At 48.7% G+C, this 71523-nt stretch overlaps 1 protein-coding gene and 1 long non-coding RNA gene across 3 annotated transcripts; one reads left to right on the top strand and one right to left on the bottom strand.

Moving 5' to 3' along the window:
* The first annotated feature begins 25237 nt into the window (after positions 1–25237).
* CCR7 (C-C motif chemokine receptor 7) lies at positions 25238–36859 on the top strand. 2 transcript variants are annotated; one of them, XM_037809702.1, is made up of 3 exons: positions 25238–25321; positions 31847–31896; positions 34898–36859. In XM_037809702.1, the coding sequence occupies exons 1-3, from the start codon at positions 25312–25314 to the stop codon at positions 35972–35974; spliced, it is 1137 nt and encodes a 378-aa protein (XP_037665630.1). In that variant the 5' UTR covers positions 25238–25311; the 3' UTR covers positions 35975–36859. The 2 variants fall into 2 exon arrangements, with proteins under 2 accessions (XP_037665630.1, XP_037665631.1); XM_037809703.1 differs by lacking the exon at positions 31847–31896 and having other exon boundaries at positions 25245–25321.
* Positions 36860–63702: 26843 nt separating this feature from the next.
* LOC119514574 lies at positions 63703–68928 on the bottom strand. Its single transcript, XR_005212865.1, has 3 exons — positions 68610–68928; positions 67254–67298; positions 63703–64918 (listed from the first exon to the last, which is right to left on the bottom strand). It is a non-coding gene; the product is annotated as an uncharacterized LOC119514574 (long non-coding RNA).
* Positions 68929–71523: the final 2595 nt, after the last annotated feature.

Here is a 71523-nt window from a genome sequence, read left to right as displayed (position 1 = left end):
CTTAGGCGGCAGCTCCGGCTTTCCTGGGCGGCCTGGCTCTCACTCGGCTCAGGAGGTAGGCGCCGAAAGGCCCCGCAGAGCTCAGAGTGGGTGTCAGACTTGGAGACCGGCCAGGGTTGTTTTTTTAAGAAGGTGGCGCACACAGTGCAGTCTCAATGAAGATTCATTAATTTGAAGGAAAAAAAAAAAAACACAAGATATAAAATGCGTAAGAACTATTTAATAGCAGGATGAATTTTTGCAAAGTGATAAATCCTTTTTTATGGCAAATGAACATCTCCTAATTAGGTTTTCATGCTGCGACTTTGTTAAAGGCTTGACGTGAATTGCATCTTTCCCGGATTAAGTTTTTCTGTGGCCTCCCTACAGCTGGAAGGCTGGCAGCGGATCCAAGCAGCAGTCACTTACATAACCCAGAGCACTAGGGAGGACTATCAGAATGATCCCTTTCCAAAAGAAAGCCCTCCAATTCCGCAATCACAGAGAATTCAAAGGGTGGTGTGGTCAAAGAAAAATGTTGTACACTCTGTATTTCACAATTAATAAGAGATACCCTCTTTGTTCCATTTCTATTTCTGCCAGGAAAAGTGAGCTCAGCAGGCCGGCTTTCTTCCTTGGAATGCCAACTGAAGAAATCTCCTCCAAAATTCCAGCCGTCATCCTTCACACAAATAGTCTAAGGAGGAGCTGCCGAAGATGGCCTCTATCCTGCAGCTGGGGAGGCAGAGGTAGCACTCGGCATCAATAAAAACCATTTCCAAGAATCAGATTCAACAAGGTACTGGGCTGACAACTTTTACAAGAATTTAAATCTTGTTCTGGACAACACACAGGCTCCTATGCGTATTCATCACTGTTCCCAGCTGGACTTAGGATAAATCTGTCCCTGGACCCAGTCTCTCCTAAAGTCCTAAGATTTTAGATGTGGTTACCAAATCCTGTGAAAAGAATCCCCAAAGATACCTGTAATTCTGAGCGACTTTCTCACTTGATAGTAGGTTGTCTTGGCAACCCAGTATCAAGTGAGAAAATCCGCTCCACATTCCTGAACAGCTGGGTAGGCTTTCTCTATCAAATCACAAGAGAGTCATTGGCACGTTCCTCTGCTCCCACTTACATAATGGAGCAAATGAAAGCCTAAGACTGCTGGCTTTATAAATGTAATTTGAAAGGCTTGTTTATTTAAATTAATAGAGCCAAGTATTTTTTCCCTATTGAATCCCTTATGGGATCTATTCAAAATCTACCTTGGATGGGTATCCTGGAGTTCTGCCTCCCTGTTACCCCACTCCCCTCTGCCCTAGAAATCCTCCGAGTCCCACTTGAACTCTCCCTTTGGATCCTTCAGCGTCTTTAGTATGAAACAAAACAAATCTTTATCACTAATTAGGTCCCTGTCTTTTTGCATTGTTTCACTGAAGCTTGTCATGTGGGATGAATGATGGGAGAAGGAAAGCAGGGAGTGAGGGAGTGGGGAAAATAATAACCACTGATCCCCACACATCACCAATGAAAAAGCAACATCTCAATTAAAACTATTTAGTGTTCATCAAGTTCAGTCTTACCCTGACGAGTCAAAGTTTGAATTTCAGTTGCCCTGTAGGGTCTATTGAGATTCTAATTAGACATGAACTGTAGAGCTGGTCCATTCCTGGGACCCAGGGCTCAGGACTTCTTAGAAGCAGCAGCACACCCATATCCACAACCAAACCCCACACACAAAAAATGCATTCCTATCATTGTAATTTAACTGATTCTGAGAACCCTTTTTAGCGAGTTCCAGTTTGCCCAGGTGTAACCAAGTACTGTGCTCTTAATCCTCATATAATTTGCTTCCATGAGGCCAGTTCTTCTCCACCCCAGTCCTGACTAATCGAAATCTCACCATCTGTTGAATATAGTCAAAACATCCTTATAATGATCTACCACACAGCCATCAAAGTAATTTTGTAGAAGAATACTTAATGACAAGGAGGAAAGTTCATGATATATTTGTTAAGTGAAAATAGCAGGTTACAAAACAACAGGTGCTATTCAGTATAAACCTATTTTGAAAAGGTATATATTCGTAGAAAAGAAGAGACTGAGCAGATATGGTCATCTCTAAGTGGTTTCCATATCCCTTGTTGTGCTTTCCAGTATTCCACAATTTTGCAATGAGTACTTTTGTAATTGAACAAATGTAAAAAAAAAACAAAACATCCTACCCGTCTTTCAAAGACCAGTTCAAATGCCAGTCTCACCATGAAAATTCCCCACATTCCCAAACTTCCCCTCCTTCCATCCTTCTGTTTCTGCCTCTTTGTGCCATTCTGTCTTGTTTAGATTAACTTTTGCTCACCCTTCTCTCCAGCTATGTCCTCAGCTTCTTGAGGACAAAGGTCCATGTCTCATTCATCTTTTTCTTGGCCACCACCAGTTGCCCGGAAGGCTGGCAAGGATCCGATGAGTGGCCATTGAAATAACGAAAGAGCAACTTCCCGAGGACACCAGCAGGGGTCAGGCCACCTAGATGTTCACTGCGGGTGGTGGTGGTGGGTGGGTGTGTGCGGCACTGGCAGTGGTGATGGTGGTGGGTGTATGTGTGTGTGTGTGTGTGTTTGGGGGGAGGGTGTGGTTTTTCCCAGAGGGCTCCACCTCTTAGCAGCTGTGTGATCTCGGGGACAGCCACACTTCACACCCCAACCGTAAGAGTTTACGAAGCATTTTCGTATCTATCCTCTCATTTGGTTGTCATAACAAATCCCCCAGGACCCCATATTATTTCCCTTGGTTCATAGATGAGGTAACCATACTCAGAGAAGTTAGAAAACAAAACATTTAGCCGTGAAAACTTACAGCAATAATAGCGAGAACATACTGAGTGCCAGGCCCGGCCCTGAGCACTTTGCATGGCTTGTCCTGACGAACCCTCAAAACATGCCTATGAAGGAGGAATTATGATTAGACCCATTTTACAGATAAGGAAATTGGGGCTCAGAGGGGTTGCCTGAGATCACATGGCTGAAAAACGACGGAGCTAGGGCTTAAACCCAGGTTTATTTATCCACCGCCCCCAATGCCACACGGGCCCGTCCCCACATTTGTAAGTATATAGAGCGTGTCAAATGAGGGGGGCAAACAGGAACTGCTATGAAATTCAGAGGCTGAGTCGGTCTGAAAAGGCTTCTTAAGTAAGGCAAGATTTGCACTAAGCCTTTTCAGACATAGATGAGTGGAGAGGATGGGATGGGACTAGCCCACCTCACTTGATGCTGTTTATAGGCTAAGAGCCTCCCAAGTCAGATTTAATGACCCAGTTCAGCTCTGCCCGCACCCCTTGTGGTCCCCGTCTGCCAGCCACTGGGCTGGGCAGGGCAGGGATGCAGAGACGATTAAGAGGAGCCCCTGCCCAGGGGATCCAGTCTCCTGGAAAAGGCAGGCTGGTGCACAACAGTGACCCAGGAAGACATGCGTCAGCTGCACTGCCCGTGCTCTAAGACCCATCCTGGGCTTTGAGGGATGATCCCTGGCCCCAATTCAGCCACTAGTTTAGGCAGCTCACAGCCCCTCTCTAGGCCTCAATTTCTGCACCTGAAAATGGAGTCACTGAATACATATTACAGAAAGACTTCTGTAGGCTAGCTTCAATCATCTACACCCACTTTCCATTCTGCCATGCCCATCCATGGAGCCACAGAATTAAAAACTCTAACCCTAGCAAATAAAAATAAAGAAAAGCAGCCTATTTATCAGAGGAGGGGATAGAAATAGCTTTCTCCCCATGCCATCTCTGGTCCCAGGGTAAAAAACCTCATTAAGTCACAGCACTGCCCCCTGGGATGGATGATGCTTTCAGAGGAGATGGTAAGTGGATCAGGCATGCAGGGCTCTGGGAAAGTCTGAGGAAGAGGGATGGATCTATAGCAATCAGGCAGAAGTAACACCAACAGCAGCCCCCATCGGAATCCCAGGGCTAGAACTTGTGTGGGCCTCTCCTAACTTCTGCCCTTCAGGCCCTCTCGAACAGGTCCACAGAAGAGGGGTCCCACCTCTCATTGCACTATTTCCTTCCGAGACTCAAGAGACAAGAGGGAGGCTTAATAAGAAATCAGCTGAGTGACATTTTCTTAAATACACAAGTTGAATAAATGGGGACATTTCCCTGACAAGATCCAGTTGATCAATGCAAAGTCACTTTAGATTCTTGAGCACGTTTAGTGCCTTGGGTATGCATTTGGTTTCTTTTTCTGCGTATTTTCTTTCCTTTTTCTTTTATTTTTTAAAACAAAGGGAGAAAATCTTTCTGCAGAGGAAAATTCTTCCATGTGAGTTAAACACTTCACCTTTTTCATCCCAGCCTCCAAGATTAGATATCCAAACACAATTTTAGGAAACATCCACTACAGTAAAATGATCCCTTTTTCTGGAAGGGGAGGAAGAGAGGGGTCTTCTCCTTTCACCAACCCCCCATTCTACAATCTCAGGGCTGCCTAAGCAATATTGGGGCTCTCCCAGTTGCTATCAAAGTTGGCATTCTTTAATTCACCCAGCATAGCAAGAGTTCGGGGCTCTGTAAGAAAACCTTGTCTCCCTGAGCTGCTGCAGAACCTAAGAAGACGTGGTGAAAGAGAAAGATTTCTCAGTAGCTGCACCCACAAGTTTCTTGGACCTTCAGAAGCTGAAGCAATGCCAGGTGAATCTTCTACCTGAGGGCCAAGCAGGACAAGCTATCAGTGCTGCCATTTATTTGGTGCAAGAAGAAAATGCCCCCAAATCACCTTATGTTTCTCATCTATCAGCCCATTGCAACACTGGGTGCTCAGGATACTAAAACAAAAAGAAAAAGTCCCTGTCTCCAGGCTCCCAAGATATGTTGGGGGGCAAGGAGCTCTTCATTCCATCTTTCTCCCCACACCAGCTCCATATATCAGGAGGTGAGAAAGCTGGGTTGACTCAGCCTGAAGAAAGCACCAGCTGGGCTGTCAACTGACATTTCAGCTAAGAAACCAACGGACTCGGAGAAGTTTAAAATTTGGAGCCATCTTGGTAGCCTTGGGCAACCTTCTATGCACTGTGTTCTCAGTTTGTGTTCTCGGCTCCAAGTAGGGGCCGCACCCACAAAGAGAAGACAAAACAGCCACAAAAGTGGACACACTGCCTGCTCCCCCGGAGAAAGGAAAACAATACAAGTAGAGAAAGATGCAGCACAGACAGCTAAGACTTATGCCAAGGCAGGCAGCCAAGTGGGAGAAAGCATGAACCCAGGCCTGCAAGTGGCTTACAAGGGCCCTGAGGGGCTGGGGGCTGTGGGTGGGGAACTGTGTGGAAGGTGAGTGGAGAGGTTAAGTGGACTAAATTCATGTGAACTCCACTCATCCATTCCCACCAACAGCATGGCACCAAGAGATTGGCTCTGGTTAGGTCAGATTGGGTCAGGCATGCAGCTCAAACACCATTCTGTGCAGACTAAGAGTCAACACTGAGACCTGAGTTCAAATCCTAGCACTGCCCCTTGCTTGCTGTGCTCCCCATGGGAAAAGTCACTCATGTATAAACTGGGAGACATTATCAGTACTTATCCGTGCGGTAGTTGTCAGGATTAAATGGGACCAATGGTGTAAAGCACTTGAACAGTGCCCAGCAGAGTTACCATCAGCAACATGGAGTCTTTCCCAACCCTCCCAGCTAAAAATGGCCCCTGCCCTGCCTTGAACTCCACGTGACAGCCTGGCTCTCGTTTGCTGCCCTTGAAGGGAAGATCCTTGTCTGATTCATATCCATATCATATAGCAGAATTCCAATGATGAGTGAGAAAGGGAGGAAAAAGAAATTGCTGAGAGAAAAAGATACCTATTGGCAGAGATGTGCAACTACTGGCAGCTACTAAAACAAAAGCCAAGACAGGTTGAGTCAATGGAACTTGGAATCCAGCTTTTTGGAGTGAAAAGGAAATTAAAGGACTTTTGCTACTCAAAGTGTGGCCCACGGACATCACCTGGAAGTGTGTTAGAACTGCAGCGTCTCAGACCCTACCCCAGACCTACTGAATTAGAATCTGATTTTCAACAAGATGCCCAGGTGATTTCTATGCATACTAAAATGCGACTCGCTGGGAAAACCAGTGGTTCTCAACTTTGACTGCACATTGGAATCATCTGGAGACTTTTTAAAAATCCCAGTGTCCAGGCTGTATCCCAGAATGAGTAGAATCTTGTTTATTTTTATAGCTCAACAGATGATTCCAATATGCAGCCAGGGTTAGGAACCACTGGGCTAGGCCAACCCTACAATTTACATGTCAAGAAACTATGGCCCAAATGGGTAAACTGACCTGCCCAAGGTCAGCTAGCAAGTAAGTGACAGTGCTTGGGAGTTGAACCCGGTCCTCCCACTCCAGAGCACTCTTCATTTACCGAACTTCCCTGACCTACAGGATATGAGGGTGAGATGAGGGGAGCACCAGGCTTCCTTTTCTGACTTGGTTTCTTCATGGTCAGCTCTTCAACTCCCAAAGAGGGCATTTCCTGCACATGGGGGACCTTTCACCTTTGAGCTCTCCAATGGACTATATCCCTGGAGGGCTCACCTTCCAAGGCTGTAGGGTCTTAGACAAAGGGGGCCGGTGGGACTCTGCCTCCTCCAGCCTTGGGACCAGAAGTGCCTTCACCCTCTCAGCCAGCCTGGCCCAGACATTCCCACACCCCGCTGCCCTCCTAGGGACATGGAGTATTCAGGGACTGTCCCACCACCCAGGAGCCACAATTCTCAGAACTCAGGTGAAGTTTCTGAGCCCCCACAGCCTCTCAGCTCCCAGCTCGTCTCAGAACTGCTGGGACAGGCCCGTTCTCAAGTCAGCAACCGCGACTGTCTCGAAACTATCGGGCAAGAGGCTTCCTTGTGACTTGTTTTTGCTCTCTTGTCAGGGTTTTGGGGGTGTGTGTGTGTGTTTCAAACCTCTGATTGTCTCTGCTTTGTGACTTTTTCTGGTGTGTTTTTGAAGTGGCTTTTTGTTATTCTGCCTCAGCTCACTCACCTTTCTCAGCAGCCGTGGAAAACACTGTTTTGCTCCCCTGTTCTCTCTGCCGAGCACTTGGATTCCATGTAAACAGCTGGCCCAGAGGCCTGACCACTGGAGGGGCCTGGGCCTGTCGACCCCTTGAAAATAAACATGGCTCAACACTTCCTCGTGCTCAAGGACAAGAATGGGGCAGATATAAGAAAGCAGAAGGAAATTTCTAGGCACACAGTTATTCTATTTAAGACCTAGACAGGTCAGTCCTACAGCCACAGAGAAAGCAAGGACAGGGCCTTTCTCCTTCCATGAGCATCAGGCCTGCTAGAAGTAGGGCACCCATCAGCCAGTCTTTCTGCTGCCCGCTCCTGAAAACTGAGCGGGTAGATCTAGACCTCGGCTGGATAAAGTGGTACCCACTAACCACTTGTGGCTATGGAGCCCGTAAAATGTGGCTAGTGTGACTAAGGAACTGAATTTTTTGTTTTATTTAATTTTACTTAAATTAGATTTAAACAGCCGCATGTAGCTAGTGTTGACTGAGTTGGATGGCACAGCTCAAAAGCAGTGGTTCTCATTAGAACTACTGGGTTGCTCTAAAAAAACTTCTGCATGGGTCCAACCCCAGGGATTCTGGTTTAATTGGCATGGAATACGGCCTGAGCAGCAGTTTTGAAACTGCACAGGAGATCCTGATGCACAGCCAAGTTTAAGAACCTCTGGCCCAAAGGGTACCCAACAACTCTTCCCACTCGGGCATCCTACAATTCAATTTGATTTCTGCAATACTCAGAATTTAAGGGCCACATTTGCTTAGAGAATCAACTCAGGACACTCAGAAATGTATTTTGTCCACATTCTAAATGTAATACATGTTCATTGTAGAAATTTGAGAAAATTCAGAGAAGAAAAATAAAAGTTAAAAATCTTCTAAAGTCCCACCACCCAGAGACAAAGGGTTAACATTTAGTTTATATCCTTCCAGACATTTTCCCATTGATATATTCTTATTTTTAATTCAAAATTTGGATTATACTATGCTTTCGATTTTGTAATTAGCTTTGTCACTTTGTTTCTTTGGTTAATAAATCTTCTATTTATCCAATTTCATATTACTACTAGCTTCGTTTTTGCTCTTGTTTAAAAAAAACAGTTATGAATATAACAATAGCAATATCTTCATGAATAGCCAGTCACTAACCCCTTAGGAAAAAAGAAAGAGAAGGACAGAAAAGAAAAAATTACTAAGTCAAAAGATAAAAATTTCTAAGGCTTCTCCTGAAGGCTTCCCAAATTACTCTGCAAAAAAGTTAAAACTTTATATTCCTACCAACAGAACATGAAAGGACCTATTTTTATGCATGCAGCTGTTAGGTATTGAGCGTTTCAAATTTAACAAGGTTATAAATAAATTAAAAAAAAAAAAAAAAAAGGCAGCTGGTCCCCAAGTGCAGATGCTTTTACTGAGCACTGCCTACGTGCTAGATGCTGCCTCAGGTCTTGGTGATAAAGGTGAACGGAGATCATCTGCTCTCTATGAACTCCCCCTCTGGCCAGGGAGAAGGCAGGGAAGTGGGTGGCTTTTAGTCAAAGGAGAACAAAATGGGTGTTAAATTGAGGCGACAGAAGAAATGCCTATAATTCTTCATGGGGCATGCTGGCAACTCTGAGGGGTGGCCCCTGAGCTGCCCCGAGAAGGTTGAGTGGTTTGCCAAACACCAAAAGGTGCTGGAGGGGCAGGAAATCGGAAGGTGCCACTTCCACCATCAGTGGAATCTACATTCATCAACGCCATACTGTCAGGAAGCTCCTCCTGAGTTCTACCCAACAGCACCTTATTGCAGCTTAAATCCCTCCCCTCTGGTTTTTTGTCACGGGAACAGGAATTAAATTGGTTGCCATTCTCCATAAAGTCCCCTTAAGAGACTTTTAGACCAAGGCAAATACCAAGAGAAAACAAGTGTGTGTGGTATGTTTTTTTTGGTGAATTGACTGCTTTTTGGATTATTTGCTCCTTTTTTTAAGAGCAACACTGACTTGTAATGTCATTATATCAAAACAACAATAACAAAAAAGAAAGCGTTGCAGAAGTCAAGGTCACAGGGCAAAGGCTGGGGTGACCTGGATGCCCCAGGCCTCGCGGTCCTGAGCCAGCTTGCACAACACCATCAGGCTGCCCGGTGCCAGCTGTGGAGAACATCCTAGCCTTCCCACTCGGGACCTTAGGGACTGTCATCATCTCAATGAGCTTAGAAAGTGTGGATTATAAGAAAAGTACAAAAATTAGCTTTGAGGGATGGGAAAGCATTTTGTTCAAAATAACAACAACCTGTGATTCCCATCAGTTTAGGCCCACAGTCGCAGGCTGGTCCTTTGCCCTTTCTTTCGTGAATTCCTGTGACGACAAACACACACACACACGCGCGGGCGCCCTTTTCAACTGTCTCGGCCACGCAAGCATTTCAGGAATAAGGCAAGTCCTTGGCCTGTTGGTCTCTGCACAATCTCGGGGAAGATGGCCTTTTTTCATTGAAAGTTTAATTAAGGAACTTGACCAATTGTGTTTCAGAACAGGAAGTGGGAAGGGCGTGCCAACCAGGGACCTTTGCCAGTCGTGCCCCTTTTCTACCTATTGGCAAACACTCCCTTCACCCCCTCATCTGCCTCATCGCGTCAGGGACCATCAAATTCCCCTCCCTGCCCTGCCTTCAGCTCACCCTTCACCACGCTGCTCTGGGACACATGATGTCCCTGGAGAGTCCCCCACATCATCACAGAACAAAAACAAACACGGCAAAGAAAAAATACCAAACCTTCCCCCTTGTCCACCACCACCCCGCCCCTCAACCACGTGCTGCCCACACAACGAGGGTTCTTTGACTCAGGTTTCAAATACTACAAATGAATGGCTTTTTTTTTTTTGTCTTTTCACTTCTGCTATTTACACAGAAGTGCCTGCCAGGCGCCATAAATTCACGTTCATTTTTAGATTTCTCAGCTGTTCACCTTTGCTAAAATGAGCTCAGGCAACTCAGTCAGTAGGAGGAGCGGGAGGGCGTGAGGATCACTGCTGTGGGGAAGTTGCTCAGGCCAGGTGTCTGATCTCACTTCATCCTCACAGTGACTCTTAGAAGAAACTGTATTATCTACCCTATTTCTGTGAAACCAAGGTTCTGTGTAGTCAAGCAAATTACTCAAAGTCAAACAATTAAGAAATGGATTTGAAACCAGGACTGTCTCAAAAACCCAAGTTCTTTGTGCTGAACATCCCCACCCCACCCCCACCCCCTCCTCTCTCTTTCTCTTTCTCTCTCGCTCTCACTCCCACAGCAAATCCACATGTACCTTCTTACCTGTGTGTTGGTGCTCTCTCTGCCCCAGCCACCTCTTGAACTTTTGCTCTTCTCGGCTTTGGAGCAAAAAATAGGGGTGACCAGAGAAGGTTCTAGAAATTTGCGGGTTTTCTTGTTTGTTTCTTTTAAAACAGTGGTAGTTGCTTTATTCTAACCCATTTACATGCCTGACCCCTTGCCCCTAGGAATCCTGGTGAAGAGGGAAGAAAAGGTGAGTCATAACTTACCACCGGACTCAGAGCTCCGGAGGCCTGGAGTGGAATCCCAGCTCCGACACAGAAGCACGTGAATGCACTAAGACTCAGCTTCCTTACTGTAAATTGGCAATGACATACCCACCTGGCAGGGTAGTCGACAGACCCCAAGGAGGTAAGGTGAGGGCCCAGATAGACTCAGGAACATAGTAGATATCCAATGATTGCTTCCTGGGGAGGGAGGTGCAGGGCTGCCACAAGGGAGCCTGGCCTTCAGGGAGCTTTGGTAACTGTATCTGAAGGGGCTCAATTTTCAAGGATGAGGGCGTTCACTCAGACCTGCTCCAAACAACTGTGGGACCTGGGCAAACGTACAGATGGAGGCTCACCTACTACCTGTCCAGGTGTTTGCATTATAAATCAAGCTGATAAACTGTTAAATAAAATGGATTCTATCCTCTGTCCTTGAAACATATGTTTTCGTAATGATCCAAAAGCCCAAGTTCAAATTTACAGTTCTCAGACACCTTGGAGAACTTGTCCCCAGCTCCCAGCCCCTTTCTCCTCTCCTCCTGCTCCCCATTCAGCCTGAACATATAAGCTCCATCCAGTTCCTCTCCATGAACAGCCTCCCCTGGGCCTTGAGACTAAGGGTATAGACACCAGCTGTGCCGGGAGCCTTGGCAGGGGGAGGGGCACAATTTTCCCAGGGAAGAGGCTCATGGCAGGGAATTCTGGGTTCTGGGTCTTGGCACCAGGGTGGAACACAGAGGAGAAGACACAGACTTGCGCCAGCCGTCCCCTCACCTGACAGAGAGGAGTGCTGCCGGAAGGAGGCCGAGGGTGCCTCTAAGGAAGGGGACCCCACACAGGCGTGAGGGCAGCACTGCGGCCCTGCACTTGTTCAAGGTATTTACTTCTAGCTCTAAGAGGGAATTCGTGTGGTGCACTAGAGCTGTAATGGTTACTTCATCCTTCTTCCTGCCTTAAGCCCTAAACCAGACATAAAGGAAATTGCACTTTTGACTGTTTGAATTTATTTGCAATAATCTCTGTCTTTCCCTACCCCTGAAACGGGGCAGAGGAGGGGGGATTCTGGCCCACATATATTGATATTTACCCATGGAATCCCCTTGGCTCTATTTTTGTTCATTGCTTAAAAAGTCTTGCTCCAACGCAAGGCTAAGCCTATATATAATTGTGCCTAAGAGTCTCCCCCTGAGTGCCTCTTTGTTGCTCAGATGTGGCCTCTCTTTCTAGCTAACCCAACTCGGCAGGTGAACTCACTGCCCTCCCCCCTACATGGGACCTGAATCTCAGGGGTGTAAATCTCCCTGGCAATGCAGGATATGACTCCCGGGGATGAATCTGGACCCGGCATCATAGGATTGAGAACATCTTCTTGATCAAGAGGGGGATGCAAAATGAAACTCAATAAAGCTTCAGTGGCTAAGAGATTTCAAATGGAATGGAGAGGTCACTCTGGTGGGCATTCTTACACACTATATAGATAACTCTTTTTAGGTTTTAATGTATTGAAATAGCTAGAAGTAAATACCTGAAACTACCAAACTCCAAAAAAAAAAAAAACAGAAAAAAGAAAAAGTCTTACTCTAAAAACTTTAGAAACAGAATCCAGATCAGTGGTTGCCAGGGGCTGGAGGTAGAGAAAGGCAGTGACGACAAAGGGGATGAGGAATTTTGTGGGTGATGGAGCTGCTCTGTCATGATTGTGTTGGTGGTTACATATCTATACACGCTAGATCTGTATACTGAAATGTGTGAACTTTACCATACATAAATTATACCTCAAAAATATATATTCTTTAAAAAAATTATTTGCTCCAAACCACATTCTTTCTAAAAAGAGGAATGTGTTCAGGCATGTAAACTTTAAATAACTTCCCTTGGTGCAACATGTAGGGTGAGTCAGTGTAGTAGGCATGGGTCCTATTTGCGACTGCCCACATCTTATAAATAGCCTTTCTTTATCGGGGGGGAAATTCCCTTGTTATGGTCCTGCCCCCCAAGTAGAAGTCAAGAGCTCAAATTCGCAGCCTCCCTTGAAGCTAGGACGTGGGCATGTGACGTCCTCTTTACTGATCAAAAGCACTTGTGCTAGGCATTGATTCAGAAGACAGCGCTGCAGGGACCCCAGGGCTGTGTGGGGCCCCCATTGCTGCTGGTGTGGGGGGCTACGGAGGCATTTGGCTAAGGGGATTTCAGCAGTTGTAAAGTTGAGTTCCTGATTCTCAACTGGTGTGGTATAGGGGAAAGAGAGTGGCCAGGGAAGTTCCATTCCTGACCTGCTGCTCAGGCTTTGAGTCTCCTTTGGGCAAGTCCTTAGCCTCCCTGAGCCTCTATTTCCCTGTCTGTGAAATGGGCACCACGAGGCTTGCCATGCAGGGCGTTTCTGAGATTAAATGAGGTGATTCAGGGCCTGGCCTGCAGAAGGTGCTCTTCAAACAACTGGTGAGATGCTTGAAGGTGGTGACCTGCCTTTCAGTCTCAGAGCTCCCTGAAGGCCAGGCTGTGACCCTTTTCCCAGCCTAGGGGCTTCCCCAGAGGTGAGGACTCCAAGGCTTTTTACTCAGAAGCCAAAGCTGACACTGACCTTTGAGGAGCGGGGACAGGTGGCCTTGTGGGTATCTATATTATGCCCCGTTAAGCTTCCTTCCTCTGCCCAGCTGCTCCCAAGCTGTACCAAGGGGTGCCTGCTGTTTCATGAGCTCTAGGTGGAGCCTGTTTGAGACCAAATCGACAGAAATAACTTCAATTTAACACCCATTGATTGAGTACCAAGACTATGCCAGGTGCTGTGTTAGGCATCTAAGAAGTAAAAAAGGAGCCACCCAGTTGTAACTCGATGGAAGGAGAATGATGCATACATGCCTATGAAACAAAGGAGACAGAGAGCTGCTCTAGCGGCAGTGTGACCAGCATGCTATGGGAGTCAAGAGGGTCAGGAAGCCTTCAGGAATCGAGGGCTAGTTGAGCTGGGTATTCAACAATGAGTTAGAGTTTGACGGGAGAAGGACCTGGGGGCATCTTCACCTGAGAGAACTTGTGGAAAAATACGGAAGAATGAAAGTACACAGTGCATACAGGGGACCCAACATTGGCCCAGAATGGTGGTAACACACAATAGGTTCAGGTGGAGAGTCAGGGGGTTGAAGCCAGAGATGGCAAACTGACCAGGTTGAAAGGGGCTTTGAATGCCATGAATGAGGCATGAGAGGAAATTTAAGCAGATGCCATCTACTTAAAAAGTTCTGTGGCCAGGACCGGGGTAGTTTCAGGACTACCCCTACCCCCACCCTTTTCTTTCTGACCAAAGCTCTACTTTCCTAAATGTTCATAGCCTAAGCTTCTCTAAACCCCATAGTGTCCCCGGGGGATGATCAATGGCATCCCAAATGCAAGTCCAGAGAAGACATCCAAGATCATCTGGTTCAACTCCAGATGAGGAAACAAGAGAGGAGGGGCTCTTGGAAAATTGACCAACCTAAGATTTGAACTCCACACTCTTTCCCATTGCAAAAGACAGCTTCGAGCTAAACAAGCATAAAGACACCTGAGCTGTCTAATAACTCAAATGTACAAACTCAATTGTGAAATGTGCAGGATTGGCCCAGCAGTGGGCTCAGTCTGGGGGATTGTGAAATGCATGTTCTCGATTTCTGATTTATCACTTGCCATGCAACCAACCTCATCGTTTCCCGCCCGCCACTTTCCCCACAGAGGCTATTTCAGCCCAGGCTTCCTGTCGTCCTTGCGACCTCACCAAGATAAAGGTCATCACAGAAGTCAACACCAGATCTCACTGAGGGACAAAAGGAGCCCGAAAGATTCTGGGCAACTCTCAGCCACATACAGGGACTCAGGCTTGGGGCTGCTGGAGACAGTAGGACAGGATGGCCAACCCCACCCTTTCCAGTTGGCTGAAACTAGAATGGCATGAGGTTTCACTGAGCGATTCTGAAAGAATAAACTGCTCCCCTGCTTTCCCTTTTCACCTTCCCTCAGGCCCCCATCCTCAGCTGCCCCCACCCCCACCCCACCCCCAGAGAGCTTGGCAACCTGAAAAACACAGACCCGTGAACCCCTCCCTCTCGATGCCCAACAATGAACCCACGCAGCAAAACAGGAAGCATCTTCCTGTCAAGCCAAACCCATTGTGTTGTCTCTTTGCACTTGTCCTTCTCTTGCACTTGTGTGCAGGAAACCGCCCCCGGGGCCTTGACAGCAGGTATCTAGTTGACCTGGAGGTCACCTGCTAGCCCGAACTAGGCCTCTTTCCTTTACTTCCTCCAGGAGAGCCATTCCCTTTCTCCCCTGATAACCCCCTCACCTCACAACCATTGGTCCAAGCCCAATTAAGACCTTAGAAGGCCCCAGCCCTAAAAAGATTATAGTCTCTCTCCAAATTTAATTCCTAATACTGATGAGAAAACACAAAATGTACACATATTCTGAAATTAAAAGAGCTTCTTTTCAGATTTTCTGACTACAGTGTTCTAGATAAGTTCTTCAGTGCTGCACCTTTCTCATATTTAGAGTGCCCCTGTCTGGCTGGGGCCCTAAATCCATGCCACATTGGCCTGTTGAGTTACCTAACACTGGTGGAGGTCCACTCTCCTTGACTTCACTTTGGGAACAAATAATTTCTAAAGGGGATAAAACATGAGGTAGAGGTGGACAGGGAGGGAGGTATGATCTTGGACTTTGCCTACTGAATTGCAAGACCAGAAGGACTTACAAGCTATGCACCACTCTGGGGAGCGCCAGGAAATTGGTACTTTGACCAAGAAAGGCAGGACTGAGTTTCTGCAGACCCGGCTCCCTCCAGGGTCTCTGGGTATGGCCCTCACTGTAGGATCTTTCCAAGTCAGGCACCTTCCCTAGAGGTCTCAAGCCCTACAGGGGCTGAGTTTATGTTAGGCTAAGTTTGTTCTCCATCCTCTAGGTAACCGAGTCTTCAGTGGATGGTGCAACTGAATGTGAAGATTTCTTTCAGGTCCTGCTTCCTGCGCATTCTCAGAAACTCTTGTCCCCAGGCAGGACTCCCCCGTAGGATAGTGGCACACATTCTCAGAGAACAGGGTGGAAAACAGTAAACCTGTTCATGGCCTGAGCCCTTCAGATCATGCCCAAAGTCAGTAAAGACAGCCTGGCATGGTTTGAAAAGCCCCTTAGCTTGAAGTAAAAGGTCAGGTCACTTACTCTCTTTCAAGTCTCGGTTTCCTCTATCATAAAATGGGAACTTACCAAAAAGAGCAGCTCTGAGGAATAAATTAGACAATATGGAAGAATGTGCTTGGAAATGTGGAAGCACCATACAAATGTGGAGAGTCATTATTTTGCACTAGTTGGCAGGCTCCTTGAGGCCAGGGACAATGTTTTATTGGGCCTTCAAGCCCTTGCAAGTGGCCCAGTACCTGGCAGAGTAGGTACCCAGTAGATAGATGTTGGATGACCGGATGGGTGGATAGATGGATAGATGGAGAAATGGACGAGTCCTAGGAACAGCCAATTCTGGGAAACACTTTGCCCTCCATCTGTTTCACATGTCTCAGCAGCAGGGACTTTGATTCACTTCAAAGACATGGCAAAAGCAAAAGATATCTCATGCGTTGACACAAGCAAACCATCGCACAGGTAACAAAGGCCAGAACTCTGGCCATGGGCATGTCACCCCTGAGAAGAGGCCAAGATGAACAATATCACTCTTGGTCCATCTTAAATTCCCAAACTGAGAGACTCAATGAAAATAAGCAACCTGCTCAAGGTCAGACTAGCAAGCCCTTGCACGTGCTACTGAGCACTCACCACTGCCAACTTCACTTCACCTGGGTCATTCCCACTCCCCCTTAGATGTCAATTTTTCCAGCACATTCCTGACCCCCCTTCTCTGTGCTCCTGTGGCATGCTGGACTTGCCCCCAAGTCAGCTCTTACCACATTGTACAATAAATATGTCTTTCAGTTTTTAAATATTTTGAAATATTTAAGACACAAAGGTAAAAAAAAATAATACAGTGAAGACCTTCATCCATCACAAACAAGAATTGCTGATGCAATTTAATCCTCCTGGGCACGCTTCTCCATTTATAGCCATCCCTCCTGTGTTGGTTTGCTAAAACTGACAAAATGCGATATACCAGAAATGGGTTGGCTTTTTTTAAAATTCAATTTTATTGAGATATATTCACATACCATACAGTCATCCAAAGTGTAAAATCAGTTGTTCACAGTACCATCATATAGTTGTGCATTCATCACCACAATCAATTTTTGAACATTTTCATTACAACCCCCCAAAAATAAAAATAAGAACAAAAATTAAAGTAAAAAAGAACACCCAAAACATCCCATCCCCCCATCCCTCCCTATTATTCATTTACTTTTTGTCCCCATTTTTCTACTCACCTGTCCATATACTGGATAAAGGGAGTGTGAGCCACAAGGTTTTCACAATCACTTGTTCATACCATGTAAGCTATATAGTTAACTGATCATCTTAAAGAATCAAAGATACTGGATTGCAGTTCAACAGTTTCAGGTACTTCCTTCTAGCTATTCTAATACACTAAAAACTAAAGAGGGGTATCTTTATAACATATAAGAATACCTCCAGAATGTCCTCTCAAGTTCATTTGAAATCTCTCAGCCACTGAAACTTTATTTTGTTTCATTTCTCTTTCCCCTTTTGGTCAAGAAGGCTTTCTCAGTCTCACAATGTTGGGTCCAGGCTCATCCCTGGGAGTCATGAATTGGCTTTTACAATGGGGATTTATTAACTTACATGCTTACAGTTCTTAGGTCATGAAAAATGTCCAAATTAAGGCATCAACAGGACGGTGCCTTCTGTGAAGACCAGCTACCAGCAAGCTTGCTTTCCTCTGTCAGATAGCAGGACACATGACAACGTCTTATGGTCCTTCTCTCCTGGGTTTCGTTGCTTCCAGCTTCTGGTTTCAGTGGCTTCCTCTCAGCTTCCCTGGGGTTTTTCTGTGAACTTCTCTTACTTTGACAGAAAATGTTTTATCCTCTTATAAAGGACTCCAGCAAGAGGATTAGACCCACCTTGAATGAGGTGGATCACATTTCAATTGAAATAACATAATCAAAAGTCCTACCTACAATAGTTCTACACTCACAGGAACAGATTAAATTTAAGAACATGATTTTCTGGGGTATATACCAGCTTCAAATTATCACACTCCCCATCTTGAATTTAATGTACACCTTCTCAGGCATGTCTGTATTCTTTTACCACTTATGGTAATGGCTTCTTTATCTGCCCATCCTCCTAAATGCTCCATGTAAGCTTGGCAAGACAAGGGACCACATGTCTTCATCTTTGTATTCTTAGAGTGCAGCACCATGCCTGCCAAATAAGTGCTCATCAAATATCCATTGAATGAATAAGTGAAGTCACTGCAGAAGCAAAAGAGGTACCCTAGGGTCCATTCCCTGGGTACGAGGTGTTCTCAGCTGCCATGATGCAGGTCCTATTCAACCTGCTGCTGAAAGCAGGTCTTCAGTCAGCTTCAAAGGAAATTGTAAAAGAAGAAAGGAATTCCAAAGAAAGGGGTGGAGAGAGTGATAGCATCTTAGGAAAAGGCTGAAGTCATTTCAACAATCAGTGAAGCAATTCTTAAGCACCTGCTTATTATATATTCAATATTGAATAGCCTCTATTTCCATAAAGTGATCATAAGACCAAAGACCAAGTGGTTCAAAGATGCCACAGATATGAGCCAGCACAATGCTTGTTGACCTCCTCTTAGGGACATGTCCTTTGCACAGACTCTTTGGAGTGTCTGTGGGACTCCAACCAGAGAGCATGAACTTGGAGAGCTTCCCTTCAGTTACAGTACAAACTACATCATCAGCATAGTTTGGACATATGGTGCCCATCTCACAAGCTGGGCATCGATGAGGGGCTTCACTTCCAGAGTTCCTGCTCTGACCTTTTAAGGTGCTGCAGAGTGAAAAGGAGCTGGTTTCAAAAGTCTCTTGCTAAGTATGCAACATATGTTCTTAAGGAAATGACATAGAACCTTCTGGGACAGAGTACATTGCCTATGGGAATCAGGCAAATTATTGACTTATACCAAACTATATAAAAATCTGTTTTTAAAATTTCAACCCATCAGGCACGACCTTGTCCTCAAGAAGCACAAAATCTGTTCTGGGAGAATAGAATAGTTCATTCCCCGTTACCGTGTATGAAAATTGGGGTGACTCCAAAGTTAAGTGTTGTGGGAGTTCAAAGGAAAGAAGTCAGCAAAGATGGGATCTGCTTGGACCTCTAAGGACAAGTAGGGTTTGGAAAGTTTCTTCTTACATAGTCCCTCTTATAGAAAGTGGATTCTCAGTAGCTAGTCACTAACTACGTGATTACTAGCTATAGGGAAGCTCACAATCGGTGCAGAGAAATACTAGGGAAACCCCATTGCCTCACTCACAGACCAGCTAAGAAACTGAAACTAAAGGCTCCCTGGCCAGAGTGTCTAATGTCTACACAGCCACAGTTGGAGGGGCTATGAAGGACAGAGAGAGGAGTAATGGTGTCAGGCAGAGGTTGTCATGGAGCTCCAAGCCAGGAACACCTCCTCTTGCCACCAGACAATCTGCCACAAAGTTCTCCAGTTCTGTCCTGTTCATGAACACTCTTAATCTGAGACCTTCTGTAAGGGACTGTAACAGCTGGAGAAAATCCTTGAGGATAACAGTGTCAGTGTGAGAAGGGAGATTGGAGCTTATGTGGTCCAATCCCATTACCTTTCCCATGGACCTCTAAGAGCCAGAGAAAGTGATTTGCCCAAAGTCAAATAGTGAGTTATAGCAGAGACAAGACAAATGCAGGTATTCTGACTCTAAGAGCATTTTTTCTTAGAAGCACCTGACACATGGAAAAGGGCTTCAGGAAGAAGCTTCTGGATAGTTCTAAACTGAACTTGTCCTCTCCTTGCTTCCCAACACATCTGCCCAGGTATGATCGCTTCTACCTGGTTCAAAGATGGCTGATATGCCCAAAAGAAACTGCACCCCAAATGCCAGTGATGAGAGCAACCAAAATCTTGGAGCTGAAGGGATATTTCTGTGAGGGCTTCTCATGCTTCCATTCAAGGAATTTAGAATAATGGAAAGTGATTAATCAATGGGAAGGTTCTGAACTTCAGGGTCTCAGGATCCCAAAACTTATAGATCTTCTTGGCAATCTACTCACCCCAGTTTACACTTGAGAAAACGGAAGCCTAAAGAAGGGAAGCAACTTACCCAAGACCACACAGAGAGCTGGTGAAGGGCTAGCTGGGATCACCACACTAACCCCAACTGGAAGCTCTTCACAGATCTGAGGAGAAGAAAAGCTATTCTACCTACTTGTCCATCTTTCTTCTATCCCTATGCAATCTTGGATTTTCTTCCTTTGTTCAAGAGAAAGCATCATGCCACGCTTTGTCTTGGTCATAACTGTAGACAAGAGGAGTGTAACCTAACCTTAACTTCTTCTAGACCTTAAAATCCTTGGGGACAGGAGTCACCTTGTATTGGTCAGAGTTGAGAAAAAAAAAAAAAGATACCACTCTACATATTTCAAACAGAAGAAATTTAACACAGGGAACTGGTTATACAGGTGAGAAGCCAAACAGGGATGGTGAGGCCACCCAGAGACTAATAAAGACAGGAAGCTACTACCATCCCTATAGCTGGAGGGACACAGGGTGAAGGTGGTGTTACCAGAGCCCAGAAGCTGTGGTAGGAGCTGGAACTGTGGTGGATGTTACTAATAAAACACTGGCACCACAAAGGTAGGGACTGGCTGATGAACACTGGGATTACAGAGTTGTAGCTACTGCTGGGGATCCCAAAAGAAGAAAGAGGGAAGAAACGTCCTAGTGATGAAAAAACATATACCATGCAAACAGTAACCTAAAGGGAACTGGAGTGGCCACACAAATATCTGACAAAATATACTTTAAGACAAAAATTGCTTCTAGAGAAAAAGAAGGTTATTTTATAATGATAAAAAGAAATATCCTTCAGGAAGACATGACAATTACAAACATATATGCATCTAACAACAGAGCCCCAAAATGCACATAGCAAAAACTGACAGAATTGAAGGGAGAGATAGACAATTCAACAATAATAGTTGGAGACTTCAATACTCTACTTTCCATAATAGCTAGAAAAACTAGGCATCAGATTAACAAGAAAATAAAAGACTTGTAAAACACTATGAATCAACTAGACCTGACAGACATCTATAGAACACTTCACTCAACAACTGCAGAATATGCATTCTTCTCAGGTACACATGGGTATTTTCCATGATAGACTATATGGTAGGACATAAAACAAGTCTTAATAAAATTTACAAGGAATGAAATCAAACAAAGAATATTCTCTGACTACAATCAATAACAGAAGGAAATTTGGGAAATTCACAAATATTTAGAAAATAAACAATACACTCTTAAGTAACCAATGGGTCAAAGAAGAAACCACAAGAAAATGAGGAAATTCTTGGCGATAAATGAAAATGAAAACACAACATACCAAAACTTGTGAGATGCAGCTAAAGCAGTGCTCCGAGGGAAATTTATAGCTGTCAACACCTATATTTTTTAAAAAGAAGAAATATCTCAAATCAATTACCTAACCTTCTACCTTAAGAAACTAGAAAAAGATCAACTAAACCAAAGAAAACAGATGGAAGGAAACAATAGAGACTAGGATGGACATAAATGAAATAGAGAATAGAAAAAACAATAGAGAAAATCAATGTGGTGGTTTGGAGCTATGCATCCCAGGAAAACATGTTCTTAAACTTAATCCATTACCGTGGGTATGAACCCCTTGTAAATAGGACCTTTTGATGACACTATTTCCATTAGGGTGTGGCCCAATGGACGGATAGTTCTTAATCCTACTACTAAAGGCCTTATAGGGAAAGCCACAGAAAGTCAGGGGGAACAGCCAGAAGCTGGAAGTCAATGGAACCAAGAAGCCAGGAGAGGCCACCGTGTGCACTGCCATGTGACAGAGATGTCAAGGACTGAGGACGACCAGCAGTCAGCCCCAGAACTCCACAGTCGTCTGGGAGAAAGCATCACCTTGATGATGCCTTGATTTTGGACTCTCCTAGCCTTAAAACTGTTAGCCAATAAATTCCCATTGTTTAAGCCAAACCATCACATACTATTTGCTTTGGCAGCCAGGAAGCTAACACAATCAACAAATTCAAAAGATCAACAAAATTGACAAACCTTTAACTAACCATACCAGGAAAAATAAAGAAATTGCTAAATTCAGAAACAAAAAAGGTGACATCACTATTGACCTACAGAAATAGAAAGGTTTAAAAGAGAATACCATGAACAATTGTATGTCAACAAATTAGATAACCTTGATGAAATGATAAATCCTTAGAAAACATACTACCAAACTTGATTCAAGAAGAAATAAAAAATCCAACTGGACCTACAACAAGTAAAGAGATTAAATTAGTAAATCAAAAACTTCCCACAAAATAAAGCCCAGGACTAGATGACTTCACTGGTAAATTCTGCCAAAAATGTTTAAAAGAATTAACACCAATCCTCCACAAACTCTTCTGAAAAAGAGAAAAGGAGGAGTGCTTCCCATCTCATTCTATGAGCCCAGTATTACCTGATATCAAAACTAAAGACATTACAGGAAAAAAAAGACTACAGACCAATATCCCTTAAAAATATAGATGCAAAAGCCCTCAACAAAATATTAGCACACCAAATCCACCAAAATTTAAGAAAGATTATACACCATGACCAAGTATGATTTATCCCAAGAATTCAAGGTCAGTTCAGTATGCCATATTAATAGAATAAAGGACAAAAAATAAACATGATCATCTCAATATGCAAAATAAAAATCATTCAACAAAATCCAACAGACTAGGAAAAAAAGACCATCTACAGTAAACTCACAAGCTAACATCAATACCTAATGGTGAAAGACTGGACTGCTTTCCCCTAAGAAGGGGAGCAAGACAAGTGGCTCCCGCCATTTTCTACAACATTGACTACAGGTTCTAGGCAGGGCAATTAAGCAAGAAAAAGAAACAAAAGGCATCTAGTTTGGAAAGAAATAAAACTATTCCTATTCACAGATTACATGATCTCATATATAGAAAATCCTAAGAAATCCACATACAAAAAACTAACTATTAGAACCAATAAATGAGTTCAGTGAGGTTGCGAGATACAAGATCAAATACAAAAATCAATAATATTTCTATACCTAGCAATGAACAATCAGAAAATGAAATTAATAAAATAATTCCACTTACAATAAGATGAAAAAAGAATAAAATACTTAGGAATAAACTTAACAAGAGAAGTGCAAGACTTCCACACAAAAAACTACCAAACATCATTGAAAGAAATGAAAGAAGACCTAAATAAATGGAAAGAAATCCCATGTTATAGATTGGAAAGCTTAATGTTGTTAAGGTGACAATACTGCCCAAAATGATCTATAGGATGGCAATAATCCCCCAAATTAAACTCCAGAATCAATACAATACCTATCAGAATCCCAATTGGCTTAATTGGAGAAATTGGCAAGCTAATCCTAAAATTCATATGGAAAGGCAAGGGATGCAGAAGAGACAAAACAATCTAGAAAAAGAAGAGCAAAGCTGGGGGACTCAAATTTACCAATTTCAAAATTTACTACAAAAACTATAGTAACCAAAACAGTGTGGTACTGGCATAAGGATAGACATACAGATCAATGGAATAGTACTGAAAGTCCAGAAATAAACCCTTACTTGTTTTGTCGATTGATTTTTGATAAGGGTACCAAGACAATTCAATGGGGAAAAACAGTCTTTTCAGCAAATGGTGCAGGAACAACCAGATATCCATATGCAAAAAAAATTGAAGTTGTACCCCTACCTTACACCATATACAAAAATAAACCCAAGCTAGAACTATACAACTCTTAGAAGAAAACATGGGAATAAATCTTTGTGAACTTAGATTAGGCAATGGTTTCTTAGATATGATACCAAGGAACAAGTGACAAGAGAAAAATGGGTAAATTGGACCTCAAAATTTTAAAATTTTTTGCTTCAAAGGACAGCATCAAGAAACCGAAAAGATCACTCACAGAATGAGAGAAAAATATTTACAAATCATATATCTGATAAGGGACTTGTATCCAGTACATATAAAGAACTCTTACAATTCAACAATAAAAGACAAATAACCCAATTAAAAATACGCAAAAGTTTGAATAAACATTTTTCTAAAGAAAATATACAAATTCACAATAAGCACATGAGAAGATGCTCAGTGTCTTTAGACATTAGGGAAAGGCATATGAACACCACAATGAGAAATCACTTGAATCCCCTACAATGACTATAATCAAAAAGACTGACAAGGTTAGCAAGGATGTGGGACCCTTATACATTGTTGATGAGAATGTAAAATGGTGCAGTCATTTTGAACAACAGTTTGACAGTTTTGCAAAATAGAGTTACCATGTGACCCAGCAATTCCACTCCTATGTCTCTTCCCAATATAAATGAAAACGTGCCTATGTAAAAACTTGCACACAAATGTTTATGGTAACATTGTTTATGATAGCCAAAAAGTGAAAACAACCCAAATGTCCATCAACTGATGATGGGTAAACAAAATGTGTTATATCTATATAATGAAATATTATTCAGTCATAAAAAAGGAAAGAAAAACTGATACATGCTACAACATCGATGAACCTTGAAAACATTATGCTAAGTGAAAGAAGCCAGTCACAAAGGTCATGTATTGTATGACTGATTCCATGCATATGAAATATCAAAACTAGGCAAATCCATAGAGACAGAGAGCAGATTTGTGGTTGCCAGGGGGTGGGGGAGGGGTGGTGGGGGTGTTATGCTTAATGGGTCTGAGGTTTCCTTTGGGGATGATGGAAATGTTCTGGAATTAGATAGAGGTCACGGTTGTACAACTCTGTGAATATACTAAAACCATTGAATTGTACACTTTAAAGGGTGAATTTTATGGTATGTGAATTTTATCTCAATAGAGCTGTCATAAAAAAAGGAAAAGAGAGGAGAGGAGGGGAGAGGAGAAGGGGAGGAGAGAAAGAAGGAAGGGAAAGAGGATGGGAAGAAGGAAACATGCTGCATCTTCTTTCCCTCCCATGTTTCATCACCTGCCAGTCCTCCCATTGGCCATACCTATCCAGAAACCAGAAGGCCAAGTCATTTGGGAAATGTAGTCCCCTGCGACACTGAGCAAGGCAAGGGAAGGTCAGGGACACTTCTGCCACTCATCTCTGACTCCCCAGCACCTAACGCACATCCTGAACATGCTATTCGTGCTATGAACATTTGTTGAATCAATAAACAGCCCCATCTCCTTGCCTCCCTCGGGCCCCATCCAGGCTCTGCAGGCTGCACAGGGGCTTTCTGAATGTAAATGCCTGATGAGTCATGGCTCCTGTGACCAGCAAGTGGGGCTGTCTTTCTCCGTCATACTTCTCATAGCCCATGGTCCCAGGTGATGCTGGAGAGACCCCAGTGAGGCAGGGAGGGTTAGTGGGAGGAGCAGAGGTGGGAGGGACAGGGCGGGGAAGAGAGAGGCTCCTCTCACAACTTAAAAGGGGCTCGTACCACTTCCTCCCTAGACAGGGAGCCACCAGCCGTAACGTGGGGCCCCGAGACAGCTTTCCTGTGTGGTTTCAGCTGCCCCGAGAGCAACATGGACCTAGGTGAGTGATCTTCTTGGCATGAGAAGAAACAGCACTGGGGTCACCTTGATATACCTTGATGGGGAGGTGGGAGCTGGAGGGCATGGGAGCCTCCCAGAGAAATCAGATTCTGGTTTGGTGGGAAGGGGTGGTTGTGCTCAGAGAATGACACCCTGTCCTCCCCAGGCAGGCGAGAATGCACCTGCCCTCCTAGACCAGGGGGCAGGGGCAGCTGTTGGTGCCAGGAAGGACAAAGGGGCCAAGGTGGTATCTTTCTAGAACAGTGGGGTCTGGAGAAGGCTGCAGAGCTGGAGCTGGTGGTAGGATTCTGATCCGGACAGCACCTGTTCTCATCTCAGCTTGGGTATGGGCGAGGTCCTCTGGGACCTCTAGGGGCTTGGTTCACCAAAGGGACATTCTCCCTGGAAAGTCCAGTTCCTCCATTCTCTCTCTGATTCCCACTTTTCTCTCCTTCTAAATAAGAGTTAGAATCCCTGTGTTCTTGGGATAATGAGTTGCAAATTAAAGATGACTGTTTTGTGCCTGTAGAATGTGATGCAAATGCAAGCTGGGATTGTTTTCTCTCTGCTGTACATCCCACCAGCATCATCGATCCCTCCTACAGGGTAAGGGGTGGACAGGCAGCATGAAATGGGACAACAAGGGTCACTTGGTGTGGAGAAGTCATAGCCAGGGCCTCCAGCACAGCCCCCTGCCCCCTCACTCTCTTCTATCAAGGCAGATGACTCCCTTACAAAGTCCTTCCTCAGGTCTAACCTCCATCTCCAGTTGTTCTGCCTAGACTAGAGAGCATGTAAGGGACGCACCCAGGGGCTCTAGGGGTTCACCCAGCTCCAGCCACCCCATTTATAAATCTCTGCCGTGGAGTCAGACCCAGGCAGAGGCTAAGAAGGCCACGTTCTTAGATGGCTCACTCTCACCAGCAAGCAAAGCACCACAGCGGCCTCAAAGCCACAAGGGGTTGGCTTTAAAAAGTGAAGGTTCCCTGGCTCACCCTGCTGTCCTCATTCCCCTCCCCACCACACCACAGCCTCCTGGCTTTTATCTCTGGCTTCCCTACCTGCCCCAACCCTGGGTCTGGACCGAGCAAACAGCTGCTAAAAGATTAAAGTGGCCACACCCTCCCACCCACCCACCCAACTGTGAACTCCTCAAAGACAGAGTCTGCTTCTTTCATCTCTGCGTCCCCAGGTACTTGGGGAACATGGGCAGAAGATGTTTGTGGAATGAATGAATGAATGAATTGCACCAAGAACTCTGAATGGATTTCAGTTGTTAGAAACCTCTTCTGACTTCCTCTCCTCCCAGCCAGTCTGCTCTCTAACCCCACTCCCCCAACCCCCACTCCCAGTGACCACAACCCCACAATGCAGATGTTGTCCCCTAGAGCCTCTGCTCCATAGAGCCACCACTGGAAGGAGCGGTGTGCTGTGTCGGTGCTGTGCTAGCTAAATACTTGACAACCAGGTCCCGGGGTGCAAAGGCCCCGATTTGTAGTGCTTGCCAGTCTCCATGGTGTAAATTCTGCCACCACGGTGGATTCTGAGCCATCAACATGACTGATCCTGGAGTTGGGAAGCGAAGTGTACGTTGGCTCCCATGAGCCCTGGGGTGCGGGCTCCAGCACACTGAGTGTGCTCCTCCAGACCTGAGTTTTGGGGGTGCCAGACTTGTGGGCTTTGATGCAGGGAGGGAGGGTGATCCCTGGCCCGGGAGGAACTGATGCTCTTGCAGCCTCACTCAACCCGAGAGAACCCCAACGGCTGAGCCGAGATACGGGGGGGAGGAGAAGCCGCTGAGGAGCTTTGCTCAGAACGGGCTCTGGGCCGTTGCTGAGCCGTTGGTGGAGTGGGTGGGACACCAAGGATCTATTTGTCTTTCTTTGCCTGCCTAGCCGGGAGCAGGAGGTGGCTGAGGGGGGGCAGAGTTTCTGTTACACGAAATGAAAACTCCCAGCCGGGCTGAGCTGACCTTTTTCATGATTTGAATGAGCAGCCCCGAGGTGTTCCCCCACCTTCGAGAAATGGGACCTAAGATCTCCGTCACATTTCACAAAAGCAGAAAAAAGAAAAATGAACCTGTGAGACACTTGTCTTTTATAGCATGGTCAGAAATGGAGGCAGAGGGGGAAGGTTGAAGGAATTCAGGGCAATTCTTTCTGGCCGTCTGGGAGCTTGGCTGGAGAAGCCAGGAATGTTGCCACCTGGAGTAGTGTTGGAAAATCCCTCCTCTTTTCTGGGTGCTTTCTTTCCTTCAACTATCACTTGTTGAGGAATTTGGGGATGATCAGTCTGGTGGAGGGAGAAAGACCCACATGTCAATAATCCTATATGACCAAGTGAGGTACAGCACTGATGGGGCAAGGGCAAGTGCTTGCAAAGCTCAGAGAAAGGAGTAGTGAACAGGGAAGCTTTTAAGCTGGGTTTTGCAGGGTATCTAGGAGTTGGCAAAACAGACAAAGAGGAGCAAGGGGACCAGTGTATGGGAGGGATGGCAAACTCTATGGCCAGTAGAGGCCAACAAGGTAAATGAGAGAAGGGGCATAAGACGTGGGAAGTGGATGGGGAGCGGAGTGGAACAGAAAGTACATGCTCCACCTAAAGGCATCCAAAGCCAATGTTTTTTAAAACCCTATGCAGCCAAACAGAATGTTCTTGGGGCTGAATTCAGCTCTCCTAGATGTCCAGCTCTGGCAAACATGATAGAGACAAGAAAGAAGCAAGTTGAGGGGCCATGCCAGGGAGGAAGGTATGAAGGGAGGTGGAGGGATAAGAAAAGCCAATCCTGAAGAAAGGTGTTTGGGGTTTATCCTAGAAGCACTGGGAAGCCAGCGAAGATTTGTCTTTTTTAATTAAATGAGTTAAAGGATGAGATTTATGTTTTGGAATGAGTTCTGGGGCAACAAAAGGGCAGCAAAACCTTATGTCAGGGCAGTGCAGGCCACCTGTGGAAGATGTGAGGGGTCAGAAGCAACAGAACCAGGTGACCGACGGGATGTGGGATGGTGAGGAGTCCCTTCACACCCCCTGGAGGACACTACATACGGCAGGTTCATCAGAAATGCAGGGTGAGGCCGTAGTGGGAGCCCAAGTCTTGCAATCCGAGTCAGAGCCATCTCTTAGCAGCTGTGTGACTCTGGGCAAGTGACTTAACCTCTCTGAGCCTCTATTTTCTGGAATATAAAATGAGAATCACAAGGGGTGGCTCACAGGATGTTATGAGGGAAAGATACATTCAGACAAAAAGGCAGCCCGGAGGAGTGGTTAGGACTGTGGTTTCTGGAGTCAGGTGGCCTGGGCTCCAAGCCTGGCTCTGCTACTAGCCACTGTGTGACTCTGAGAAAGTTACTTAGTCTTTCTGTGTTTCAGTTCCCTCGTTGGTACATGGGGATGGTAGTACTACCTACCTCATAGGGCTGTTTGGTGAGGATGAAATGAGCCTGACAAGAGCTCAGTAAATGTGAATTGCATCATTTGTCACTGGATAAAGCAGTTGATGTCACAGTGACTACAAGATTCAACTAGCTCTCACCTCTCCCTGGCTGTTGTCCAAAAAGGGGGCCCCCAGGCCTCTCACCTTCCCCTCAGTTTCCTTATTGCTCCCCTGCTTCTTCCCTCTTCCTCTCCCTGGTCTATCCCCCAAAAAGAGTAAGTTGGGCAGACAGGTGAGGAAGTCCCAAGAGGGAAAAACTTGGGGCAGCCATTGGAGCTGGCAGATGGGCCCAGGTGGTTTGAAGGCCTGGAAAATGTGGGGGATAGAATTCAGGGATTGGGGGAGCAGCCAGTCAGCAATCCCCTCCTCCCAGGCAGGAAGAAAATTTCTCTTGCCGGGGATTCAGGTTGGCATTCTGGGGAATTTTCTTTTCATTACATTAGATTGGTCGTTACTGGAAACTCAAGGACTTTGAAAATACCCAACACACAGATCAACCACTCCTTAACCCATGAGATTCCCAACTTCACTAGTCACACCCAAGCAGCTGCCCAAGAACAGTTACTTTATGACTTTCTAACTGACGGGGTGATCTGACTCATAGCCACTGACCAGGCCCCTCTGCCACACGCCAGAGTTCCCCTAAGTTCCCCTGTTGGGTCACCTTTCTTGAAAACAGCCTGTTCTGGTCCTACAAAACCCCTGCCCATCCACCATCTTCAACACACCCAGATTGAGAAAGCATAAGCGCGTGCACACACGCACACACGCAACACACCAGTTCTCCCACCCCCACCCCCAGGGGCAGAAGGAAAGGAGCGGGCGAGGAGCAGGGGCCCACGGAGTAAAATAGAAACACAGTCCTTGCGCCCCATATTTCACCCGTTGTGACTGATCAAAACTTTGAGGTTTCTCAGTTCTCACTGACAGTCAGAGTGGGCTTTCTCTAGAGTAACCGAAAGATATTTTCATGTTGAAAGAAACCTCGAGCACTGAACAGCAAGATGAGTCAGTGGAGAACTTTGGACCTGGAGAGAGTGTGGTTAAGGGTGGAGCGTGGACTCAGGGCCCCGCCGGGGACTCAGCGAGGAAGGCGGACTGTGGGCAGCGATGATGCTGCTTAAACTCCACTCCCAGCCCAGGACTGCAAATACCCAAGTGCAGACTAATGACCATGGGACAGTGGGTGTCTCTCCCAGAAATACAAGATGCAGCCAGGAAGGCAGGTGTGAGTGAGGGCGGAAGGCTTCCTCCTTCAGACTGGGTAAAGCCCCTAAAGATATAGGTGGAGGGGGCCGTGGGGAACTGGCATTAGAGCTCTGCTTTAGGAAGTTGCATCTAGCAGTCGCGTGCAGGATAACTTGCTGGAGGCAGGGGAAATGCCTGTTCATTTTTGTGCCTTGATGCCCTTCTGCCCTTTCCCAGGAACTTCCCAGCCTAGAATTCCTCCACCCGGTAAATGCAACCCGGGTGTCATGCCATTGGCCTTCCAGCAGGTGGTGCTGTGTCCAAGGACACGGCATCACTGGGACTTGCCGCTTCCTGCTGGGAAGCAGGACCGTTGCTCTCGAGGACCCCTAGCCTCCAAAGGACGCTTGACACAGGGTGGCAGGCCCTTCCTGGTCCCTGCTGAAACCAGAGCTGCCACGGGCCTGCATTCGTTTGTGTTGTCACAGTTATGACTCTCCTGTGGGTCAGGCCCTGGCTGCGAACTGGGGGCCAGGTTATGGGGAAGGAGATACAGGGTGAAGAAGGCCCATCTCCTGCCTTGGGCTGTTCTGAGACTGTTAGGTGAGACAAAATTTCTACATAAATTACCTATAAACTGTCCTCATCGCTCAGCCTTCAGGGGAAAACAAGTTCCAGGTCTGGCCCAAGTCTGAGCTGCAAAGCAGAACTGAGTGTCAAATGTCTGTCCTCAGCCCAGCTGAGGTCTTGGTCTGATGTTCAGACCCAACGGGAGCGTCCTGGTGTCCAGAACGGACCCCAAGGCCAGGCAGGTCCCTTCGCAGAGCCGATCACGTGCCCTTCCCCACCCACCTCCCAAGGCCTTGGATTAGACAAGTCAAAGGAGGAAAAACACATGCACGCACCTCAAGCAGAAAGAAAAAGGAAAAAATGTAGCATTATCTCAGGGAACAGTCTTCACCCTACAGCAGGCCACAGGGCAGTGACCCCTCGGCCACCTTGATGCTCTCTCTTGGAAGAAAGACGAGGCGTTCATTCGTGCATGCATGCATTCCCTCCACAGCACACAATTCCTGGGCACCAACTCAACTCAATTCTGGGCCTGCCCTAGGTGAAGGGGAGCGGTCGCTGCCCCCGTGGCAGGCCAAGGGCTGGGGGGGCAAACCAACAGGCAGTTCTTAAGGAATGTCAGCTGAATGAGTGGTGTTGGGAGCTGCTGGGTCCCCAAAGCACTCTCTCGTCAGTTGAGAGGCTGGTAAGTAAACTTGTTCCTCCACGCAGTTCTGAGAAACCCCTTTTTTCCCTCCACCATCCTCCCTTAGGAGACACTCAGGGCTTCACACAGGGCTGCCCACTCACCCGGGCCCAGGAAAAGAGCTCCCCAGGCCAATGTCTCCCAGCACCAAAGCAGTGCAAGACCCAGACGAGCATGTGCACCTGCACACACACATGCACACACATGCACACACACACACAGGACACCTCAGGGCCTTGCTTCTTGCATAACATGGAGTGGGAGGGCAATATCAGACCCAGGACTCAAGGTCAGTTGAAGCTCAGCCTTGAAGGGTGGTCTGGACCAAAGTGGACTTTCCAACTCCAGAAGAGGCCTAGAAGGGCCAGGAAACGGGGGGGGGGGAGGGGGGGAGGAGGCTGCCCCTGCTTTCTGATCCTTTCTGGGACCTTGGAGTGGAGGAAGAAGGGATGGAGGTGAAGGCGGTGATGGCCGGGCAGCAGGCCAGGTGTTCAAAGGCACAATCTGGTTCTGATGTTCTGTTTCGGCAAACACAGAGCTGGAGATTGTGATGCAAGTTCCCAGCAGCATCTTCCCCCTCTCCAGCGCTTTCTTTAATAACAAAGAGTTGTCCCTGCCAAGCAATAACTTTCTTGCCTTGTCTCCTGCAGGGAAACCCAAGAAAAGTGTGCTGGTGACAGCTCTCCTTGTCGTTTTCCAGGTGAGGTTTCCTGTCAAGGGAAGCTCTGTTCCCTCCTCCACAGCCCCCACCCCAAATGCAACCCATCCCAAGCAAGGGTTCTGGCGGAGGAGCTAAGCATTTGCTAGAAGGAAATAGAAGAGCCAGACACAAATGTACCCGCCATTCATTAAGCTGATGGCCACCCCCTCTCCATCTGCTAAGTGGCCCTAGAGAGCCACAGATGTTCTCTGGACTTCCTTTACTCCATTTAAATTAAAACAGGGAGGAAAATCAATTACCACTACCTTTCCCTCCACCTCCGATATACCCCACCCAGGAGACAAAAAAAACCGGCTGAGTTCTTGGAAGGAGAAGAGCTGCAAAAAATTAAAGGCTGTAAGGGCACCAGGTTTGCACATACATGCACACCCACACATGTAAAACTTTGCATGTGAGCTAAGAAAACAGCCCTTGGTCTGGTGGCCTGGTTTCTAGCTTCTCACCCCAAACACATCTGCCTATCCCTTGGCAGACCAGTTCTCTTTTGTAAAATAGACCCATCTAAGCCCCACTGGGGGAAAGGGAAAAAAGGAGGGGAACCCAGGGACGCTGAGCAGGGATGCACATACTTTATTGGGGACCCAAATTCTCCAGGAACAAAGACCACAAGGGTCCCCAAGTTTCCGCTTCTCGATCACAGAAGTAGAGACAGAAAATCTGCCCCCACCAAGGACCAGAGTTAAAAGAAACTGTAACTATAGCCCCCATTTCATGGGGGGGGTGGGGGTGGGTGCTGTCTTGGAGGGGGAGGGGATTGCTGAAGCAAAGGCCGGTTGGAAATGCAGTGCTTCAGAATCTGGCTCTTCCCCAGGCCTGGAGGCCAGAGGGGCAGCTTTCCAGGAGCTCTGGCCAGAGGCAGGCCCCAAGCTGGGCACAGTTCCTGAAACCCCATCCCAGAGGACCCCCGGAGCTTGGGCTGCAGCCCACAGCTGGCCCCCTTCCCCCATCACCACTCCCTCCCCTCTCTCCCCTGTCTCTAGGAGTACAGAGGGACTGTATCTCTGGCAGTGGAGGCTGGAAGGTTGGGAAGGGGGTGAGGGACAGCTGCGGCTTGTTCTCCTCTTTCACTTTGTTGAGGAGAGGTGGCTCAGATGGGGCAGGATGTGGTGGGCTGTGGGCTGCAGGAGCATCAGGGCTGTTGACCAGTGTGGGGTTGGGGGATAAGTGGAGGAAAAGGGGAAAGAGGAGGAAGAGAGAAGGCAGGGTGACGGGGCGCACACTTCGTAGAAGCTGGGCACACTGCCTTCCAGGAAGGCCCAGAACCCCCTGTGTCCAGGGTCCCAGACCTAAGGCCTTGGGCCTTCATGTGGGTGGGAAGAGGACAGCCAGCCTCGTCCGTGCCTTCCCGTCTCCAACCACGCTCAGACAAAGGAAAGGGGTGCCACTGACTTTTCTTCTCAGAGTAACAGTGCTCAACTGTCCCATGCAGGACAGGGATGAATGCAGACCTTGGAAGTGAGAGACAGAGAAAGACAATGACAGGATACGGGGAAGTGGGGAGCCTGCCTCTGTGACCTTGGGCAAGCCACATCACTTTCTTACGCTCCCTTTCCTCACCCCTCAAGTCCTCCAGCTCCCCGGTTGTATGGCAGTCTGTCAAGGTGGAGCTGCTAAGAGCCTGAGCTCCCGGTGGTGGGTCTTCCCCTCCAGCCCCCCACCCCCAGCTCCCTGCACTAGCCATCTTTGCCCCCCACTCCCCCCTTCCCCTCCTCCTCTCCTCCCTCCTGCTCTTCTCCCCACACACAGAGGCACAGGCAGCTGTGTGCCCTCCCTCATTGATAAAATCACAGCAGGCTGCCTGAACCTTCACCCTGCCCTGCAGACAGGCTAAAAAAAGCCCTGCGCAGCTGAGCCCTGCCGGAAGAGACTGCGAGGAAAAGAGAAGCGAAGCGAGGCAGAGAGGTGGGGGGCGAGGGTGGGAGCACGGAGGGAGAGTGGGAGCCGAGAGCCGCATTTCTTTCATGGGCACAGCTGCCCAGGATGGGAAGTCAGAGAGGCCTCGGCCCCCAGCCGCCATCCATCCACCCATCCATCTATCCACCCACCCATCCATCCATCCACCCATCCACCCACCCACCCACCCATCCACCCATCCACCCACCCACCCATCCACCTACCCATCCACCCATCCATCCACCTACCCATCCACCCATCCATCCACCCATCCATCCACCCACCCACCCATCCATCCATCCACCCACCCATCCACCCACCCATCCACCCATCCACCCACCCACCTATCCACCCATTCAATCATCCATCCATCCATCCATCCACCCATCCACCCATCCCTCAACCTTGACCCCAAGGTGAATTTTTCCTCAAAAGCTGAGGCATTTAAAGGCCCCCTGGGAAGTCCTTTCTATCAGGTTCCAAAGGGAGCTCAAGAAGAACATGCATTCCCACTCTCATGGAGTCTCCAGTGGGCAAAAAACACCCTCCATGGAGATGGTGGGGTGCAGGCCTCTTCCAAAGGGGAGGGGAGGGTCCCCATGCTGCCAAGCACCCAGGATGTGCCAGAACCCAGGTTAGCAGCTAGGTCTCTCAGCTCAAGGAACTCTCACAACAACTGCATGAGAGCAACCGTATTCATCTCCAGCTCACAGATGAGGAAATGAGACTCAGAGAGATGAAGCGTGGGTAACCAGCTCCCGGCTCTCCTGAATTGAGATCTGGGGCTATTTCCAGTCCACCAGCAGAAAATGGAAGGCTGAGTCTCTCAGAGTTGAGATTAAGTTGATTTAATAGAAATGCAGGATCCTGGGCATGTAGAAAAACATTAATTCCAAGGCCCCACCACCTGAGATTCTTAGTAGGTCTCGGGGTAGGGCCCAAGAATTTGCCTTTCTAACAGGCTCCCAGGGGCTGCTGCTGGTCCAGGGATCACACTTTGGAACCAAAGCTCTGGGTCCTCCCAGGCTCTTGAGGTTTAGACCCACGGAGCTGAGCCAGGTTGTCTCCCCTTTTCCCTCCTCCCCAGGTATGCCTGTGCCAAGACGAGGCCACAGACGATTACGTGGGAGAAAACACGACAGTGGACTACACGGGATTCGAGACCGTGTGCTTCAAGAAGGACGTGCGGACTTTCAAGGCCTTGTTCCTCCCAATCATGTATGCGGCCATTTGCTTGGTGGGCCTGCTGGGCAATGCACTGGTCGTGTTGACCTACGTCTATTTCAAGAGGCTCAAGACCATGACAGACACCTACCTGCTCAACCTGGCCGTGGCAGACATCCTCTTCCTCCTAACCCTGCCCTTCTGGGCATACAGTGCAGCCAAGTCCTGGGACTTCGGCGTCCACTTTTGCAAGTTCATCTTCGGCATGTACAAGATAAGCTTCTTCAGTGGCATGCTCCTACTTCTTTGCATCAGTATCGACCGCTACGTCGCTATCGTGCAGGCTGTCTCTGCCCACCGCCACCGTGCCCGTGTCCTCCTCATCAGCAAGCTCTCCTGCCTGGGCATCTGGATGCTGGCCGTGGTGCTCTCCATCCCAGAGCTGCTGTACAGCGGCATCCAAAGGAGCAGCAGCGAGCAAGCGTTGCGATGCTCTCTCATTACCGAGCATGTGGAGGCCCTGATCACCATCCAGGTGGCCCAGATGGTCGTGGGCTTCCTGATCCCACTCATGGCCATGAGCTTCTGCTACCTGGTCATCATCCGCACCCTGCTCCAGGCACGCAACTTTGAGCGTAACAAAGCCATCAAGGTGATCATCGCCGTGGTCGTGGTCTTCATAGTCTTCCAGCTGCCCTACAACGGGGTGGTCCTGGCCCAGACCGTGGCCAACTTCAACATCACCCACAGCAGCTGTGAGCTCAGCAAGCAGCTCAACATCGCCTATGATGTCACCTACAGCCTGGCCTGCGTCCGCTGCTGCGTCAACCCTTTCCTGTACGCCTTCATCGGCGTCAAGTTCCGCAACGACCTGTTCAAGCTCTTCAAGGACTTGGGCTGCCTCAGCCAGGAGCAGCTCCGGCAGTGGTCCTCCTGCCGGCACACCCGGCGGTCCTCGATGAGCGTGGAGGCCGAGACCACCACCACCTTCTCTCCATAGAAGGCTCCTCTACCTGCACGAGAGGGACCTCTCCCAGAGCTGCTGTGGTGAGGGACAGGGAACGGGGTGATGACTCGGGACCCAAACGCTGCCGAGGGAAAGGCAGTTCTTGCTGTTAAGGTTTATTTCAGAGCGAACGCCCGTGCCTTAGAAGACGGCTTAACCCCAGCCCTGGCTACCTCCACCAAGGTTGAGAAGAGACGTGGCTGATAGGCTAACGCCAGAACGAGGAACTCACCAAAGCCAAGGCTGTTGTCCTGCAAACTAAAAAGTGAAAGTCAAGAAACAAGTCACACCTCCTGGAGTGAAGGGGAAGGGGTTGGTGAGAGCTAGGGTGGCCGAGGTGGGCTGGCAAGTTCTCTGAATGTACTTTCTTCCGACTTAGAGAGAAGCCCTCTCAGTCCAAAAGCTGAGGCCGAGTCTTCCGGAAAACAAGTCTTTGTCCCAAACGAGAGGTGGTGGAGAGAGGGGAAAGGGAACCTCAAGGGTCAAACTAACTTTCTCTGATCCCCCACTCCATCTCTCCTTTTCCACTGTCGTCAAAGCCAGCAAGAAATGGCAGCCCCCAGACCACGCTAGCTGCCTCAGCCCAGCCCAGCCCAGCACCCCCCAGCTGGGGCTCTGGACGGGGTGAGATGTGGTCAGCGCTTCTCGGGCCTGGCTCTGATGGCTGGGAAGAGAGGGCAGGGAGAAAGGTTAGGGGAAGGGGGGTGGAGTACTGTGCTGGCTGAGAACGCCAGTGAACTTATTTTTTTCCTTTGTTATCGGGGCAGAAAAACTCCCATCGTGTTCTGCTTTCAATTCAATAAGAGAATTGAATAAAAGTTTCCCCTTGAGGAAACAACAGCTTTAAAAGAAAGGAAAAAATCTTTTGTAAAAGGCAAATGAGTCTGTTCTCATTTTGCAATCCCCTGCACCCCCGCCTGACCACCCCCACTTCCCTCCTCTCCTCCCTCCCCCAGGCGCCATTGCTCAGAGACGCTCAGAGGTCTTGGGAGCTCTGTTCTGAGGCCAACCCAAAGACACAGGCCCAAGGGGCAGGCGGAGGCGGAGGAGGGGGAAGAGAGGATGTCCATCTTGCAAATACCCTTCCGGAGCTCACAGGACATGCCCAGGCCTGTGCGTTCAGCGGCAACCCAGAAACACTAGGCTGAGCTGAGGTTTGGAAGGACCCGTCGTCCTGCTAACCTCTGTGGCTGGGAACCCTCCTGCACCTTGGCAACATTGGCCCACTGGTCTGCTCACCTGCCCCAGCTCAACCTGAAACGAGAGCCCCTGATGCTTCGCCAGTCCCCTCGACCTCCCAGAACTCGGGGTTGGAGAGACACCCTTTCCCTGGGCACGAGGCCACAGCACCCTGGATTTAGGCAGGGGTCAGGCTTTGCAGTTCTGCAGCTGGGGCATGGGGAGGGTGGGGGGCTTCTAGGGAATACAAGGCTGGGGGCTGCACATGGTGGGTATCTTTGGTGGAGAGAGAGAGACACTCCCTTACACATACCCACACACACACACACACATGTACAAACACACACACAGTGTTCCCAGAACTTCCAGTCTCTGGTGGGAAGAAGGGGACTTTATTAGCCTTAGAGACAGGTGGCCCATAGCCTTCTTTGGGAGGAGAGAGGAAAGATATGGACAACCCAGGCATCCAGGACAGGCTGTACCCCTTGCTGGACACTGGAGAGCCAGGACCACCCATGAACCCCCTACTGGCCACTGTAGCAGCGATGGTCCTCCATGGTCACAGTGTGGAGGGAGGGAGGGGGCAGCAGCCACGCCCCTGCCCAGGCCAGGTATCCATGTCGTCAGGTGCCTCGATGCACACCCAAAGCCCTGACGCCCCCAGACCCAACACCGCAACAGCTCCAGGCCACGGGACGGATGACGGAGGCCAGAGACACTCACACAGAAGGTGATTCCCTCTATTTTGCTGAAGTGAAGAAAACCCTCGTTGAAAATGGAGGCAGTGGTAGTGAAGCCTATTCTCTAATCGTGTAGCCACCCTGCATGACCCTCCTCCACAGAGGGCTTGGGCTGGGGAGGTGTCTCCCTGGCTGCCATTTGTCACCGGCCTCCACGCCAGAGCCGGCACGCTGAGAGGAGCGATCCTGGCTTGCACGCAGGCAGCGCGGGGCAGCGCGAAATACCGCAGGGGCAGCTACGGTTGTGTGCGTGCGAGCCTGGGGCGGAGGGGCACTGCCAGAGCACATGTGTCCCTGGGGGACCCGCCACGTGCGAGTCGGTGCGCAGCCTGCTGGTGTGTGCGTCCTAATGAGGTTAGGGGTGGGAAAACAATCCTCAGTTCCTCAAGGGGAGGCCCGTAACAGAGCAGTCATGGAAAAGGAAGCCAGGCCAACCGTACAAACACGCCACCTCGGCTTCCAATACATTTTTCTAAAATAACTGGACGTCTCCAAATATTTGCAGAGACAACAAACCCCCAGCAGTGTTAACTCCCCAAAGTGTTCTATCTCAGAAAGTCTGGCCGCCGCCGCCAAGTCCCCAGCTGGCCTGACCCCTGCCCCCTTGCCCAACACTCTCACGCACTTACCGTGGGCCTGGGGGAGGGGGGTGGGCTGGGAAGAAGGGCCCACTGGGGAGGCCCACCCAGGGCTTCTCTCCCTCTCGTTCATTCTCATCCACTTCCTATGACTGCTCCATCTCCCGCAAGTTCGTGGCCCCCAACTCCTGCAGTTCTCGACTTCATTCTATTGCCAGCCCCTTGTCCACCCTAATCCTCCCTGGCTGCAAACCCAGGCCAAACCCAAGGCACTCCTGGGCCACGAATCTGTTACAAGCACCACACCTCTTGAATCACAGACTCAGAGAGCTGTAAGGACCTCAAAGATCAGGTGGTCCAACCCCCAGTCATTCCATAAATGGGGAAACTGAGGCCCAGCAGGAGGAGCTGATTTGACTACAGAGACTTTGCAATGCAGGGCTATTGAATAAACTGGCTTTGGGAGTTCAAGGGTCTGGCAGGGTTAGGGGAAGGAGGGGACACAGAGGCTCTGGAGCCCAGCCGACTTTGAATCTCATCTTTACTGCTTTCCAGCTGTGTGACCTTCAGCTGTTGCTCAACTGCTCTGAGTCTCAGATTTCTCAACTGTAAAATGGAGAGGATTTGGATAAACACTTAGCACAGTGCCTGGAATGTAGCTGTTGAATGCAGTGATGAAGAGCCGGGTCTCTCAGCCAGAATGCCTGGCCTGAATCCCAGCTCCACTGTTTGGGCTAATTACTTAACCTCTCTGTGCCTCAGCTTCCTAATCTGCATAATGGGTACCTACCTCCTAGGATTGTTATGAGGATTAAATGAATTCATATATGTAAAATGCTTAGATATCCTTAGGTAAGTATTGTCGGTAATCATTTGAAGACATGTTCAATAAATAGTACACCCCCCACACACACAAAACAAAAGGTTGCCAAGTGCGAGGAAACCAAATTCAATTCCTTAGTCCAATCTTCAGCCCTGTACAACTTGTAAAATGGAGCTGGAGGGCAACTTTGAGCTGTTAGTCCTGTCCTTCCCAACCATTGTTCAGGTGAGGCACCTGAGGCTTGGAGAGGTAAATCACTCACCTGAGGTCTCTCAGAAGCTCCTGGGAATGCTCCAACCTGAACCCAGTGCAGAGCCCTTCCCAATAGACCCTGCGCACCTGCCCTCACACACTCCACGCCCATCCTGGGCCAGCTAATTCTCCCCCACCAGGTACCATCCAGACTGTCCTCGGCCAGGGGCTTAAGGAGAGCCTCCCCTTTCCCTTTAACAGCCCCTGTCCTTGCCAGTTAGTCGGGGAGAATGAAGTGCAATAGAAATCTGGCAGCAGGGTCCAAAGGAAATCAGGTAGCTGATCTTTTTAAGAAATAAAGATAAGCCTTCTTCTCTTGGAGTTAGGTTCTCAGCGGGATTTCTGTGTTGAAGGTGAGCAGGTTGGAGGGAGATGAAACATGTTTGGGAGGAAGGGGATTAGGCAAATAGGATGGGGGAGCACAGGGAGCAGTTCCAGGAGGAGAGCAGAGGGCCGGGGAGGGCGGGGGAGTGGGTTCCAGGGAAACACAGCTGGGGATGGACACGGCGAGTATCTTCAGTGGGTACAGAGTCGTGCCCCTACACGTCCACACAGCCTTCCCGGGCCTCTCGGTCTCCAGTGGGAAGAAAGGGCTTTATTACTCTTAGACACAAGTGGGCCCCGTGGCCTTCTTTGGGAGGAAGGGAGTTAGAAATGGCCAAGTATCCCTGGTCTTAGCCCCTTAAATAAAAAAAAAAGTAAAAAAAGAGGGTAACTCATTAGAATATGCAAATTCATAGATTGAAAAACTAGAATACAGGTTACCAGGGGCTGGGGTGGGAACAGAGAATGGGAAGTTAATTCTTAATTGGTACAGAATTTCTATTTGGGTGATGGAAAAGTTTTAGTAACAGACGGTGGTGACAATAGCACATTATGAATATAAGTAACACATTGGATTATGTATGAGAAAGTGGTTAAAATGGGAAATTTTAGGTTTGTATATATGTGATCAGAATAAAACATTTCTAAAACCCATAGACCCAGACAACACAAAGAGTGAACCCTAATGTAAACTACGGACTTCAGTTAATAGTATAATTATAATAATGTTGTTCCATCAATTGTAATAAAATTGCTGTACTAATGCCCGGTGTTAATAATAGGGAAAACAGTGTATGAGCGTACATGGGAACTGTACTTTCTGCATGAAATGCGGGGCTTTCCCTCTCCTCAGACCAGCAACCCTATCAGGCTTCAGAAAAATGAGCCCCCCCAGCACCCCACCATTGGAGCCCACTTCAGAGAGGCCCCCGGCTCCCCCCGGCTCCCCCCGGGCACCCAGTCTCCCAGACCCTGCGCTGGAGCCAGACGAAGCCTCATTACTTCCCACCAGTCACTTATTTTGTCTTTGGCACAAAAAGCTGCAGGGAGACACAGGCAAGGGGCCCATCTGCAGAAAACGTTCCACAGCCCCTTGCTCACCAGCCAGAGCAGCTCTGGACTAATCGGGCTCAACCGATCTCCAGTGAAATCTGAAACGAGGGGATGCGAATCCTCCCGCAGTTCCTCTCGCTGTATTTCTGCATGACCCAATTCAGACTTCCCTGCTGTCATCAGGCTCTTCCCGTATTCACTTGGAAGATGGATAGGACCTAATTTTTGTCTATTGTTCACTGACCCCAGGGAATTCACTTGCTGCGTTGTTCTGTGTGTCCATCTCTACTGCAATTTGGCCTCCAGGAGCTGATCTCTGGGTAAAAATAAACACTGCCCTGCCCTACCAGGGCGGGCTGGGGCTTTGCTGGGTTCTGACCGGTTACACTTCCTCAGGGTGCAATAGGTCCCGAGGTCAAACATCGAGGCCCACTAGTGAGAGGGCAGGTGAGGAAACAGTTCTTGCCCTGACGTCCTCTTGTGCCTCTGTCAGAGCTTGCTTAATACAGAATAGTTTATATTTGTTCTAAGTAAATATCTGACAACGTGACATTTAACAGATGCTGCGGATGAAATGCCCCCAAACTCAATGTTTCCCAATGTTTAAAAAAAGGCCTGCAAATGCGAGCACATTTCTCCTGTCTGGTTTCTGCAAGCTGCAGTCGAGTGACGGAGGCAGGAACTTGATCACAGCAATGACGGAGCGGGCAGTTCCTCCCAGGCCCCGAGGGTGTTCTCTGCGGCCTGGCCGGGGGCCTGTGGTCCGGCCAGGTGCTGGGGGGTCACCCATGGTGGAACCTGGGCGCTCAGGCGTCCTCTCTCCTGGCAGACTCCCTGGCCTAGCTGTCTTGCCTGCACCAGCACTTCCCATCACCACCTGCCCTTCCCACACACCCCCATTTCAGGGAAGCCCAGCAGCCTGGGGGTGCTGCTAGCAACCTCTGGACTTGGGACTCTGAGGCGGGGACGGGCCCTCTATGCCTGGGGCTTTCGCTCTGCCTCCATCTCCCAGATCCAGACACGGGCCTAGATCCTTGAGTCCTTTGTTAAAGCAGAACTTGGATTTTTGTCCAAGATCTGCACGTACTCTGCTCCCAGCCTCCTTCTCGGTTACCCACCCCATACTCCATACCCGGGGAGATTGGACTGGCAAGAGCTTGTGAACGCTCCTCATTGGGTATATCAAACAGAGGTGGGGTGACAGCAAGTGGGGTGGGGGTGTCATAGAAGGGGATGTGGGAATCACAGAGCCTCAGGGTGGGAGGAAACCTAGAGGAGGTGGAGAGAGACTAACCCGTGTGGGGGTGGGAGGAGTTAACAGGTATTAAGTGCCTATAATGTGCGCAGGTCTGTGTGTGCTAGGGATACTGCCTCCCACAGAATTCTTATGACAACAGGGCAGGAAACTGAAATTAGAAAGCTTGGAGAACACACCCGAGGTGACACGGCTAGCAGTAATAACTCTCACTTTATCGGTATTTTATTATGTACTATGTAGTGTATATCTTGTCTCATTTAATGCTCACAACAACCCTACTTACAGATAAGGAAACAGAGGCTCAGAGAGGTTATGTAATTTTGTCAAAGTCACACAGCTAGGAAGTGACAAGCCTACTAAGTGATTTCAACCAGATCTAACTGACCTTCAAAGTCCATGCCCTTGCCATTCAACTATACTATCCAACTAAATGGCCCTGATTCCTTACTGAATATTTATGGAACCCTACTTTGTGCCAGGAATTGTGCTGAGTACAGCCAACTTTTCTCAAAACCCACTGGATACAGAGCTCTGACCCAGGAGCAGGGAGCATCAAATGGAGCAGACACAGATCCCACCTGCCAGGGGATGTACTCCCACAGCCAGGTGTTTGTTGCCCCCCACCCCCACCAAGGTCTTGGTCTCCCCATGTCTCCTGCTTCTCACCCAGGGTTGCTCAGGGCCAGACCTGCAGGGCACGTGCTGCCTGGGGGAGGGTCAGCCAAACTCACTGGGCAGCATGGGGTTCTCCTCCCCTCCATAGGCCTCCATCTCCTCAGCTGGGAGCTGAGGGGCTCGGACCAAGTGACCCTGCCTGTCCCTCCCAGCTCTGACATGCCCCAGGCACCCTGTTGGGTGGGGTCCCAGAGTTCAGCACTCAGCCAGGCAGGGCTCTGGGCAGGTTGATGCCTGGAAGGGGTGCAGGGTGAGCGGGTGAGGGGCCGAGGAAGCTGCTCCACCCCCAGCTGTGGTTTCTGGTAGGGCCCAGGGTGGCAGCAGGTGGAGGAAAGTGTTTGTCACCCTCCCAACAAAGGCAGTAAAACAAAAGCCTCCCGGGCACTCTGCAGCAGGCAGCAAGGGCGCCAAAAATAAGACACACCTTTCCTTTGAGAGGCACCAGCAGCTGCTGAGGGGCCTCAAGTCCTGGAGGGTGTGAGGAAAGGGCTCCAATTTTAGGCCCGAGCACAGGCGTGCGCACACACACACACACACACACACACACACACACACACACAAAGAGTCACACTCAGACAAGTGGTGCAGCCACACAAGCAGTCCACACAAATAGACGCTGAACATTCACCCAAAGAACCCCACGGCCCCAGTGCACCCCTCCACACACACTCAGGCCAGTAGTCCCCTCATATGAACACACAAAGGGACACCCACAAGTAGCGCTCAACACACAAGCAGCTCACCTGCAGTGCGGCCCACTGCCACAATTCTCATTGACTTCAAATTGGGGAGGGGGAGAGTGCAGAACAAAGCACTGGGGAAGGGGCATGGTAGGAAAACAGATTCGTTCCCTCTACCGCCAAACAGCCCCAACAGCTACAGCCAACTTGTGTCCTCTTTCCTGGGGCCACCCACCCATCCCAGCCTGCTAAGAGAAATTGATGAAAAGGGGGCAGGCATGGCGTGGTAAGGGGGAGAGAGCAAGACAGGGTCTCCAGGTGACTTCACCCCTGCAGTGGTCCCGTAGGGAGTAGAGAAGGTCGTGGACACAAAAGCGAAGGGTGATGCCATGTCCTTGCCCAAAACACACCCCTGCCCTGCCCTGAAAGAGGGAGGCAGTCAAAAGTAGCCAAAAGATGTGGAATGAACCCCCTACCCTTTGCCCTGCTTCTTTCTACCTCTGTGGGCTTGGAAAGCCACGGAACTTTCGCGGCCCCAGCTCTGAGGCACGCATGGATGCTGGGGCCTCATCTGCTGGTTTTCCCCAGCGTTCAGCATCTTGCCCCCTGTCAGGACCTGCAAGCTGATTCTTGATTCAGAAACTCCAGCTCCCCCTCCCCTGCCGTTAGCAGCAGATGTTCGGAACATGCCTAGTTCTCACCTTCTCCTCCCCTCACTTCCCGGCCAGATGCAAATGTGAGGGGGGGTGCAGTCCATCCCCCACTACCCTTCAGGGGCCTCCAGCATCCTCAGCCCCCACCGGCCCAAGCAGGACTCCAAGGCCTGGAACTTTTCCGCCTCCTCAGTTGGCCTCCCCAAGCCCTAACCTTCCCTATTTAAAACTGCCCCAGGTTCTGTCCCTTCCCTGAGGGCCCAGCAGTCTCTTAGGTGATACCAGATGTAAGAAGTTAGTCAGGGAAATGAATCAGTTCTAGGGGGTGGGCTTTCCTGCCCCCTTCTAATTGCACTGCCCTCCCAGAGGAGGGAGGAGTGATGGCCAGAAAGAAACTTTTACCAAAGCACAGGTCACTTGGATCCCCCACCACCCTCCCTGTCAACTTATGGGGAAGGAAACTGAGGCACCAAAGGGTGAACTCATCTAGGCCAGCAGCAGAGTTGGGGGCTGTGGTCTTCCTGATATGCAGCCTCCATGGGGCAGAGACTAAACAGCCCACTCCCCGCCACCACCCCACCCCACCCCATCTGGCCAGCGCACAGGTGGTTCCCATTCCCCAGGGGGTGGGAAGCAGCCGGGCTAGTTGGAGGCCAGCCAGGAGGGGGGAGGGCCTCTCCCCAGGTGCCCCAACTCCGCCCTCCCCAGCAGGAACCAGGGGGCAAAGCAGGAGAGCTGGCAGCCGGGCTCCCACCCTGGCTTCACCATCAATCATCTGTGACCCGGACAGGGGCTTCACCCTCCCCCAGCCTCAGTTTCAACGTCTGAAAACCTGTATGTTTCCTAGAGCTGTTGGGAGAATGACGTTAAAAGAGATAGTGGAGGCAGGAGCTCTTTGTAACTGTAAAGTGATGTGAAAGTAAGAACTCTCTTTTTTTATTGGTTTGCTCAATGATACCTAACTGGGAAACTAACTTAGGACAAGGACCTCACCTTGGGGGTGACTAGACAGGAAAGTCTCCAGCTCCAGATGTGGTCTTGGGGAGGGAAACAATAGACACCCTTTCCCCTCAATAACTGGAATAACACTCCCCCAAGTGGGTACCTCGCCTAACAGGTCAGGGGTTCTCTCTCCCCGTGGGATCAGTCTGTCTTTACACCTGAGGACAGAAGTCACGTGCTCTGCTTACATCATGAGGGGAGGGTCCTAGCTGACCCTGGGTGCCCCACAGGTCCCCACTGCACCCCTCTCTGATGGCAGCTCCTTCCAGGAAGGGAGGTTTCAGGCACCCAACGCAGCAGGTACAGACCGACTCCTGATTGGCCGGCCTCGCCCAGTGCCCGGCACATCATAGGTCAAAATACGTGCGTGGAATAAATGTATGAATGGTGACTTTGGGGTCTTCCCACACCCTTGACTCATGAGTTTAAAATCGACCCAAAACCCCCTGCACTGTGTTAGTCATGCCAAAACCAAGGGTGCCCTCGCAGAAATTCTGTCCTGGAAAAGTCCCAGACAATAGACAGATGTCCCTGCCCTCTAATGTCCACCACAGCCCCCTAAAAGCACAGGGTCCCGGGCAGATGCCATTTCCATGGGAACTGAAACCCCAGCTTGTTTCTCCCTCTGAGACACTGTAATTTCCAATGTACTCTGAGAAACATCAGCCCCGTAGCCTTGTGGCGAGCTGCTCCTCGGGTCTGTGTCCACTGGAGAGGTCGCAGCCAGGCCCTCCTCCCAGAAGGGCCCCCGAGGCCCTGGGCGCCAGCCCCCTGCCTCCCCTCTCAGAGCGGTGCCTGGCAGGTGGGTGGAGCCGGAGCCGAGTCCTTGAACCTCCCTGAGGGAGGCCCGGGGGTGGGGTAGCTCATTTCCAGTAAGAAGTGGGAGGGAAGGGAAAGGTCTCAGCCTGGCAGCTGGGCCCCCAGGAGGCGTTGGGGGAGCGGCCAAGGGAGAGCCAATGGTTTCTGGCTGCAGGGGGATTGTCTGCGCCTCGGTGAGGAATCAGCCAGGGAAGCAAAAGCAGAGCGGGAAAGAACGTGGGGAGATGGGGGCCCCCGGGTTGGTTGGTGGACAAGGCAAGAGTGAACTATGGACGGGGCGAGAAGAGGATAGAGGAGCTGCCCTTGCCGGAAGATGTACCCCCTGGCCCCCATCCCATCCACGCTTAGGGCCCGGGGGGCAGACCCTTCCACAGTAGAGTCTAGAGGTGACCGCAGCTTCCTGGGTGACCCGAAGGACCCAGCTAAGCCCTCAGATTTCTGGTCCAAGGCAGCAGTGGCTGCCTCCTGCTGGCCCCATCCAAGGGCAAACAGGGAAAGTTTTCTCTCAGCCCCTGGTTGTGTGGCCTGGGGGCCCACAGGGACCCCAGAAGGGGAGTCTGAGACCAGGAGTGGAGTTTGGTTGCCTTTGGACCAGCTTTGACCTCTCTCTCTCTGAGCACCCTCAAGAGCACTATAACGATAGCACCCACTCCAGGGCCACGGTGGGCGAGATGAGGACACTGGTGGGAAAGTGCTCAGTCCTCCTCTGGGGTTCACCCCCAGAGTTCTCCACACATCCCACCCCCCTGCAGAGCTCTGGGCCCCCCTTTCCTCCAACTCGGTGGCCAAGGCAGGGAGGAGAGGGAGAGGAATGCTGAACGGGAAACAGGATGTGGTTGGCAACGTCCTCTCCCAGATGGACAGCCATTTCCGCTGCTTTCAGGGGACCCCATAGCCTGGGGGGGCCTGGTGGCTCCAGACCCCAGCCCTCATCCTCCTGCCCCAGGCCGTCAGCCCGGCACTCATTCAAAGCTGCGGAGCTCTACTGCGCCTTGTGGTTTACGACAACAGTCAAACCGCTGACCTGATTTTCTGCAGAGAGGAAAAGATAATAGGGCACCTCCACTCTGGCGGCACACACACAGACACACACTCACAGACACACACAATGGAAACTTTCTCTGTCTCCTCCGACAGGAACCCAGCCCTAGGAGAGAGAGGCCAACGCGTCTTTGCTGGGAGCTTCCACGGGGTACAAAGCTCAGTGTTTACCTGCTATCAGAGGCCCGAGTTCCCAGAGCCGTGTGCGTGGGCAGGCCGCCCCTGCCAGGGGACCGCGCCCGTAATATGTTCTAGGTGTCTGTGCAGTGTCTGCCTTCCCGCTGGGGCAGTGAGCTCCTGAGGGGCTGGCCCATGTCCCAAGCCCCTGCAGATCCCCCACAGCTCCTGGCCCTGTGCTCGTAGAGTAAACAGATGTCTCCCATCCCTCCACTTTCTCCAAACCCAGGGTCTCACCAGCCTCAAAACAACTTGGCGGCAGATTCTACCACTTATTAGAGATGAGGTCTCCCCGGGGTAAGTTCTGATGACTGGTAACTGTTCTCATTATTAATCACCCTCAAAGGGCAGCTGCCTTCCTCTGCCTGCCTGGGATAGCGTGCAGCCGAGCGGATGCTCCCAGCACCCCTGGCCACCCACCCAAAATGTGGCCTTAGAGATACAAGGAGTGTCAGAACTGGAAGCGACACCAGGCCTGGAGAGCAAAGTGTCCTGCATGGAATCCTCAGCCTCCCCGACTCCCAGTCTCCACCCTCCCTATTCAGAGCGTGGTCCCTGGACCAGCAGCTTCATCTCCTGGGAGCTAGTGAGAAATGCAGATTCTCAGGCCCCAGACCTGCAGAATCAGAATCTGCCTTTAACAAGATGCCCAGTCGATTCCCAGCCTGAAGATGTTTGAGACTCGCCCTCCATCACACTGAGCTCGGCCCAGGCCTGGTCCTCCTAAGCACCTTGTTCTAAGCCTCATGCCCAAGAGAGACGGCAACCAGTCCACCACAGCCACCACTGCCTTCCTCCTCCAGCCAAGAGTCAGATGAGGGTGATGTGGTCATGACCTTGGAAGGTCTGAGCTGCCAGCACTGAAGATAGACAGGATGCAACAGCCCCTACCCTCACCCTCCATCCCCTGCCTCCTAGGCCTGGAGAAGCAGCTCCATACCTTCTCCCACCTCCCAAATCCACCTCCTCTCCAACTTCCGGGCTTCAATCTTCTCGAAGCAAGGGGGGCAGTGGTGGGTCTGACTGAAACCTCTAAGGCTGTCTGACTCACGCCCTCTCCAGGAACTGATGGTCACAAAAGTGACCCTGTGCTCCAGCTCTGCCCACCACTTACCCTTGGCTTTTGTCCCCTGGTTAGCTCTGTTCCTGATCCCCTCCCTTGGCTCCCAACCCCAGACTGGTGCCTGAACTTGGACCTCTGCTACCAGCCAGAATCAGCACCCCAGCTGAGCCCCAGCTGGCACTAGAAGGGGAATTGCATTAAGAGGGCTTGTTTGGCTGAACCTGAAAATCATTAACAGCTATCAACACCCCTAGAGTGTGAACATCATCTATTGGTTCTTGTTGCTAACATCTTGGTGTGAATTAGCTTACTGGCTCTTTTTCAACTGGCAGACAGAGAGTGAGATGGGATGACAGTTAAATTTGGAGAGGAGACACTGGTCTTCAGGAAGGAGAAAGCACAGGCCTAGCATATTTCCTCCCCTCCCACTCCAGCGAGCCACTGTTGCTTGTCTCCACCTCACCTGGGATTCTTGGATTCTCCCTTCACTCTGGCCTGATGCTTCATTCAGGACTACGGCTCTTTAAAAGTGAACCTGACGTCAAATAAACTGTTTGTGAGCTTTTACTATATGCACAGAGCTCTGCTAGGTGTGGGAATGTGGGGGCTGAAAAAGCCGTCTTCCCCACAGACACCACGACATCCCATGTCATGCCCATCAGATTGGCAGCCTGTAGAAGTCTGACCACAGCGAGTGTGAGCAAGACTGAAACAATGGGCACTTTGGGGCTCTGCTGGCCGGAGTGTAGATTGCTTTAATCACTTTGGGAAAATAATGTGGCATTATCTAAAAAAATTGAATCCCAGCTGTACGTACGTTTAAAAAAAAAATGAACCTGACTTGACTCTTTTCTTTTTCTTTTTTGTTTGGCTTAGATTCTTGAAACCAGAAGCAGAGTCTCCCTGCCTCCAAGTCCTCTGGCCCCTAGAATATGGGCTCAGTGCCGCCCTGGGTCCACCCTCTGCCCTGCCCTGAGGCTGTAGGGTCGATCACTCCCCAGGGGGAGGGCAGCTGGGAGGTATGTCCCTGATAAAGAGCTAGGCCACCATGGACATTATTATCCCTCCCCTGCTCAGAAACCTTGCAAGGCTCCCCATTGCCTGCTCAATGAAATCCACATTTCCCATTCAAGCCCTCCTCCAGCTGACCCCACCTACCCCAGCACCCCCGTGACTTCCCTTCATGCCCATGTTTCAGCTAAACTGGACTGGTCCGTGTTGCCCCAAAGAGGGCTGCATTTTCCCTTCTCTCCGCCTTTGCGAGTCCCTTCTCCACTCCGCACCCACCCTGAAATACCCGCCCAGCATTCTTCACCTAGCAGAATCTCATCTCCTTCTTGACCCGTTACAAATGTCACCTCCTCCAGGTAACATTTCTATGTAAACACTCCTTTAATCCCCCGTAGGTCTTGTGCCTCTGTAGTGGTACTCCACAGGGCTCCTGGTTCTCTCCCTAGTATCTCATTCCCAGCCCGCCATTCTATGGTAAGTTCCTTGCGTGCAGGAGCCCCGTCCTTTTCCCCTGTGTCTCTGCCTTGGTGCCAGGCACAGTGCCTGGCACCCAGCTGTGCTCAGAACACCTGTATTGATTGAATTGCCAAAGCATCTCTCTGGAAGTAGTTCTCGCACCCGGACGACTCCACATGAGACTTGGGTTTCCTGGGATGAGGAGAGTTCTTGAGCAAGACTTCGCCTCTCCAAGGCTGGTAGAGGGGCCAGCTCTGTCACTGGGAATCACGAGGGGTCTGGGAATGGGGAGCAGAACCAAGCCATGTCCCACCCACGGCATCTGGAGCCACTTCCTTCCTGGAAGGAGAACAAAGCAGAGACAGAAGATAAAGCCCCTCCTTGAGCTGTGTTGGGCTGGGCCCTGAGCACACAGGCAGACCGCTGGGAAAAGAGGATGTAGGTGCCTCCAGGTGACATCCAGAGCCCATGGGGAGCTGGGAGGCCCCTTCTGCTCTGCTCCTTCCCTCCTCTCCTTGTGAACCCTGGACTTTCCTCTCCTACCCCCTTTCTCATTCTCCTTCCTACCTTCCTCCTCCCCAGTCTCTCCCTTCTTTATCCCCATCACCATCCACTCCAGGGGACCCCACTGCCAAAGACTGTTCCTGACTCCGAATTTCCAACCCTTATCTTGACATTCCAGGCTCTTCCTAGTGGGCTGCCAACACACCTCTCCACCCCTTCCCACCTCAGAATCTCCCTCACTGGGCTTTCCTGCCTCTTGACTCTGTTCATGTCACTCCTCAGTCTGCGGTGACCTTCCCACCCCTGGTTTCTCCATCTCACCCCGTGGAAATCCTGCCCTTCCTTCAAGCTCCCAACCCCCACCCCATGCACCACCTTCTCCATGCAGGGCAACCCCCATTCTAGACCCCACTGTGCTTTCACTCTTGTATACACAGCCTTGTATGGGAACAGCAACATCAGTGATAGTAATAGAAATCTTTGTCTACCAAAGAATCCTATGCACCTTTCCATGATACATAGAGTTGACACCAGGAAGCAGCTGCCTGGCCAGGATGACCTTTCCCAGCCTCCAAGGCATGATTACGCCCTGGGACTGGTTCTTACCAGTGGAGTGTGGGCACTTCCAGGCTGAGGCAGTTAAGAAGCTGATGTGCCCGCTCCACTCTCTCTTCCACTGACTGTATGCTGATGGCCAAAATGATCTTGGAAGACACTTGTTGAAGATGGTAGAGCTGTCAGCAACCTGGTCTCTGAATGAACTCCACTGCTAGCCTAGTGCTTCCTTAGCAATTATAGGAGCAGAAACAAGCTTCTATTGTCTCCAAGCCATTATACATTCTTGGGTCTATTTGTTACAGCCCTTAGCCTATCTTGACCAATACAAACAGCTACCAGTTTATTGAGCACTTACTATACACCAGGAAAATATTAAGTGCTTTTACATTCATTATCTCAGTTAATCCTCATAGCTCTTCTATGAGGGAGCTCCCCATTTTATAGATGAGAAAACGGAGGCGTAGAAAGGTTAAGTAACTTGGCCAAAGTTATCGAGGTCATAAGCTTGCATGAGTACAGGGCCACTGTGCTGGTTTGTATATATTATGTCTCCCAGAAAAAGCCATATTCTTTAATGCAGTCTTGTGGGGGCAGATATATTAGTGTTGATTAGGTTGGAATCTTTGGATTAGGTTGTTTCCATGGAGATGTGACCCACCCAACTGTAGGTGATAACTCTGATTAATTTCTGTGGAGGTGTGGCTCCACCCATTCAGCATGGGTCTTGATTAGTTTACTAGAGCCCTATATAAGAGTTCAGACAGGAGGAGCTTGCTGTAAATTAAAGAGACATTTTGAAGACAGCTGTTGAAGGCTGAAACTGACATTTTGGAGAACGCCATTTTGAAACGCAGCCTGGGAGCAAGCAGATGCCAGCCATGTGCCTTCCCAGCTAACAGAGGTTTTCCAGATGCCAATGACCTTTGTCCAGTGAAGGTACCCTATTGTTGATGCCTTACTTTGGACACTTTATGGTCTTAAGACTGTAACTTTGTAACCAAATAAATCCCCTTTATAAAAGCCAATCCAGTTCTGGTATTTTGCATTCTGGCAGCATTAGCAAACCTGAACAGCCATCTATGGTAAGTTTGGTACATGGCTGACATCCTTCCCAGAATATCATCACCATGAGAGTCAGAGTGGTGTTGAGGTCACACCTTCCCACCTACAGAGACAAGCATCTAACCCACAGGAGATATTTTTTAACATAATTGCTTCTTAGATCCCATCTGTGAGCCTGCCAGGTCCTATACAGGATGGGGGGCACTTCACATTTATCAATTCTAATCTTCACAGCAACCCTGCTAGGTGGGTATTTACTTTGCTGATTTGGAAACAGGCTCTGCGAAGTGACGTGACCAACCCAAGGTGTTCCCATGGCTGCCAAGCGGCTAAGCACAGAAGGAACTGGGTCTGGGTGACCCTCACCCCCACTCTGGCCCCACACCCCAACCCTCCCTTGTCAGGTCACCTCAGCCAGGAGGCAGCTCAGGGTTTTCCAGCAGGGCAAGAGTGGGGATGGAGGGATGTGTGTGTGTGTGCACACGAGTGTGGATGCAAGTCCTACGTGAGTCTATCAATGTTTTACTGCTTTCCAACTCTCCATCTGGTTTTCATTACTTCAGGGAAGGGGGTGGAGCAGGACAAAATAATGGAAGGAAAGAGAATTCCTCAGACTGAGGGAATAAAAGATCAGAAAACATCAAAGCTACTAGAAACTGAAGGTATCATGGCCAACCCCCCTGGCTTAACCCCAGAGAAAACTCAGCCCAAAGAAAGGGATTTGCTTGGTGACTGCAAGTTAGTAATCTGTGCTTCTAAAACCTCCCCAGTGCTCTTTGTACCAACCCCTCTGGCCCAAAGCTGGGGAGGGCCCACCAGCTTCATGGTGCAGCTCCTATCACCCCCTCCAGGCAGCCTTCCTTCCCTCCCCACAGCATCCCTACTCGCTCTGTATTGCAATGATTTGCTCACTTTTGTTTCTCCTTCACTTGACTATGAGAGGGCAAAAACAGTTTCTGTCTTGGGCACTGTTGCCTCCCCAGAGCTTAGGAGACCTGGCACAAAATAGGCACTCGGTGGATGTCTGTGGAACTGAATGTCGAAATAGTGAATGGATCAACAGAGCGAGTATATATATTATTACATGTAACAATGCTCTCACGTCTGCACCATGCTTTCATTTCTCAAACTGTATAATCGTAATGGAACCCCATAAGACCCCTATGACAAGGAGGGGGGCATCAAGTTTACCCACACATGCACACACACATACACGCACCCACACTTACACACGTGCTGACCCGCACATGCAGATCCTGTATGTGAGTATCTGCGTGCATAGACCATTAGACCCAGCCCCTTACTACCAGCGAGGAGGGTGCTGTGACGTGTTATTTCCTGTTTTATCTGCAGAAATGTAGACCTCACACACACACACACACACACACACACACACACACACACACACACACCTTGTTCCTTACTCGTGCAGTACTGGCTTTCCTCTTCAGCTGGGAGAGAGCAGGAGGGAGCCAGCTGTCCACAAGGGGGCGTCCAAAGACCATAGGACTCAATGACTCAAAGCCAAGATGACTTATTTGGCCTCAGAGAGACATGGAGATCCCCAAGAAAAACTGGGGAGCCTGGGTGGGGTTGTGTGTGGCAAGCAGAGGAGAAGATGGTCAGACATTAGAGAAACAGACCTCAGAGATGGTAACTGAGGCTCAGGGTCACTCAATCATAGAAATGGTGATCATAATCACTCTTACTATTTATTGACTGTTTACCATGTACTAGTCTCTGGTCTAATTGCTGAATATTAATAACTCACTGAATCCCCATCTCACCTCCACGAGGTTCATTGCTGCTCTAACCCTTGCTTCATAGATAAAGAAATCAATATTTCCAAAAGATTAAGCAACTTGCCCAGGGTCCCTCAGTGAGGAAGCCAGAATTGGAATCTGGTCCATAGTTCACTGTTAACTACTCATTCTGCTCCCTTGGCATGAGACCTTTAGCCCTCCTGCTACTCAACCCAGGACTCTGGACAGTGGGCTCCACTTTCCTAGTCCCTGAGCCCCTTCCGATGGCTTTTGAAGGGACTGGAAGCTGATTTCCTAGGAGTAATAACTAGGAATTGGCCCCTCGTATGCTGTAAATTGTTGATGGTGAGTTGGTGTCTTACTTCCCCAGCTGCTAAAACAAATACCATACAATGGATTGGCTTAAACAAGGGGAATTTATTGGCTCATGGTTTTGAGGCTATGAGAAGTCCAAAATCGAGATATTAGCAAGGCAATGCTTTCTCCCCAAACACTGGTGTTTTGGGGCTGCTGGCAGTCAATCCTTCAGTCCCTGCCTTTTCCATCACATAGAATGCACATGGCAATGTCTTCTCCTTTCTCTTTCGTGTTTCATTGACTTCCAGTTTCTGGCTGCTCCCTGTGGCTTCCTCTCTGTGTCCAATTTCCTTTCCTTATTAGGATTTCAGCCATACTGGCTATCGGCCCACCCTCATTCACTTTGGGCACATCTTCAAAGTTCCTATTTGCAAATGGGTTCACACCCACAGGACTAGGGGTTGGGACCTGACGATATCTTTTGTGGGGGACATGATTCAATCCCCAACAGTTAGCCATAGCTCCTTTGGAAAGCAATAAAGCAATTCCTAGAAAAAGCCATAAAGCTATTCTTCTTCCTTTGATCCAATAATCTCATTCCTGGGAATTTATTCCAAGAAAATAGTTCAAACAGAAACCAAGTGTTATTTGCATAAATGTGTGCCCTGAAGTCTTTTCTCCAAAGGTCAAACACTGGGAACCACCATAGGGAAGTGGTTTAGTAAACTGGGACATGGACACAATGGAAAAGCAGGCTAACCACCACACCTGTGTGACTGTGAGGGGAAACATGGAAAATGCTAAGCTCTGTGTGTATCACCATCACACTGACACTTTTAACTAGCTTATTCAACTAATCATGCATATCAAAGAGAAAGAGAAATCTCTCTTTTCATGTTCAGAATAGACTCCAAGCCTCCACCACCCACCAAGAAATGAAAGAAAAGCTGAAATTTAAAAAAAAGAAAAAAAAAAAAAAACCTAAATAATTCTTGACTTGTACATTTCAAGGCCCCAGCTCCTGATGATTGAGAGCGATTTTGATTATTCATGATTTTCACCTTTCAGGCTGTACTTGTTATTAAGGAATACAATTATTCATATTAAATTCTGTTAGACTAACTGGTGTGGTTTCTGTTTTCTGACTGCACCCGGACTGATACACCCCTGGACCCTGGGTGCTGAGTATGATATCTCCCCTGTGGTGAATGATAAGTGATCAAAGAAGACTGCAAAATGGGTGTGCTAACCATGATTTCAACTTAAGTAAGTTTACGTGTTAGGATGGAGACAAATATGGTTGGCCTTTCCCAAATCATGCTTTATATTAGTTATCGACTGCTGTGTAACAAAACTGCCCCAACAGCATTTATTCTCTCACAGTTCTGCTGGTCATGGATCCAGGGGCAGCTGAGCTGAGGCCTCTGCTTCAGGATCTCTCACTGGCTGCCATCAAGGTGTCAGCTGGGCTGTAGATCTCAAGGCTCGACTGAAGAAGGATCCACTTCCAAGCTCACTCAGGGGGGCTGGTGGACGGAAGGCCTCGCTTCATCACAGCCCATTGGCCGGAGGCCTCCCTCAGTCCTTTGCCACATGAGTCTCTCCAAGAATCCCCAACAGTTAGCCATAGATCCTTTGGAAAGCAATAAAGCAATTCCTAGCAAAAGCCATAAGGCTATTCTTCCTCCTTTGATCCGATAATCTCTCCAAGGGCCGCTCACCACATGGCAGCATCCTTCTTCAGAGCAAATAAGAGAGAAGAGTCCTCAAGAGTCAGCATGAGCAAGATGGAAGTCACAGCCTTTTATATCCTCATCTCGAAAGTGACATCCGATCCCTTTTGCCTTGTTTTATTCATTAGAAGCAAGTTATTAGGTCCTGACCACATTTGAGGATAGGGATTGCACAAGGACGTGTGGTGTGCCTATCACATACTTGAACATTTATAGTGTCTTCTCAATCATGAAAACATTATTTTCAAACTTGACTTGTCTAATATGGAGATTCTCTAAATCTGTCGGTGAAGTCCCAATCTCTCATAAGCCACTGTTTTCCTGTCCCTGCCCCCATAGAGTTAAAGCACATGACACCATATTCCAATCAGATTTAGGGAAAGACCCCTGCTGGAGGAGTGACGGGTTCTATGCCAACATGGCCCCTTCCACAAGCTGTGTGTCAGAAGAGCCAAGCAACCCAGGGCTCAACTTTGGAAAAAGGCTTGGTGGGTGGGGGTGTGAGGAGAAGACAACAGCCCTGCCCTGAGGGCATTCTCATTGCTTTTAGGCCTATATCTTAATCAGCCCAAGGCCGGGCCAGATATGGCCTCACCTTCTTTCTCCAGGCTCAACTCACTCCTTTCTTCTCTTTGCTGTCTGTACTCCAACCACACCGGCCTTTTCTCCAGACAGGTTCCTTCCCTCTTCACTGCGTTTGCTTTGCTCTTACGTGAATCCTCCTCCCTGTCCCAAAGCCTCTCCTGCCTAACTCCCACAGAGCCTTCAGACCTCAGCTTGGACATCACTTCCTTGAAGAAACCTTTTCTGAGCCTTCAGACTACGCTAGGTCCCCAAGGTTCAGTGACTCCCTTTCTGGAGATTTCTGATTCTGACCAGGAATAGCACTTCCAACAGGCCCTCAGGAGATTTTTAAAATAGGGCAAGTTTGGGAAACCCTGCCCATCCTTGTCACGGGCTCTCCTGGCACCCTCACTTCTCCCATCCTGCTCATCTCTCTTGCAGTTGATTAGTTAGGTGGCCCTGTGGGCCCCTGAGGGCCAGGTCCACATCTATGTTGTTCAACTTGGAGTGTCCCAAGTCCACTGGGGGTGAATGGGGAAGGGAGAGGGCAGGTGGGAGGGAAATGAACTGCCCATGCAATGGTGGGCAGGAAGGAACGAACACAGAGCTTATGATGCAGGAGGGAGAGAGGCTCAGCTAGATTCTGGGTGAGGCTGGTGCTGCAGGACATCCAGTTTCCACTAAAAACTACCAGGATGCTGGGGGAGGGCCAGGGGTCCAGGACTAGGAGAGATCTTCCGGAATTTCCATCATCACAAAACAGAAAACCAGGATCCTTGAGCTCTTTCCAATATGGTGCGCGTTGCCCCCAGCCCCACTGTTTGGGATTACAACTGGGAAATCCAAGACTCAGGACTGCCAGATTTAGCAAATAAAAATAGAAGATGTCCCATTAAATTTGAATTTCAGATAAATTTTTTTTAATATAATATGTCCCAAATATCTCCTGGGTGTCCTGTATTTTATCTGGCAACCCTACCAAGGTTATGAGTTGACACTGAGGCACCAAGCCTGGGGTCCATGATTGTTTCAAGGGCTTTCTGGAGAGAGGAACAAACTCTTAGGGTTTCCCTCTCCAAACAGGCCAGACCCAAGCCATGGTTTTCAGAAAATGGGGGCAGTTATCAGTATAATGATAGCTCAACATTGGAAGCAACCCAAATATCCATCAAGAAGGGAATGGATAAATTAGGGATCAATTCTTGGAGGAATGTCCATTGTGGGTTTTCAGTGACAAAAAGGGAAAGTACAGGGAAAAACACATACATAGCATGATCCTCTTTTTGATCTTAAAAAAAAAAATGCATAGATATGAGCATCTGTGTATGATCATCACTTATTCATTAACTCAATCAACACATATATACTGAGCACCCACCGGGAATACAAAAGTGAATAGGCACATCCCATCCCTGCCCTCCTGGGGCCTACAGTTAAGAATGCAGTGTGCTGGAAGGACACACATCCACCCATTATTTCTATTTGCAAGTGAGCTTGAAGGGGGAAAGGGAAAGACTTTTTCCTTTTAATTCATTTTTTCTGTATTGCTTGAATGTTTATAACAAGCATGTATTAATTTGTAATTTTAAAAAAGGTTTAACCTTCTTATAATTTTTTTTTTTTTTTTATCTGAAAGTCCAGCTCTGTGGAAGCTTCTTTGTTATGGCTTCCCAAACACAGCGGCCATGACACAATTGGATACCAGTGGCACCACTTTGTGTAGCTAAAGGACCAACCAGCAAGGCTTTCCCTGAGTGTGGATAAGTGAGAGTTAGTAGGAATATAGCATACAATCCAACCATTCATTTACTATAATTTTATTCATTAAAAGTATGAAATACTTGAAAACATACATTTTTGTGTGTGTGCATTCATTTGTTTCTTCTCTCCTACTACACTCTAAACTCCAAGATGGCAGGGACCATGCTTGTATGACTAACCTTCAGCACAGCATTCAACACACACTAAGGTTCTCAATAAAAATCCATTGAATGGATGAAAGAATATCAAATCTGGGATGACCCCTATAGATCATCTAGTCCAACTCCCTCATCTGATAACGAAGAAATTGAAGCCCAGAAAAGTCAAGCCACAGAGCAAGTTAGTGGTAGCCAAGACTGGAAGAACCTCATCTCTTTCAGTTCAGACTCTTTCCTCTACCCAGAAAAAACTAACGCTATGCACATATTAGAGTACTATCAGAAGACATACGAACAATTAAGTATAGAGAAGTACTCCCTAGCAATTATCAATTTTTTACACCACTATTTTCATCTAACCTTGGCTTTCCCCACCCAGCCTAAGGATTCGACAGATGTCAGGGTTTGTGGGTGCTAGTTAATCACACCCCTTGCTTACTCCAAGCTCTGATCAAATTGAGAATGAGTCGCAGGAGACGAGAAGGAATAACAATGTCAGCTTTATTGCTGGTCCAGATGGATTGGAGCATATGGCTTAGACCCAGGACCCAAATGAGCTTCCTAGTCTTTCTCCCCTGGATTGAACTTACCCGCCCACTCACGGCAGAGCAGCTGGACTATTGAAGTCCTCCCAAGCAGGGGGTGGACCTGCCCTGGTGCTCATCGCCTGGAGAGACAAGAGCATGGGGAGCACATGCTGCTTGCAGTCAAGTCAGTCCCAGAGAGAGAGCCAGGAACGGGCTGAACAACGCTCGTTGGCTGTCCCTCTCCCAACCTCACCAACCCAAGAGGTAACTCCTCCTTCTAATGTGAGGAGTCAGTGAAAGGGGTACCAAGAAAGTCGAACGGTTACTTTCCAATACTTTCAAGAGGTTGTAAGTTCTTGTTTTATAGGCTGATAGGACAGTGGGGATAGGAGAAAATTGCTCCCCTCAATCACAGCCTTGATAGACTAAAAACTTCTGGGTTCCAGGAAACAGTTCTGAGTTTGAAAGTTGTATCAATTGAAAGTGAATTTGCTGCAAATAGAAAATTGACCAATCAGTAACTTAAACTAATAAAGGATATATTTTTCTTATGTAACAAAAAATCCAGAAGCAGTTCTGAGTTCGCCTGGAGCTCCATGATGCCACCAGGCACCCAGGATCTGTCTTTCTGCTCCACCATCCTCAGCATGTGGCTTTTGTCTTCATCCTCACAAAATAGTTGCTGCACCTCCAGGCATCTTGTTTACATTCTAAGCAGGAGGAAGATGGGCAAAGGCACAGCTAAGTCTGTCCCTTTTTATCAGGAAAACAATAGCTTTCCTGGAAGCCCCATCTGGTAAATGTGTATTTCCATCTCATTGACCAGAGCTATGTCACTTGCTCCATCTCTCTGCAAAGAAGCCTATGAAATTTAATTGTTAACTTGGCAAAATTGAATTCTGTTATACAAAGGAAGAAGAAGAAAGAATATTGGAAACCACAATGAACTGTCACAAAGATTCTCAATGTAACTACTGAAACACTGATGAAAGAAAACAAAAAAAATAATGTCAAAGAATTGCTTTTTTAAAAGGATCAAGGTCATTTTTTGCAAACCTTCAAAAATGAAATTATTCCCTGTGAAAATATTTTCAGGGCATAAAAAGAAAGAAAACTTAGTTCATCTTACAGAACTAACATAACCCTGAATCCTAAACCTAACAAAGAGAAAACAAATTAAATTAACTAATTTATTGACTGATTAAAACTACATACCAAGAAACTAACTTAATTAAAAGCTAGCAAAAATCCCATGATTTCCCCTTTCTTGGTTTCTCCCTTATTCTATTGCAGCACACCCCACAGGAACTTCCTAATAAAGAGTTTGTGGGAAGTAAATCTTGTTTCTCATACGTCTAAAAAGACCTTTGATCTGCCCTCATACCTAACAGACAGTTTAGCTGGGTATGAAATTCTAAATTGAATGCCATTTTCCCTAAGAACTTTGAAGAATTGTCTCCATTGTGTCGGGCAGTCAGTGTTACTAGTGAGGAATCTGGTGCTTTCTGATTTCCATTCCTTTATAGGTGATTTTTTTTCTCTCCAGAAACTTTTGGAGTCTTTTTATTTTCCTAGGTATTCTGAAATTTCAAAATATTGTCAGTGAGTTCTTTGTGCTCAGGGCTTGATGAGCCCTTTTTGTGTGAAGACTTAAGTCTTTTTGATCTGGGAAATTCTGTTCAATTATTTGTTTGAAAATTCTCTCCCCTGCTTTCTCTTTTCTCCCTGAAATGCTTATTCATCAAATATAGACCTCCTACATTGATTTTCTGTCTCTTACATTTCCTTTCATAAAATACTCTTTGCCGTTTTGCTTTATTTTCTGAGAAATTACCTTGTCCTTAATTTCCCAAAATTCCACTGGATTTTAATTATATTTTTTATGTCCAGGGGCTTTTTTGTTCTCTAATCATTCCATTATCATAGCACACTACTTATGGTTTATAGATACAGTGTCTTCTTGAATTCTTTGTTTAAGCTCTCTTCTACCTATGAGTTGTCTTTGTTTGCTCAGAGATCTTATTTTCCAGTTCTTTATCTTGGTCAGTCTCATATTTCAGTCTTCCTCAAGTAGCTGGTGGCTTGTAGTTGTCCATTCATATTTAAGAAGGAGGCAGTAGAAAAGTTTCCTGGAAGCTTTGTATGTATGGATAAGAGGAGACAAATGGCTGGCTTTGTTTCAGAGTGAGCTGGTCTTTATGCTTTAGGACTCCTAAATGTCAGCCTGCAATGTACTTTGCTCTAGGATGCCATTTTATAACCCAGCTGCCCTAGTCCTCCTCAGACAGTTTAATTTCTTTAAAGAAGATACTACATTTGGAAAGAAGGGGAAACATGGGGGGCAGAGCAAACCCCTGGCTGAGCTCTCTGCATACAAGGGTCAGGGAAGTTAATTGTCCCATTTGCATACTTTCAACTAAGCCCCCTATTTTCAGTCACACATCCCCTTCCCGCCATCTAATGCACCCAGCATATCCAAGTCCAAGCTTCTGTGGGCAGGTCGCCTCCCTCCAGGCTACAGACCCTGCCTCATCCATTCCAGACTGCAGCTTCCTCTGCCCTGCTGATTCAGTCAGCACTCCTCCATCAGCTCACTCTTCCAGAAATGTGTTGAGATCTCTCTTGTCCACAGATACCTCCTCCACCAATTCTCTTCCTTGGAAGGATGTATATATTTTTTCTTTATTACTAAGACATTTCTGAAGGAAGAAGAGAGAAGCCCATGTGCGTTTAGTCTGCCGTCTTGGATTGGAAATCTTATCTTCCTTGCCATGGGTGGTGGTGGGCATGGGGGTGTTCTCTCTTTTACAATTGAGCAGACTACACAGAGCTAAAGTCTTTCTAATCAATAACACATTTACCAGAAATATAAAAATATGCACAGAGATGGAAGGAAAGCTTGTTATATAACACGTTTGAGTGAGTGTTGATTAAGATACATTTTAAATATGAAACTAAAATCAGACATGTCCCTGAAGCACCTCCTCAGAACCCTAAAAGTTTCATAGAAAATACTCAGAAAACCACTGGCAGGGTAAAAAGAGCATGGAATTTTGAGTCACACAAACCTGATTAAAAACCCTCTGTTCTCTTCAAATATTAGTTCCCTCATCAGTACCTACCTCCTTAGATTGTCACAAGGAATAAATGAGATAATATGCATACAGAGTACCCAGCATAGAACAGGGTGATAAGCAGGTGCTCAATAAATGCTCATTACTGTTTCTCCTACCCATATTATCCATGCCCCACTTTATCCAAGCTATTTCTATCTAACGCCTTCTCCACCTCTTGAGTTCTTGCTCATTCTTCAAGACTCATATCAAACATCCCCACATTCAAGAAGACTTCCCCAATCCTCCAGAAGGTTAACTGACATGTCTTTTGTGTCCACCCCCACCCCCACCCACACCAGTTTCTGTTGTGGCTCCAATCTCTTTGCAACACAGGGAGCTGTGCACACATCAGCTAGCGAAGGGTTCCTTAAAGGCAGTGTTCTCGTCTTGTTCCTCAGATTCCCCCTGGCACATTGTGGGCACTCAATAAATGTTTGTGGACTCAACTTGAACTGCAACAAACTGAACTGGTTTATGCAGACCCTTAACCAACTGCCAGGCTGAGATACGAAAACGAAGCTATGACCCAAACAGACAGATTCTAACTTGTCCGTAACGCAAGCACCTCGTTCCTTTCTTGCAGGAGTTTCTGAGGGGTTGTCGTTTGATCTCCACCCCAACCCTGCCACTTTGCCAAACACAAGTAAACACACTCAACTCCACGAGACAGAACCGAACCTTGGCTTGGTTTGGCCATTGCCCCACCCCATGAGACAGAGTCAGGAAAAGAAAGACACTTGGACCAGACAGACATCACCTGCATTTCTGGGAACCCACTGGGTGGGGATGGGATTTTTCATTCTCAAGAATGACATGTTTAGCTCTGGGGCAGGGCTGAGGCAGGGCTGGAGCAGGATATTTCTCTGTCATTCTTCTCTTTACCTCCTTGGGCAGCACATGGCAGAAGCAAACACCTTGGGCCCTGACTTCTCCCCTCCTTCTCTCCCCTCCTCCACCTCCTGCCCAGACAGTCAGTTCATTAGTCAGGTAGATGCAGAGATATGATAGAATCTGTTCTGGAGCCTCAGGCCCAGTTGATCTAATGAAGAACACAAAATCCCTGCCTCAAAGGGGCCCCTATCTAATGGGAAAGACATAGGATTGTCCCAGCCCTCAAGAAGCTCCCAGGCTGATGTGGTCACACCCACATTTGGGGAACACCCAGTCCAATGTGGGAGACAGTGCACGTGTACACAAGCATCATCCAAAATTGAGAGTATACAACACCTGCTGTTATGTGTACCGTGGCCCTCCTGTGTACCAAGCATTTTACATATGCATCACTTACGCGGACATCACTCTCGTGGGCCAGTCTAAAAGCTGTGTTATCAATGATGACAACTAGAAAATAATCATTTCAAAAATAACTCGGTATAGTTGACTCTCTCAACTCTGACAATGCTTCCGAAATCATTTCTTCTGAAATCATTTCTTCCTTTACATGTTGCGGCTACTCCCAAACTCCCTCCTCTCCTAGTCCTGCCCCTAGTCCTTCTTCCCCATCTCTTTCCTCCTGATTCTATACCACATATACCAAACAACTCTTCCGACAAATCAGCACCCTCCTTAAAGAATGAGGGAAGCAAAGAAACTGGACAGGCTTTTTAAATTTTTCTTACTTTTTAAAAATTATGAGCAAAAAAAAAAAAATAGTAAAATATAAGAACAAATTAATGTTTTATAGACCCTGGGAAAAAGAATTTTCAGCAAAGTACAAAACGTTAAAGCATTCCTTTCTTTACCTTATGTATCAAGCAAATGCCAGGGCTAGCAAACATAATGCTAGTCCTAGATTACTTATTGATTTAAACACACTCACACACACACACACACAAAATAAAAATTATGAGTACGCTTCTCTTTCTTTTTTTTTTTAAATGTTTTAGTGTGTGAAAAGAATATCTGAGAACTGAACGATGACTTAACAATGAAGCACTATATAAAGGAAACCCCTCCCCACTTAGTAAACAGAAATATAGTGTAAACAGATGTGAATGGAGGTGAACACCTTAAGGTGAAGTGCAAACCCTAAAGTTGCACACGGCATTCATATATGGCTTATTACCTCTTGGCAATAATATTTTCATAATGATGTATATGACATTTATACTTATTTGTAAGAGTCTTTTGACTCAAAAGTTAAAAATGCTGAAGAGAGAGTTTTTCCAATGCAAGGTGAGAAGAGGTTTTACCTTGCTTTGTTTTTATTCCTCAAATCTGCAACCCCTTCCTTTCATTCCAATTTTCTCCTGGATCAGCCAGGAAGAAAATGATTCTTTTAAAAGTAAGAAGCCAATTCACAACCATCTAAGAACCAGTTTCCTCAAATGGACAATGATGTTTTTCAGACAACTGCTCTCAGGACAACCTGGGCTGTCTCCATGTTGCTTTTCTCGGTCTTGGATATGAAACAGATTCTGGCTCGATGGAGACTGGTTCAGATCCAACCAGCAGTTGTAGGAATTCAAGCTGTTTTCTCCTTAAATTCTATACATGGTCTTATGATGGTAATTTCCACTATAAACCAAGAATATTGATAAATCCTCTCATTGCAAGTCAGGGACGGCTTTAAATTAAAAATACATATATATGTTAAAGTCAGAAATACAAATTTGAAAAATTCTCTAGCTGGCCTATGAAGTTGCTTGCTGAATACTACAAATTACTGCATGTAATTCCTCATGTTTCCATTGTATTTCATAAAATCATCACATCTTAGACTGAACATTTTCAAATGAAAGAGAAGGAACTTTCACATATTAATAATTTTCAAACTGCCACACATGTATTATCTCATTTAATCCTCACAGCAACCTTTTAAGGTTGGCTCCATTAAGCCTATTTTATAGATGAGGAAACTGAGCTTAGCAAGCAACACTTGGCCGAGGTCATGCCATTCATAAGTGGTAGAACCGGGGCTTGAACCCATGTCCGCTGACTCCTGTGCAGAGGAAGAGATGGTAACTGAAAGTACGAATATCATCAGTGGGGGGGATGTCCAGAGTGAAGGAGGTGAGTGACTCCAGGCTTTGAGGGAATGCTTTGTGGAGAGCATTTTTCAGGGTGTGACAAATTCTTCTTCAATACCTCAGGATCCGTATGTGTTTGCACCTGCAGGGAAGGGGAGGTGACCACAGGGAGTTTCCTCAGCCATGCCCGCTTCCTACAGCTGGCGGTATGGGAGGACATTCCACACAGAGCTACTCATCCCGAGGAGGTGGGAGCACCGTCAGGGCCAGGTGAGGCCTGAGCGGGGCCCTGACACTGAGGAAGACGCCTGGAGTCCCTCACTGAGAGGAACAGAGTGGGCCGGGGGCCCCGGGGGGCAGAAGGCAGGAGCGAGGCGAGGCAGCCAGGCTGAAAGTAAATTCAGTCACGGGCATCTTGTTACAGAACCTTAAAGGTCTTCACAGCCACCACCTCACTGGAGCCTCCTTCCAGCAACACGAGGCTGGTAGGGCAGAGAAGTGGGAAACTGAGGCCCAAAGGAGTGTCACCGCTGTAGAGGAGTCATGGCCGGGGCTTTCTCCCCGACCTGCTGACTCCCCATCCAGACTCCCACAGGGAAGACGTTGACCCCAACTTCCCCCAACCCACCCAAAAATGGAGCCTTGGACAAGGCTTTGACACTTGTCCCTTTCCTTTCTGGGCCACCAAGTGACCGGAGCTGGCCAGGGGGATCTTGCTCAGCTTGCTCTTTCCTCGTGGTCTGGCCAGAGAAGGCACTTGGCGAATGAAGGGATGAGGACGACGGTCAGCAGCCTGGGTGGGAGCCCTCCCGGGGCCTCTTCCTGCTCTGCTCCAAACCAATGCCCACCCACATGGTCCAGACAAGCCCCCTGCCCACTTGGCACTTCCCTTCCTGTTTTACACAGTAGCTGGGAATGTAGCATGCTGGTAGGGGAACAGAGGCAGGAGGATGGAGGGGGCTGAACAGTTGGGGCACTTTCTGCTTTCCTCAATGCCCACCTCCCCCAGCTCCCCTTCAACTGGATCAGCTTTGACTTCTCTGTTTTATTGGTTCATGCTTACTAGCAAGATTCTGTTTTAAAAAGAGGTTCTGGTAGCCTGCTTTCTTTCTTACAAATATTTTTGTATGGGGTTTGTTTGCAATCCTTTTTTGCTGCTTATATTTAAATAATAAGGGTTTTCCTGTACATCTAGGAGGAGGTTCCTCAGTAGGAGATGGGGATGGATCAGAAGAGCTTTTTTTTTTTTTTTTTTTTTTGCCTTCACTGCTCCTGGGCTCCCTCCCCTGTTCCTACTGGAAGTATTAAAAAATATGCCACACTATTAACCCATCTCCACTGCACAGCCCCACCCCCACCCAAGAATCTGTACCTTCTCTCTTTTACCACCTGCCCAATGTGGATGCTACTCCCAAGAGTTTTTTTCCTCAGTCCTTCCAGAAAGGAGTTTCTATGGGATATGTGTGAGGTCCTCAGATCTTCCCACAGCCCCTGCTCCCCGGTCCCTGTGGTTGTTGTATTTCACAGGTAAAACTGAACCTGCGGAGCTATCTCCGATCCACTTGGTGTCAGGGATTTCACTTAGAATATATAGGCAGTTAACTCCCTCGTCTCTGCTTCTGCACAGCTGCTAAACCCCTCAGCAGGTGTCCTAGTCTACCAAGCCCCAGCCCACTCTGAGGTGGTTCGTATGGACACCCAAAGGTACTAAGACCAGAGCAAGGAATGGAGGCTGCTTCCGTTCACAGCCCATGCTGCAAAGAACCCTTCCCTGGCAGGAAGGCAGGGGCGATTGGGTGACCTCGGGCTCTCAGCCCAGGGGGCCCACAGCAGGGCTGTCACAGGGGCCCCTGGTGCTGCTCAGCGGAGCCTGCTCTCCTGACCTTCCACTAACTAGATGGTGCCTCGTATGCTCTCCATGCATTGTTGATGGGTAACATGGTAGACCCCAAGGCCAGGCAGAAGGCCTAGGAGGGAGCCAGACATAGAGGAGAGGCAGACAGGAAAATCCAAAGTCCAACCCACTCTTGCCACCCCCGCCACCCCCACCCAATTCCTGGCGACAGCCTGGCGACCACGAAGCCTGAAGTCCATTCAGAGAGCCACAGCCACAGGTCCTGGGCTTTATGGCATGAAATGGGCAGATGGGGAAGCACCCACAGCACCCGGGCGCTGCTGGACCCACTGGCCATCCTCGGCATCCAGAAGAATGACAGGGAGGCAGGAGCTGGACCCCCACAAACCCACCACCTCCCCATCCCATACATCAGGGAGGATCCCTCAGAGCCCTTTTGGGAGGATGCAGGGGTGGCAGGGAGGTTACTGGCAACAAGCCTGGCAAGAACCCCAGTCTCAAAGCAAAGAAACATCCCTGTCCTTGGGGAGCTCCCAGCCAGACGGAAGAGGCACAAGACTTGTCCTCAGGGAGCCTCCCAGGCCTGACTTGGGGCAGTGGGTGGAGGGTCAGGCATGCTCACCCCAACTCTCTTCCACGATTCCCTCCTCCAGGGCAGGGCGAGGGCCTGAGGATAGAGGGTGGAGACACTGGTGAGTAAGCAGGTTTACGAAAGACTGGGCTTCCGAGGAAAGTGAGTCACAGGCAGGAAGAGCAGAGGGAGAACCGAGAGCTGCTGGATGCCTGCACTGCCCGAGCCAGTGGGCTCAGTGCCCCAGCGGGTCAGACCCCCGTGCCCTCTCACACCCTCAGATTCCACTACTCCCAGGAGCAGGTGGAGACAGAGCCCCTGGGTCCGAGAGTAAATGGCTGTGGGCAGGAGGTGGGAGAGGCACCTGCCTTCTCTTCTGCCTGGAGCTAAAGCAGTGTTCCTAGGGGGAGCCGGCTCCTGCCTCTGGCTATGCACTAGGGGGACACGCCATGGGGCCTGTGCCACCTGAGCCTCCCCAGTGCCCTGCACTTCAACCTGGCTGCATCTGCCCCTAGCTGGGGGGTCCTCCCAGCAAGACTGAGCTGCCTGAGGGCAGAGCCCAGGCCCACCTTCGCTAGCTCCCCAGGGCACTCAGCACAGGGCCGGCTCATGGTAGGTGTTTGAAAAGTGTTCAATGTACAGATTACCCACTAAATAGCATATTTCTCAAAGCCGGTCACCTCTCTGCATCTCCACTGCAGCTGCAGCTCAGAGCCAGTCTCCTGGCTTCCTCACCTGGCCACCACCTACCCCACCCCAACCCCCATCCTTGGACCATTCAAAACCCAGTGTCATCGCCCTTCTTCAAATGTTCTGTTGCTTCCCACTGCTCTTGGGATAAATCCAAAATCTCTAACCCGGCACACATGGGCTGGCCCCCGGCTACCCCTCCAGCCTCATCGTACTCCTACTACATTCTTTGTGTACCAGCCACGCTGCTTCCCCTGCTCCTCTTAACCACTGTCGCTCCCCCTCAGGAACTTTGCACTTGCAGTTTCCTCCACCTGCAAGCCCTTTCTCTCTCCTTCACCCTCTGCCTGGCTAACTCCTATTCTAATCCAGGTCTCAGATAGTTGGCCCTTTCTAAGGGAAGCCTTCCACTGTCTCCCAGAGGCAGGTCCCCTGTTACGCATTCTCAAGACATCTCAACTTTTCCTTTGTAGCATCTTTCTCAGCCTGTGATCAGACATTTGCGCAGTTATTTCATCAATGTCTCCCCCCATCCCTCCCGCTCCACAGACCATCAGTCATGGAGACCACCCTCTTGGGAGGCTGGAGCAGCAACACACCTGACCTAGAAACTCCCTGCACCCCGGGGGGCTGGGACTTGAAAAGTACTTGACCCAAAAGGTCAGCCCCAACCGGTGCCAAAGATATGGAGAGGAGGAACTCAGAGCACACACTCACCTGGAAAGGGAAAGCTGAGGAATATTTGGAGAGAGAGATAAGGTGCCCAGAAAGCAGGAAATGAGCTGTGGGAGCCGTTGGCGAAGGCAGGGCAGCTTAGAATTCAGACTGCAGATCAAAGCCACAGGAAGTGGGCTGATTTTTTTCAGCAACGGAAGAATCTGATCAAAGCCACACTTTCCTGTCTGGGTGGGGTAGGTAATTCGTTCACGTATTCATAAGTATTTGTGTGGTCATTCAACAAATATTGATGGAGCCCGTTCTGTGTGCCAGGCACTGTGCTATGCCCGGGGCTACAGCGGTGAGTGAAGAGTCCAGGTCCCTGTTCTCTGAGTGTACAGACACCTAGTTTAGTGTCTAGATGAGTTTTCAAACTGCAGAATTGCAGCCCATTTAGTGAGCCACAACCAGTCATGAAAGAGAGAAAGAAGGAAAGAAGGAAGGAAGGAAGGAAGGAATAGAATAGAAAAGGATACCAGAGAACCTCACAGAGTAATACGTCGTATGTGCGGTACATGAACTGGGTCCCCGTGTAAAATGTATTTCTTACTGTGGGTCACAATCAAAAAAGTTTGAAACCCACCAGGTTAGATGTTATTTAAATAATTCTATAAACCTGTAACTAACCCCAATCTTTAACTCCAGTCCTAACTTTTCCTCCAGTTGCAAAACTCTTTTATCAATCAACTGTCAACTGGACATCTCCCTTTGGGTGCCCCATGAGCTCCTCAAATCATCAGCTCCCAAACTTGGTTCCTACGAATCTCCATCCCTGCCATCAGGCCTATACCTCCTGTTTCCGCACTGGGATGAATGGCACCCCCAGTTAGCCCATCACCCAAGCCAGAAACCAACTCCCTTCTCCCCACGCCCTCAGTCCTGTCCTCTACCCTCTGCCCTGCTGTCCCTCCTCTCCAGCACTGCCCGGCCTCAGGGCAGTGGTCCATCACACACATCCCTCATCGCTACATCAGCCTCCAGTCTCCTTCCCCATCTTCCTCAAGTAGTCCCAGATGCAGCCCATGTGAACTCTCCAAAACACAGACCTGACTGTGTCAGCCCCTGCTTGAAATCCTTCCTGCCTCCCCCTCCCATGAAGATAAGCTCAAACTGCTCTGTGTGGTATAAAGGCTTTCACATCCGGCATCATCCCCCACCCAACCTAACAACCCCACACCATCCCTGCCACCATCCCCTATACACTCCAACTATTCCGAGTTATTTACAATTCCCCTTAAACACATCCATTCCTTTGCACTTCCTGAATCCACTTCATAAACTCAATGCTCCCTGCTTTGTCCTCCTGGCAAACAACACTTGTGGGCTCAGCTCAGGCCCTGCTGCCTCTGGAAAGCCTGCCCTGACAACCCCAGGCTCCCACGGGACTTCATACATCCTTTGTAGTGAGGCTGCCGTGAAATGGTAAGCGTTCAGCCACGGATCTGCCTACCCACCAGACTGCAAGCTCCTTGTGGGCAAGGGCATCATTTCGTCTTTGTTTTCCCAGCCCCTAGCACGTAGACTGCTCCCAGGAAACCCTCCTTAAACATTTGCCAACCCAACGAAGTGACAGGATTAAGGTGGCACAGCTGGACAGTGGCAGAGCTGGGATGGGAAGCTGGGCTCCTTCCTGCCCTCTCTCCTTGGTGGAATGGAGCCACCCAACACAGTGACACATGCCTGTTAAGACAAGAGATGGCCTGAAACAGCCCTTCATCTCCCAGGGTGGCCCCTCTGAACCCTGACAACAGGCCCTGGAGTTGCTGTCATAATAGTGAGGACAGGGGACACCAAGCCACCCACCCTCTCTCAGGATTAGACCAACAGGCAGGATTAGACCAACAAGCAGGCTTGAAACATCGGCAAAGCAAGATTTCCCACTAGGCACCAGAGACGGCCTTGGCTTCACAGGTGCTGGGCTCTACCCATATGAGCCAGATGGTCAGAGACAAGGTCAGGGGATGGAGCTGCTGTCTGCCTGGGTGACCCCTCGCAAGTTGCTTCCCCATTCATCTGTAAAATGGCAACTTGCACTATGTTCCTGCTCAAAACTGCAGGCCCACCAAGAAACAAGCAGAAGGCCAAGTCGTGGACCCAGCGGTAGGGTCCCTGGAGAGAGCACGGGACTTTAGGAGACTGCTGCCCTCCGCCTGCCTCTGCCCTTAGTGATCGCAGGCTGGGTGAGTCCCTTCAACTTCCTCAGTTTCCCCATCTGTGAAAAAGGAATGACCGTGGGGAGCAAATATGATGAATTACATAGAGCACCTGGAGCAGTACGTGACCCATAGCTGATGCCATAATCTACATGGTTCCCGTTCCTAATACTGGGAGACGCCTGTGAGCGCTTGGTGCCTCCCCAGCTCAGCCAGCAGAGCCCAGAGACTAGAAAATTCTGTCCTCTCTCACCTCCTCCCGTGCCCGGCCCTCCCAGCCTCCTGCCAGGGTTCTGCTCTGTTGGCCTCTCTGGGTCTGGCTGAGGGCCGGCAGGGCCAGGTGAGTGTGGTTAGCCACGGGCATAGCCAACCGTGATCCCACAACCAGGGTGGCAGAGCCTGCATTCAAACCAAGTTCTGGGGGCTCCAAGTCCTGCGCTCTTGTCACAAAGCAGCAGACCCCATGTGACACAGGCGCATGGGCTCACTGCCCACTCACTGTCCAGCCACCCTCCCTCTGTCCCCAGGTGACCCCATGGCATTCCTGTGGTTTGGGGTTTGCTGATGTGGTGGCGGCAACCGAAGTCTTGGCACCCTCCCACCAGCAAGTGGGGAGGGGGCTCCAGGGGCCAAATTCCTCTTCAAATGAGATTCCCGTGGTTTCCTCGGCTGGGCCATCTGCGGAGCAGAGAACAAACAATGTGGAATTAAATTTCTCTGGAAACAGTCTCCGCGAGTGAAGATCTAAGCATCTCTTCAGG

This window comes from Choloepus didactylus, chromosome 18 (genome assembly GCF_015220235.1).
Source record: "Choloepus didactylus isolate mChoDid1 chromosome 18, mChoDid1.pri, whole genome shotgun sequence".
Classification (NCBI taxonomy): Eukaryota; Metazoa; Chordata; class Mammalia; order Pilosa; family Megalonychidae; genus Choloepus; species Choloepus didactylus.
Note: the sequence above shows the minus strand (reverse complement) of the source record. Positions and strands in the feature narration are given on the sequence as shown.

Coding starts and splice junctions, on each gene's coding strand:
- CCR7 (XM_037809702.1), top strand. Junction 31,897..34,897: donor CTCTCCTTGTCGTTTTCCAG/GTGAGGTTTCCT, acceptor CCTCCTCCCCAG/GTATGCCTGTGCCAAGACGA.